The sequence below is a fragment of the Amphibalanus amphitrite genome, unplaced genomic scaffold (genome assembly GCF_019059575.1).
Source record: "Amphibalanus amphitrite isolate SeventyFive unplaced genomic scaffold, NRLGWU_Aamphi_draft 001449F_arrow, whole genome shotgun sequence".
NCBI classification, from domain to species: domain Eukaryota; kingdom Metazoa; phylum Arthropoda; class Thecostraca; order Balanomorpha; family Balanidae; genus Amphibalanus; species Amphibalanus amphitrite.
The window spans coordinates 97,932-166,349 of NW_024882942.1; the positions used below are offsets into that span (position 1 = coordinate 97,932).

General features: G+C 46.6%; 4 protein-coding genes across 12 annotated transcripts; 2 read left to right on the forward strand and 2 right to left on the reverse strand.

The window, feature by feature from the left end:
* Positions 1-4,575: 4,575 nt before the first annotated feature.
* On the reverse strand, positions 4,576-20,416 carry LOC122373139 (cyclin-C-like). Of its 3 annotated transcripts, none has more exons than XM_043350944.1 (7): positions 20,149-20,416; positions 16,107-16,213; positions 15,437-15,643; positions 15,003-15,126; positions 12,883-13,010; positions 6,038-6,236; positions 4,576-5,668 (listed from the first exon to the last, which is right to left on the reverse strand). In XM_043350944.1, the coding sequence occupies exons 2-7, from the start codon at positions 16,123-16,125 to the stop codon at positions 5,596-5,598; spliced, it is 750 nt and encodes a 249-aa protein (XP_043206879.1). In that variant the 5' UTR covers positions 16,126-16,213; positions 20,149-20,416; the 3' UTR covers positions 4,576-5,595. The 3 variants fall into 3 exon arrangements, with proteins under 3 accessions (XP_043206879.1, XP_043206877.1, XP_043206876.1); XM_043350942.1 differs by lacking the exon at positions 20,149-20,416 and adding an exon at positions 18,247-18,798; XM_043350941.1 differs by lacking the exon at positions 20,149-20,416 and adding an exon at positions 18,386-18,448.
* LOC122373137 (CYFIP-related Rac1 interactor B-like) lies at positions 18,763-45,814 on the forward strand. Of its 7 annotated transcripts, none has more exons than XM_043350938.1 (10): positions 18,763-18,792; positions 35,273-35,419; positions 35,810-35,931; positions 36,285-36,387; positions 36,855-36,991; positions 37,242-37,445; positions 41,952-42,031; positions 42,665-42,777; positions 43,410-43,494; positions 43,717-45,814. In XM_043350938.1, exons 2-10 carry the CDS (start codon positions 35,341-35,343, stop codon positions 43,781-43,783), a joined length of 990 nt encoding a protein of 329 aa, XP_043206873.1. In that variant the 5' UTR covers positions 18,763-18,792; positions 35,273-35,340; the 3' UTR covers positions 43,784-45,814. The 7 variants fall into 7 exon arrangements, with proteins under 7 accessions (XP_043206873.1, XP_043206875.1, XP_043206870.1 ...); XM_043350940.1 differs by having other exon boundaries at positions 18,779-18,798; XM_043350935.1 differs by lacking the exon at positions 18,763-18,792 and adding an exon at positions 18,800-18,836.
* LOC122373133 lies at positions 21,117-32,655 on the reverse strand. Its single transcript, XM_043350930.1, has 6 exons — positions 32,257-32,655; positions 31,677-31,740; positions 31,269-31,297; positions 27,345-29,644; positions 22,643-23,436; positions 21,117-22,219 (listed from the first exon to the last, which is right to left on the reverse strand). The coding sequence occupies exons 4-6, from the start codon at positions 28,738-28,740 to the stop codon at positions 21,896-21,898; spliced, it is 2,514 nt and encodes an 837-aa protein (XP_043206865.1). The 5' UTR covers positions 28,741-29,644; positions 31,269-31,297; positions 31,677-31,740; positions 32,257-32,655; the 3' UTR covers positions 21,117-21,895.
* A 6,086-nt stretch (positions 45,815-51,900) lies between the features above and the next one.
* Positions 51,901-59,375, forward strand: LOC122373134. Its single transcript, XM_043350931.1, has 5 exons — positions 51,901-52,037; positions 56,770-56,869; positions 57,276-57,901; positions 58,287-58,488; positions 58,703-59,375. The coding sequence occupies exons 1-5, from the start codon at positions 51,905-51,907 to the stop codon at positions 59,373-59,375; spliced, it is 1,734 nt and encodes a 577-aa protein (XP_043206866.1). The 5' UTR covers positions 51,901-51,904.
* The last annotated feature ends 9,043 nt before the right edge of the window (positions 59,376-68,418 follow it).

The following is a 68,418-nucleotide window of genomic DNA, read 5'->3' on the forward strand; positions in this document are numbered from 1 at the left end:
CAGCATATGCTGGAGTGCAAGTGTGCAATGTGGCATGCCGGTAACATGCTTCCATTCCATACAAACGCTAAATGAGTCCCATGTACTGCATAATGTAGCCACATAACTACATAGCATGCTTACATGCATGTTTGCACATTCGCAGACGCTAATCGAGGGACATTCCTATGACAATGCAATTACATTTACATTGTCCAACTGAAACGATATAGGCTATAAGAGCGGCCATGGCAACATCCTTTTTCATATAGTGCGGCACAGAGGAAATCACACAGCACGCAAAATGAGCTAGCTCCCTGTAAAAACATAGGAATCTTGGTAAAAACCATATCCGTTGGAAGTGCCCTGATCGGAAGCCTTGTAACATGACCGCGGAATGCTGGCGAACTCCGGGAGCGCTCACTTCTCGGCGTCCCGTCCGGACTCCGGACTGCCGGAGGTCGTTTGGGCTGGTCAGGGAGGAGGGCTGCGCAGGAAATACCACGACAGGTAACAGGCGCCGCGGCGCACACTTCGTGATCACGAGATATTGGATACAGGAACGTCCGACGGCATTACTGAGATAATTAACTGCCGATTGCATAGCTCAAACCTTATATCAATCAAAAATGTAGCAGTGGGATTCTGCTGGAGATGATCTGATTCATTCAAAGTATGGTATCGTGAAATACCAATTTCTTATTTTGAAGATAACATTTTCGTTCAAGGGAGGTAGGATACCCTGGCGCCTTTCACAGTTCAGCGTGAGGTCAAGTGAATGGGTAAAACAAAACACCAACTGGTTGGCTTGATGGTAGCAAACGGGTCGGTACCTTCATATGCGGAGGATCATTCGGGGAATGAATTTATTGCAGTTTTGTATGAACGAAAAGTTTGACAGTTTGTTTCGCTTGACGTACGGACCATAGCACTAGGCATGGTCAGAAAAGTTTCAAATGCACAGTTGGCCCCATGACATGGCCTGTGGTACCCATTCAACACTAGGACAGGAAGAACTAGATTGATATCGGGAATCTAGCTTCGTCATAATACAGTGAATAATCCGGGGATGTTGACCCTTCCGCCAGCATCGGATTGCCATTGAACAGGGTCGGCACTAAAATCCGACAGTTCACGGAATCGAATGGCATCCGTGACCAGCGGACGGAACTATGTCAACAGCGGTGAAATGCGCAGCGAAATTTTCCATTGAGGCAGTGGAAACCGCCACACGCTGATTCGTCGGCTAGACGATGTCAGGAAGCTACCGGTAGGCATCGAAATAGGTAGATGGGTAGATTAGCAATTATCATTTTGTGCAATGCACATATAATATGTAAAGTCGAGTGTCGACCAAGGAAGCCAGAGTTTTGGCTGCATTCACATTTGTCGTTGAGAAGAAAACAAGTGGCTGGTTGTACGAGTATGCAATAATTTAGTATTATTCTCAATATCAAATTCATGCATATTGGATAGGTTAGCTTTCCGTAGGCGTAGCGTATAAAAAGTATCCAGTGAATTTTCAGCCCCGACGTTGAGCCCCCACGCAGTCGCAGAGTCCCCCAGTTACCAGCTTATGAGATGAGTCCACGCGAGCCAAGAACAATGGTCGGAATATAAAATCTGTGAAAGGCTACAAAGCTTACCACTTCAAGTGCACCACTTTACATCAATCAGCGTGGTGCAATGAATGTTTCAGAACTCAATTTCGCCGTTTACGGTTAAAACTCGACACACGTTCTCAACGAGATAATCGACACATTTTAGCATTTTGATTGTTTTTGCTTCTGTACTCAGATTATACACATTTTCTAAATCATTTAACCCTCGCCCATGTAGGGGGTTAAATGGTGCAACCCCCCCTCCCTCTGAGGTTTTTCGGAAATAGTGCAAAAACGGCGGCGCGCAGCGCCGCCAAATTTTGGGTACCTTATGGGGCAAACCTTGCGCATCTTTTGATAAAAAAAAAATTTGACCGGGTCATGTCAGGTCACGGAGTTATGACGTCACAAAGGGAACAGCCTCCGGCCGGATTTTCACAAACTGAGTGCCAACGCCCGAGGTTTCCTGCCGGTGGTACGGAGATCGGTTGATGGATCGTGATGAAACTTCCCATGCATGTTGGGGCAAGTATTGGCTATCATATGGTATAAGAAACTTGACCGAGTCAGGTCAGGTCACGGAGCTATGACGTCACAAGAGGAACAGCGTCCGGTACTATTTTTGAAAAGCGCCCGAACCACTATTTTGCTAATTCTTGTCACCTCAATGGGAATATGCAGCAATATTAGCTTCTATAGGGAGCAAATGGACCTCCCAAATCCAAAAATGCAATCAGATTTCAAAAATTTAAATTTTGATTTTTCGAATTTCTGCCGCCGACTGTGACCTTGCCGACTTCCGGCGCTCCCAACGCGCCATTTTTAGAGCTAGGGAAACGAAATACATACCAAACGATAGAGAATTGATCAAGGAACACGATAGTGAAGGTTTCAAGTCGATATCTCCCACCGTTTTGCCGCAATCGCCGCCGAAAGTTGAAAAAAAGTCTATTTTTCCGAAAATTTGACCTTTGACCGGTCAAAAGTAGGTCAAATGTTGACCTAGGACCAAAAAATATACCACCAATCGCGAGATCTCGGCGAGAGCAATCCGTTGGTTTTTTCCGCTAAGCTCTACGACGCTCCGTTTTCAAACGCCAAGGGGGGGGGTCGCACCAACCCCCCCCCCCCTGCATGGGCGAAGGTGGCAGATCGCCGTTTACGGGCGAGGGTTAAATCGGTGACGCATCTATGTTAAACTTTTATTTAAGCAAAATGCCCGAATAAATAAACGAGTGAACAAACGCACGACGCACAATATTAAGGGCTAGGCCAGAAGGATCTCGACTAAAATGTGAATTGAAGGACATTGAGCTGACCTAAACTTGTATTACATTCTCCGTATCCCATCATAACCTCATCTCAGCGAAGGTCTTCAAGTTCAGTCCACAACTTCATTATCTGACTCAGTGGCAGACGTGTGCATGGATCCGAGAAAATGGATTTGGGATCTGATCCCATGAATCCTGATCTTGAATCCGTAGGGATCATAGATCCAGCTATGTAATTTATCGAGAGATCCGTAGGGATCATACATCCGAGTCTATTTTTTGCTAAAGTTCCGGATAGATCATAGATCCTCATTTATTTTTTGTCAACGCAGAAAAAAATCACTCGTTGCAACTCACAAACGTTCCATTTTAGTGATTTTATGTAATTGCACGTCATAATCCATAGTTTTGTGGCACTTGTTGTCATAAAACACTTGGAAACCTGGTTTCAAATGTGGTGCACGGTGGGATCCACTCAGATCATAGATCCATATTCCTAGTTTTTCGTCAGATCCTGTGATATCATAGATCCAGGATAATTTTTTCACGCCGAATTCAGTGGGATCATAGATCCTAACCTGCAGTTTGCTTCGAGATCCACTGAGATCATAGATCCATCACTCGGATCCATGCACATGTCTGCTCAGCGGCAAGTCAAACACACCCGCCTGTATCACATCCCTACAGTTCAGTAGAAATGTTTTCACGCCGGCACTGGCAGTACCGTCACCCTTACCAGGCGGCTGACCCTATTACGCACCCCGTGCAAACCAGGACAGATGGGCAGCGCGATGTGGCTGACCCTCAGAGCACAGATTGCTATCGGATCGAAAAACCAGCTGACCGTACCGTGTGCTCAATTAACCGACTGATTGATGGAACTTCGTGTCCACCGGAGCCGGCCGGAACACGACGAGATGAGAGGGTTTTGGGACAGTCGGACGGAGGGGGACGGGAAGGATGTTTGTAGGAGGTACAGGACGGACCGCCCGGACTCTCAGGACCGGGAGGGGAGGTCGGGAGTCGTCCCTCCTCCCCTGCCGACCGGCGCCGGCGGCCAGGGCTGCTGTCCCGGCCGAGCGTCTGCCGGGCGGCGGCTCGCGCCCGGGCACGCGGCGCCACGGCTCATTTGAATGCGTCCCTGCCGGTCGCGGGTCGTCACTGACGGACGGGTGACAGCCACTGGTTGGTCGGCACCGACAGGGGTCCCGCCGACCGTCCAGAGCCGATCGAGAGGGGTTTCTGGCGAGCAGGACCCGAGCGACGGGCGCGACATCTATGCAGAGGTTCGTGGAAGCACAACGACGGCGAGCCAGGTGTCCATGTCCAGAACTGGTTACTCGGAGTGGACTGCTGGCGAGTCGAGCGGTAATTGCGTGTGGAGGCGTGTCTCAGATCTGTCACCAACCAGCCGAGTGCGAGCCACTTTACAGCAGCGACAGGAAATGTCAGCGTCTGCCGCACGCGGACAAACTTTGCAGGAGCCGGTGGGCGAACGGAGCGAGCGCGCTGACGCAGCGATACATCTGGTAATGTTTGATACAACGCGTCCCGCCAAGTGTCAAAGTGCGATTGAATGCAGCCGTCCGTATTTCATCCATCAACGAGGCCGCCCCCGCTGCCGGAAGCTCGTCAGAATCTCTGAGAGAGGCCGGCCATTCAGGCTGCGAACTCCCAGCAGCAAGTGTGGGCGGGGGCGAGACAATACGAATAGACATATTGCATTGGTCACAGAAATGCATTTATTTGCCGGCAGAAAGCATCACACAATGACAATCCATCCGCGAAGGCGGAATGAAACTACCCACGCTGCAGAACGGGCATTGGTCTGTTGCACATCAATATACAAAAAGGCATTTACTTACAGTGCATATTCCTGCCGTGATCAATCATCTCGCTCCAAAAGTGTATCGCAGTCGTTCCGATCGGTACATTACTAGCTGCAGTCATACGCTATGAACAAGACGGATATTGTTTACGCCAAAGAGAGACAGAGAGAAAAACATGATACTGAAACATGATGCTACTGCAACTATTCCGGTGATGAATTATTCACGCGTATCTCAAGCCTCGCGCTTCAAGTCAAGTATGCATGTCTTCTACAAACTTCCATCAAACCTTCTCAACCACCCAAACAAGCACGCCATCACAGGTTTCGGATGGATGGAGACCACTTGGGAACAACTGGGATGCTTCTCCAAACAACCATTTCAAAAACGTTCGACACACCCAGCAGGTAAGAGCCGATCCTTGCATGACATCATCTCGCTCGACACAGTTTTTAACCTTTTCCAGACGCCAGGCCTTCGAGCTCGAGTGGTTCCCCCGGTATCGCGCACCCCCATTGTCGATCGGTCATCAAAACATGGCCGCTTGTGTCATCAAAACATGGCGGTATTACGTGAGCACCGGTTAGCCGGCTCGGAGAACTAAGCAAACAACGCTACGTAGAGCGTCACAGGGTCGAATAAAACGGAACGTTCCTGGAATATCGCGACGGTGCGGGAGAAGTCTTTCCCAACCATTGGTCACAGAATACCGACCTCAAGAAGCAGTTTACTGGTAGCCGGGTCAAGATCCCTTTCAGCAACCATTTATACGGGAAACCGACCCATGGAACAACAATCTCACGGGACTGTCTTCCCAGTCCCAGGTCGCATGTCCCCTATTCGGAACTGTTTTCCCAGGTCGTGTCTCCGCCTTCTCGGAGGTGAATGTACTAGAGCTGCTTTCACTGATCAGGGTCAGCCGTGTTTTCCGCCGACACCCAGGTCCTTGGACTGTCCGTTCAGGTCCTTCTGGGCACTCGAAGGTGGCCTGGCAGGGAAACAGGCGACACGTCAATAAAGCGAACTAATACATAACTTAAACACACCGCTGCTAGATACTACTCACGGCAATCGCTGGGGAAATGTCATAATGTCAAAGCGTTGAAAAACAAAACAAAACAAATAACATGGTGAAACGCCAGATAAATTGATATATAACAGATGCAAGCATAATGGGAATTCAATGTCAGTTGAAGAATACTAAAGCGGATAATAGCCGACAAAATTTAGTTCATTTTAAACAAGTTAACAGGTAAATATTCGTTTAAAATATTCTAACTAAGACAAATGAGTCGAATTACTCCAGGCCCACCACACGCTGCTGTTGAACACTGCAATACACCCCTAGGTAACCTACCTGGAGGGCTGCGTCTTGGGCTTGGGCATCTTCTGTAGCAGCGCCTGGATCTCCTTCTTCTCGTCATAGCCGCGCCACAGCTGGTAGAGTGCCAGCAGGTGCCGCGAGATCTCCATCACCTTCTCCAGGTTGACGTGCAGCTCGGCGAACCACTGTTTGTTGTCCTTGTTGAGAATCACACAGGCCATGTGCAGACACGCTACCGGGCAGGGAGGGAAGAGTTTACCCGACGGGGTCGCGGGGTACGACGGCTATCGTAGTATCTCGAGTATGAACTCGGACGGTGTCGGTCGTAATGAGCCGAGACGGATAATAACCTCGGCGAATTAGCCCGGGTTTCACCCAGGACCGTAAAACTAATCGTTGAATGATCTCTCGGCGGCGTAATGCGGCTGACCCCACAGCTGGTATCGGTTTATGAACAGCGTATTAGGAGCGTGACGACTGTCTGCGGTCCATACAGGCATCGGTTACATGGCCGTTAAATTATTTTACGACTGTGAACGCTAATGAGCTGCTCAAGTCGGCGGGGGAAGTCATGAGGGTACTACAGGAGGGCGAACCGAAGGACGTTACTGTGACATAACTTCACGGGATGCAATGTGAAAAGGGTTTATATTTATCACTGAGCACTTGTTTCTTCCGATATAACATCGGCGATCACACAATTGAAGTAATTGCAAATCGACAACGCCGCCTCAACCATAAAATATTGCCAATTTCAGCACCATGCGCCACTCTTTCAGTTCAAGTGGCGTTCGATAAAGTGATTGCAGTAAAATACCTTGTCCTCGGTAAATATCTATGACACAAACAAGTAGAACGTCAATGTCGAACACATTTCAAAAATAGATCCCGACAAAAAGAGTGCCGCTAACCCCTCCCCGCCCACGAAAAGGGTCAAATACGTCTAATCTCTGACGAAATTATTAGCGGCCTAAGACAATAAATAAAACAGCAACATAATACGTGATCGTTACCGACATTCAGTACCGGCCAATGACAATCTGAGGCAAAGCAGGCAGCAGGCATCAATATATGTAAGTAAGGCGTAGGTCCTACCGTACCATAACTTTGAGTGCGCAAGGGTTCGACCTTTGAAGTGGGGTACCGCTAATGGACTCACCAATTCATAAATCACGATTCAACCCATTGAATTCCGAGAGTTTGCCAAGTTTCTCATTCATCCACAGTCGGTCATACAAATATCAAGTAGTGGGTGGAGCTGCAACGTTTCATTCAACACTCAAGCTGAGCGAGCGCACTTCTACCTAAGCAGGTTCTGTAAGAAAAAGTCGACACAAAATCGACGCTGTGCGTTGAAAAACATTTCAGCATTATGACCAATGAACCTAAATCATGCAAGAGAAATATCTGCGCGAAAGGACAGTTTGAGCAGTGCCAGTGTGGCTTGCTCAGATAATAGCAGTAACAGTAACTTGCGTCTTTTATGTGCTATTCCACTCCAAAAAACGACCCCATTCCACTTTACGCAAACAATGAAATAATATATAGAAAAAGTTACGCTAGAGTTACAACATCCGCGGAAATACAGCCTCGGTGATCTCCGTTATAAAGCGTTTCCTATAAGTTTTTGACGGCAGCTGCGCTTTCATCTATTTCCGCTCTCCAATGTTGCTAAACTTGGCGAGAGCGATTGGTTTTTGTCATGGTGGCCGTTCTACTATTGAGCTGCGCTGTGGCCGCCGATGGATAGTGCCACAGCGGGACGGGACGGGGAGGGCGGGACGAGGGGTGACGGGGGTGGGGGGCTGTCTGCGCCTCACACGGCCCCGTCCAGCCCATCGCCGACCAATCTCTATCACCTCCAGGGCCACTTCCGGCGGCGGCCGGCTCTTTTTCCGCCGCCGTGCCGGCCCAACTGGAGCCGTGTGGGTGAAAGATGAGCGGCGCGCCCTGTGGTCAGCCACCAGGGCCATTTCCCCGGCAGCGAACGATACCAATCCATCATCGAGCGGGGGCGTCGGACGGCAGCCGGCACCTGGCCCGGCCCATCCAACATCTCCGAACGGGCGCAGATATCCCTCGGACGATCGTGAGCCGCGCGACAAAAGCGGCACATGGACGCCACGCGAAATGTCAGGTGTGACGTCAAGCAAGCGCCATTCAGCCGCGAACGATGCCGCGTCTCGGCGGCGGGCCTGGTCGGGTTATGAGACGCAGGGGTGGTGTCCGAACGGCCCCCAGGGCGGTATGAGGCCGTGACGAGCTGACGTCCCCGCGGGAGGGTAGTTCGTCGCCGTCATAGTGTTTGTTCTGGCCACCCAGGCCCACGCTTGCCACGACACAATTGGCCGCTATCGGTGTTAGGACACCCACGCGTCAGCCACTATTTCGGTGGTGCGAAACTGGTCAACACATCTCGGTCGTCAGCGGCGCGCCGGCGGACGGCGGACACCCCAGGGGGCGTGCGATACGCCGCCCCCGCAGCGGGTCGCCGGAACTGGCCCCTCGCCGCCCCGCCCGCCCCTGCTCGGTCGGCCAGGTCGCAGGCGACAGGGCGCGATTCGCTTCCGGGCGCCCGACTGTCACAGCGCTCCCGGCGACCCGGCAGCCACAATGCGGTGGCACGGACCGAAATGGGCCATCGCCACCGGTCTCCGTGCTGGCCGGGCGGTAAATCGGTGCGCGGGTGGCGGCCGCCGCCCCGCCCCGGCCGCCCGCTACGGGGGGAGGTTTACGGTGACAGACAGACGGCGCCTGGGGCCGCAGCCGCCGCCGCCGCCGCCGCCGCCGCCGCCGCCGCCGCCGCAGCCGCCGCCACCATTCAGATCTGGCGGCCAGAGCTGCGCCGGTTACCGGCGGAGTGGCCGGGCGCACACCATTCACCGGCTCCATTCACCAGAACAGTCGAGATACGCGGCTGGCGGCCGGAAGCCATGGCAATGTTCCACCGTCGCAGACGTGCCAGAAGGATATGTGAGGTAGCCGCTGGACAGAAAACCATACAATGCAATTGTACCTGAACATTTCCCGGCTTAAAGAACATCCGTTGGAAAGAGAGCTCAGCGCATATTGCAGCGGGGAAACAATGTTCCGCAGTCCCATCAGAAAATGAACAGAGTCCGTTGAAGTCAATCGACCGTGGTCAGCGGACGCGGATACTGAATCCAAAAGAATGTGAAAATTCAAAGAAAAAGATATTGCCCAGTTAGCACCAGCAACGCACAGTATTTTCAGTGGATGGCCGTTAAAGGTGTTATCTATAAAGGCAATGCCTCGGAAAATTAAATATTGCATTGCTCCCAACCGGAAGGCATTCGAACATATAATCAAAAACTGGCTCAATACCAGGATATTGGCATAGAATGATGAACGCAAATATCCGAGGGGGATGAAAAACGTCAGAGGAATCTCACTCTGTCGCATCACAGTAAGGCAGTTCGCAGTACTCAGCATTGCATTTCGAATTGAAGGCAATTATGCGATTTGCCAGGCAGGCTCCAAACAACAGACAAAGTAAGCTGTGAAGAGTTTCAAGCACAATTTCTGTGTTCTGCTTGCGGCCGAGGTAGCTCTAACTAATAGAAGTATCGATCGTATCAATGATGCCTGAACACACTCAGCCCAATCACTCATTAGAGACTGATGGTTGGAACATGTAAAAGAAGATTCGAACTTCGTGCCCCGGACGACGATCGACTTAAGTAGAAAGGTAGCTGATCTGTTCACGGAGAGTTGTCCTAAACGATATGAACTAGGAAGGATGCCGCGGCATTTGTTTGCCTGATTTGCAAAATGATGACGTTTTGTTGTTCTCGAATGTCTACTTTGATGAGAAGAACCGCTGACACTGAATTTTAAGGGCACACACTAATAATTGTTGTTTGTTAGAGGGCGGCTGAAAGTGGTTTCTTTCGGCATTCTTCCTTCATAACACAAATAAACAAATACGAGACAAATAATCACAGCGAATGATTTGCATGCATACCACCTGTCATTAGGGGGGTCCGAAATGTATTAAAGTTGTCCGAAACCACGGGAACCGGGTTTTTCCCATAGGCCCTTTCAATACCTTTCCAAAATGGTGCGGCAATCGAAATTTTAAAGAACTTTCACCTTGCCTCAAATCGATTGAAAGTTTATCAAATTTAGCCAATTTAGTACTTTATGAACGTTCCCTTATAACTATGGCCCTCAGTTTTATGGGCAATAGGCTGTGCTGGCGACCTTATTTGCGAAGAAAAAAATTGCAGCGAACATCACAAAATGTATTATAAATTATAATCTATTTCAAGAACGAAACGAAAAGATCACATCATGACTTTGTACCGTATGGATTGCAATATATCACGTAAAGTATCACATGTCATATTCCCAGGATAGGAACCGTTCTGGTCTATGTTTGCCCACATGTGCCCTGGAACGCTAGGTCTAGAACGCAGATGCTATGGTCTTCCTCTGGAAGTCTGGAAACTTGCGTCGGTGGAGCTCCACCCCCTGCAGCAGGAACTCCCTGGTCGTGTCGTCCTTCGTCAGGATCTCCATATAGTCGGTGACGAGTTTGACCCCGCGCTCGGCCACGTCGTTGGTCACCTTCACCGTGGTGACGAAGGCGACAGTCTCCTGATAATCCGGGTCCTCTGACCACGTCTCGGGTCCGCTCTGCAGCCAGCTGGTCCCGGTTTCGAGCAGCATGAACAGGGTCCAGCTGTTAGGCCAGAGCAGGTCCACCAGTTCAGTGCCCTCATCTACGTCGGGGAAGTCCGGGACTCCCAGCTCGAAGTCATCCGGGACGCGGAACGTCTGCAGTCGCGCCGCCAGCCGCGACTTTTCGTCGACATCCACCTTGTCGCTGAACAGCGAGAAGACCACCAGCCCCTGGGTCAGGTACCAGCCGTGCCTCCGGAGGACCTTCAGCGCTGTGTCAGCCACGTCACGGTCCACCGCCCTGTATCGCAGTAGCTGTTTCACGAAGTGGAGGTCGTTGACTGGAGCATCTGCCCCGATAGCCGCCTTCAGGAACTGCGGGACGTACAGCAGGCAGTTGAGCTGGACGACCCTGCGCAGGGCGGCGATGGTGGCCTTGTCGTACCCCAGGGAGGCATGGAAGGCGTACAATATACGCCTTCCAGGAACGTCCCACAGTTCCTGAAGGCGGCTATCGGGGCAGATGCTCCAGTCAACGACCTCCACTTCGTGAAACAGCTATTGCGATACAGGGCGGTGGACCGTGACGTGGCTGACACAGCGCTGAAGGTCCTCCGGAGGCACGGCTGGTACCTGACCCAGGGGCTGGTGGTCTTCTCGCTGTTCAGCGACAAGGTGGATGTCGACGAAAAGTCGCGGCTGGCGGCGCGACTGCAGACGTTCCGCGTCCCGGATGACTTCGAGCTGGGAGTCCCGGACTTCCCCGACGTAGATGAGGGCACTGAACTGGTGGACCTGCTCTGGCCTAACAGCTGGACCCTGTTCATGCTGCTCGAAACCGGGACCAGCTGGCTGCAGAGCGGACCCGAGACGTGGTCAGAGGACCCGGATTATCAGGAGACTGTCGCCTTCGTCACCACGGTGAAGGTGACCAACGACATGGCCGAGCGCGGGGTCAAACTCGTCACCGACTATATGGAGATCCTGACGAAGGACGACACGACCAGGGAGTTCCTGCTGCAGGGGGTGGAGCTCCACCGACGCAAGTTTCCAGACTTCCAGAAGAAGACCATAGCATCTGCGTTCTAGACCTAGCGTTCCAGGGCACATGTGGGCAAACATAGACCAGAACGGTTCCTATCCTGGGAATATGACATGTGATACTTTACGTGATATATTGCAATCCATACGGTACAAAGTCATGATGTGATCTTTTCGTTTCGTTCTTGAAATAGATTATAATTTATAATACATTTTGTGATGTTCGCTGCAATTTTTTTCTTCGCAAATAAGGTCGCCAGCACAGCCTATTGCCCATAAAACTGAGGGCCATAGTTATAAGGGAACGTTCATTAAGTACTAAATTGGCTAAATTTGATAAACTTTCAATCGATTTGAGGCAAGGTGAAAGTTCTTTAAAATTTCGATTGCCGCACCATTTTGGAAAGGTATTGAAAGGACCTATGGGAAAAACCCGGTTCCCGTGGTTTCGGACAACTTTAATACATTTCGGACCCCCCTAACCTGTCATAAAGGTGATTAAATCAGAGCGCTAGGGAGACAGCGTTACCATTATCACTATGTAAAGATCCAACAAAATCAATCTTAATCAGCTTATAAAAGTTGATAAGTTATTTCTGGTACACAAATCGGCTTAGCGTATTATGTGCCCTCCCTTGATCACAAAGATGACTGATAAGTAAAAACAAAAACGCAATGTGTGCGCTTAGCATTGAATACCGACTACTATTTATCACGAGCAAACTGCAGAACAGCAATTGTTCCGATCAACTGAAAAAATAAGTATACCTTAGTCTTTGAAAAAGAGTTTGGGGTCAGCAGCATCCAAAAAGACCAAGCCAAAGTATGCGCTCATGCCCAATCGCAGATGGCTCGAGATGCAACTAGTAATTGGATTTGAGGCCCCCTGTCCGCTACCGAAAGTGTTACCGAAAGTCCAATATAACTTAGCTGTAAGAGAAGCATGAATATAATGACAACAGCGTACCGTGCAGCCTGTTGACCTATTTTGCCCCGTTCACCGTCGCTTGCTGGTAGTCGCGTTTCTTTTTCTTACCCTCAGCAGTTGACACTGTATGACTGCCCAAATGAGGCTTTTCAGTACAGATGTATCCTAAGCAATGACGCTTCTGCCTTCTGTCAGAAGTAAAGAAATGGCAGTCAAATAGAGCGGGTAAAGTAAAGAGACCTCGGTCCATTGGAGCAGTACTCACCCAAGGCGATCATGTAGGGCGGGTAGAGCAGGCAGACCTCCGTTCGCAGACTGTCGTTGATGAGTCGCCACGCCACAGAGACCGTATTATCGTCGGCGTTCAGGTCCTGTGTGTACTGCAGCAGAGGCCTGCAACAGTGCACGTTTTCAGGTACTGCAGCAGAGGTTTGAAACAGTGCACCTATACAGAAATACAAACGACTGTGAACGTGATAAAGATGCAGTGCTGCTGCTGGTGCTACTGCTGCTTCTGCTGCTGATGCTTGAGAACTCGAGCTGCGTTTGCCATCGGCATACCATATGCATATCAACATGCAAATGACCACAAATTAATCCACCGACGCATACGCAATGTTACCAAAAACAGCAGTTAATGTGAATTGTCACCCCCATGTAGTTCGTCGCCTGCGCTCACGGTTACCCTGAGTGGCCACTCGGGCGGCGTCGGTCGGCCGCCGCCGGGCAGACCGGCCCCACCAGGTTCCGGGGATCGCCGCTATTGTTCTGCTGAATATCTGATTTGACTTGGCGTTACCGTTCGATTTGGTTTGGTCCGACCATAATCCATTCAGTCTGGCCCTAGAGCCGATCCAAAGCCGAGGATTTTCGGTGACGCAAACGAATCCTATCTATCCTGGTTTGAAATGATGCGATGCCGCATTTAGACACAATGGTTGTTTCTTGTGTCGTGGCTTCAGAAAAGCCATGTCTATTATTATTGCAATATGGTGGTGCTCCTTTGAAACGCAGCGAAGCGATTGAGAAAAGCCTTTAAGAACATGAAGTAAAATGCTGGGAGCACTATTGAAAAGTTTAAATATACCCATTGCCTTGACAGAAATAAGTTCTGACCACAATTTATTTCCAAGGGGGGGGGGGCGCCCGGACTACAGTGGTCATCGGCGTATTTCCATGAATATGATATAAAATATCATAATGATGTTAATGGTTTACTACTATCATTTCTTTGTTATTGAGCACCCCAAGTTTAGTTTGAGGGAACTTGCCATTGTATGGCAACTTTACACCCGCCCAAATGCAATTAAGGCGGATAACTGCGCTAAGCACACAGCACTGTCGAGCCTCCGCATACGTGCCAATGTTTGTTTTTTCTTCTAAGTCTGCCGAATGATCACAAAAACAAAATACAGAAAAGCTCTTGCAAAATATCAATGGATAGAGTCGCTGGCATGTCGAGTTGCCATTTCTTTGGAGCTTAAAATACCTGTCCAGTATTCCATCTCGTGGCCAAGTCCGTCTTTTCACATAAGAGCAGCATATAGCTACCGAGCACGCGAGATTGGCCCAGAGAAATCTGACGATGTCCGTTTAGAGAAGCTCACTATTGGCGATCTCTCCCAGTCACTCGGCGTTCCCCCTACCAGACTGGGACCATGCACGAATGGGGCTGCGGTGTCGCCACCTACGTATAGAGAATTGTTCAACTTGAAACCACAAGGGGGCTAGCTGCTAGTGTGCACTGTGTGTGGTCATTCATCCCTGCTTTTATCTTAGTATGCTACCGATGTCGGTTTACATCGGCTTGGAATTTGGAAAAACACCTGACTGGTGAAATCATAGACTAGTTTCACAAATGAATACAGAAATATATATAATGGTAAACTTCGTGAACCACTATGATTGCATCAGGTGGCTTTGACTATTTCTCGGACAATTTACAGCAAATTAAGTTAGCATGCAACGATAAGTTCACCACAAATATATGCTGATTGAGAATAACGACCTTAGCTGGGTCTCTCCCAAACGCCTTAGGTGGGTCGCCCACTCAACAATTGGATATTGCTTTTGAACGATGCACCTTATAACAGAGTAAGCCTGAGCAAGATCAGGTACCCAATCTCCACCGCTAGTGACAAAAGATAAACATAGATTGCCAAGGTGTGATGCGGAGCATGTCAATGATTTCCAAAAAAAATCGTGTAGCACGTCAAAAGGTTGCTCGGTAAATAAAGAATATCATGCACGCAGTAGAACAGTATCACATAGCCACACACCCGTGGGTCGTAAGGCTGATACGCGGCCGAACAGTCACACAGCTAATAGGTTCGTCACACATGTGAAGCAGCCAGTCACACAGTCACCTGTCACGGAGTCTCTCACCTGTAAGGCTGGTACACTACCAGGCAGCAGTCGAGGTTCTCCAGCAGGTAAAACTCGCACTCCAGAATGTGGTTGTTCCGGTACGGAAACTCAGCGGCATATGCGTACGCCAGCTTGTTCTTCACTGAAAGAAAATAAATAACAGCACGCATTAGCATCCCGGGAGTATGCATACTGAACGGCGATTTCGGTACGCGACGACAAATTCAGTACAATGATAATTTGAAAGTATGATAATTTGAAAGTATTTCTGGGCATCCGGACTGCAGAGGCCACTGGCTCCCAAAGATTCGGTATAACCGCATACACGTTAATTCCCTATTCCCTATGTTCATTCTAGTTTCTTCGCATCAGTTAAAATCAAGCCTGAACTTGGTCTTCTTATCCTGAGCCTGAGAGCCCAAACTTAAAACAAGCGTTAATCAGACACTCACCAACCGTCTGGCACGTGTTGATGAGGCGACTGTTGGAGATGACTCCAAACTCCTCCACTTTGGAGGCGAGGAACACACAGGTGGGCGCCAGCAGCAGCGGGTCCACACACCGAAGCGAGTTGTGTGAGTAGAACCGCTTCAGGTACACGGTGGCCGTGGCTATCACCTGCTGGCGCAGCTTCAGCTGTTCGCCCAGCACCTGGATGACTGGAGGCAGAGAGACGCGACGGTACCGGTGGGTAAGCTGGAGTGACTGGTAGGTAAGTGGTAACGGACACAGAGACGTAGAACGGTGGTTGGTTATCGAGATGGCTGGCTAAGAACACATAACATGGCAGTAGCTGAACACATACGACGGTGGTAACTGGTAAGTGGGCAGTGAACACAAAGGAGGTAGGTGAATTACACATGTATCACAATGTGCAAGGTCCTGTTTTCCGTTCTGCGACACGAAAGCCGATGTAGCTAGAGTTTCGACCGCTTAATTTGCGATTATAGGCCGGGAACGATTTAGCGGCGGAAAATCGGGATAAGCGACTAGGTTAGTAAAACATACATTCCAATGAGAGGAGCAAAAGGTGAACTGCACATAGGTGAGCTGTGCGAGTGTGCCTTTAGCCACTGATTACTGTATCGATCTCCAGGCATCATAATAAGCATTACTACTTACAGTTGGCAAAGAAGATCATGACCTTCTGGTACTCATCTTCTGTTATCACTTGTAAGTCTGCCTGGCGGTTGCTGGTTAATTCCTGTTTGTCCAGGACCCATTCTTGACTGAAACGGACAAAAAAAAATGACTGTTCAAAGGCATTTCTGGGACCGAGTAGAAGCTATTATACATCTCTAGTAAGTATACATCTCTAGTAAGTAGAAGTACACATCTCTATCCCCCAGAAAAAAAGTTAAAAATAGTGATACAGGAACATAGACAATGGAGGATATCCTCCACCCAGGTAGGGGAGGGGCGTATTTGTTACACCAGTCAGTTTTGTGCGTGTGTAGAAAAGCGGCCGTGCGCAGTGCTACAAAACTTGGTATAGCTTATGAGCGCATTGTGTGTAAAAGTTTAGACCCTAGTGTGTCTCATCTCTCTTACCCTGTATCTCTTAGTTCACCAGGTCAAGATATGTGACCATGCCTCTAAAAAAGTTTGTGATTCTGAAAAAGTTTGGAAGGTGGCCGGGAGGCCCACCACCTGCCGGGTTAACCAAGAGAAATATGACGTCCATAACATCAATGAAAATTGGATCAAAAGCTTAGTGTCAAAAAGTTATTGCAGAAAAACGCGCTCAGAAAACGTAAACTTTTGGGAGTTTTTGCCCTCTCAAGGCTAAAGGTTAAACCACTAACCCTATATCCAGACTGGAAAACATCCATACACTACGCCGGACGCCCGTGAGACCCTCTTGCGCCGAAATTCGGCGCAAACGATTTTGTGCTGAAATTCCTGCATGATCTGCGCCGAAAATTGGGTGCCTATGTGTGTCAAAATTAAGCCACTTTTATGTAATGAACATGTGCACATCAACCGATCAAGGCTATACATCAACCACACAGGGCGTTCCTCCCCGGGGCCTTGGACGCTCTCCCAGGTTTGAGCGTCCGAACAAGTTTTTTTCCACGGAAACCCAATGCCTCAATACGCTTAGCGCACTGTAGCGTCGTGCCATGAAACAAGGTCGGAGTCGGAAGTTCCGGGGCCACGAAAATCTACGCAGAGGCGTGTTTGAGACTGGCGGGAGTCAGCGAGGCCCGAAGGCCGGGCAGCTGAGCAGCACGTGCTCCGGCACATCAGCCTCTTCTCGGCACACGGCACAGAGCGCCGCGGGGCACCGCTTGTGTGGGCACTGCTGGCATGCCGTGGAGTGGAGACAACCGATTCGGTGCACACCGCACGTACTGGAGCGAGCGGCCCCAATGGCCCGCCCTAATCTGGTGCGGCGTCATGAAATGGCGTCCTCTCGGTCCTCTCTGGGGATAGGGAGCGGCGGCGTGCTCCCGAGGAGTGGCTTGAATAGTAACTCGGACCAGTTGTCGCGCCATTGCTGCGAGGCCGCACGGCCGCACAATGAACAGCCGGTCAGTGAGCATGTGTTTGAGGTGTTTGAGGTGGCAGGGCGGCTGCTTGTTTCGCCAGGTCGTCCTCGCTCTTATTCCCCTTAATACCGTAGGGCAGGAGCCCACTGCAGTACCTATTATTTATCAACGCTCGGCGATGTTCAGCAAGGTCTTCCATACCTATCTCCGTGCCGAGGGTTGAGGCCTCACCGGGGCGGGAAAGGCTCGAGGCAGCTTGCCAGCTTGGGCACGCGATGACCAGGGTGGGGACATCTCATCCTGACACCTCTCCAAGGATGCCTGCAAGCCGCAAGGTGAATCTGCTGCTGCTAGATTGACCTGCATGCTGAATAAAATCAGTAACCATCTTTCGACAAAAATTATGTGGCCGCCCTGCACTGAAAAATTCAGCTGCTGACATGAGCTGAATTTGGCAAATGCAAAGTTACGGCAGACGTGCACGGAAATTTTTGGTGCAATGCTGCCACTGCGCCGGACATATTCGGCATAACATGCATTTTTTTCCAGTCTGGCCCAATTGGTCGAATCTGAGAGGCGAGAGCACTTTTCAGAAATAACTTTGAAAGAAAAATAGATAGGATAGCAGGGACATCATTCCTGAGGTAGGTAGGTAGGAAGGTAGCTAGATACCTACCTACCAATCCTCGAGCAACAAACCCCATTTTCTACTTTGACTTCAGCCATGACAATGATGCGCTACAAAACAAAATATCTGGAATCCAACTTACTAGTGGGAGCTTTGCCAGAAATTGCCCGCCATTTCACCGCCTCGTCCAGCTTTTTTTTAATAACAATGGATCCAGTTGTTGTTGTTTTGGGTTAGGGAGCGTAGCAGCTTGGCTTTCGCGTCCAATGCAATGGATCCACCTCTTATACGGCCTTGGGATCCACTTGGGGGATCCACTGCATGACTGCATCCCTCTCAGCAACAGCAAAAGTAAATAGAAAACAAACGCTAGGGTTGCTGGAAACCACTAGAAATTTTTATCTAATCGCATATCTTGCGTCATCAAAGTTAACAACTTCAAGCTAAGAAATTAATTTTTACAGTGAAAATTCTGCTAAAAATACATTTGGTCAATTGAATGTGGCAAAATTAGTCGTATAAAATTTTCGGAACATACGATGAATGTTGAGAACCTATTTTGCAGAGAAAAGTAACACGAATTCTCAAAGAGCCTGTGACGTCATTTAAGATATCAAATTATTAAGTTGTGCTAGTCGTATTTGCCGTATTTGCCTTTCATTAGCGGAGGGAGCGGAGGTGGCTCGCGGTGTGTAGGTGCGGTTGAATAATTTCTTTTATTTGGAATTTCAGGTGGCTAGAGTGGGAATTATGCGTTAATGGCCTGTTTCTGACTTTGAGGAATTTTATACATTTGACATCCATCACTAATTTAAGTGTGGGATTGCAAGATACTACTTTAAACTGTTTTTTCTTTGTTTTTAAAGGTGAAACTGGTTCAAGTTCCAGTTCTTGAGTATCAGATGAGATTACTGATTTGTTTGATGCTGCACGAGGCATGATTTATTTTTTGCCTCAACTTGTGATCAATTTCTTATAATTGTGAAAGGTACTTGGGAGTTATAAAACACTTTTTTAAAAGAAATTTTGTCCGAATGGATGAATGGGTGGCTATGGGCCCGGGTGCCCCGCTAGGCGCTAGGCAGTGCTTGTTGCGAATGACACCACGGACCCACCACCCCACCTTGCCCGAGCCCGGTTCACCGGTGATAATTTAAATCGAAAGTTTAACGTGCCGCAGGTCAGTTGGGCAAACTAGACCTTTGGAATCAAAATATGGAGGCATCAAAAGATTGATTCCTTATGACCATATTTGGGCATAAATGCAGACCATTTCTAACTTACCAATCACATAAAAATAAGAGAGTGTTTCAAGAAGGAGCATGCCTGATCTTGAACAGAAAAGCTGGAACTATCTCCCAAGCAAAATAATATTGCTCCTATCATAACAATTTGAATTATGTAGGTAGTGAAAGGCAATCAAGGAATTGATTCACTTTAAACAGATAATCATAATATTGATTCCCCATCAGCTGGCTAATCATTATTTTGATTCACAGGTAATGTTAAGAGATAGGCAACAATGACTTGCAGGAATACATCATTTATCTTGCTATTATTCTCATTTAGTGGTATCCTCAGCAGTCAGCACCACAACAGATACCTATACAGGGTGGGAATTCTCTTTTTTTTCTTGGTGTCTGAGTACAAATTTTCGGGGAAGTGAGTACAAAATTTCATGATGCAGTCACGGCATATCAAATATTAAAAGTGATGATTCAAAGTGATGTACCTAAGTATGATAAAAAAGGACAAATTCAGCACTGCAAACACTACTGACAACACTACTGAGAATTTGCCCATAAAAGACAAGTTGGTCAGCTGGATGAACATGATAGCGAAAACAAGGTATTTGATTAATAATAAAAATAGATATTCCTCAGTAGGCAGCAGTCAATCGTCCGCAAGTGAGCGAGCAGCGAGCACTCAGCAGGTGCCGAAGCCTCACGTGAATCAATTCAGAACAAGTTGCTCTTTGTTACACACACACACACAAAGAATACATTTCTGATCGTCGACGTTTCGCACGTAGCACTGCACCTACCGGCAATTACGTGCAGTGGTTGATTGATTTCACACGACCAATACGCCTTACGTGCCCGCGCCTCACACCAACACCACGCGCCTGCCTTTTGAAGAGCACTTTGCCTGTAGTTCCACCGCCTTCACTGAACAGCGGCCAATGCGCCATTGAGGAGCATGAGGGGTATGGGTTCTCTTTCACTGCGCGCTAGTAGCGCTCACTAACATAAAAAGCGCTTTCGGTTTCCATGGAAACTTGATAAACTTGTTTAGCTTTAATCACCGAACGCTTGACAGCCTTTGCCTCTCTTTCAGAAAAGAACATGGCATTGACTTCGGGCGACATCTATACTATTCCTCACGAGACTGCCGACCAGCGCCATCTAGCCAGGAAAACAAGAGAAGAGACTGAGAGCCACGAATGCGGACTTCTGACCAAGACGACCCTTTATAACATTTAATCCAGCTAATCAACGAACGCCGAGTTTTCGTAATACTCTATGGTTGATTTATGTAACTATGGCCGACATAAGATAGCTGCCGTCCAGTCGCGAGGCAGCGCTGCGCCAGTGCTCACGATCGCGTCGTACCCTGATGGATCCGTGTTTCAATCATTGCTTCTTTGCGTTGCTTCTGCTGGTATATATTGCGAATAATAATATATACTGAGACACGAACTCTTTTTTATCTTTATTAGCAAAAAAGGTCGCCATCGGGCAGCCAGCCACAGTGTACCTACTACAAAAACGGTCGCCGTCGGGCAGCTAAGCTCAATAAAAGCTGAAACAGACTCTTTCCGCAGTCAGGAAATCGCACGCGAGAGCCTATTCAAATGCATTAAAATCCTTCCCGCATCATTCGTATGCGGGAGGTGCGTACGATTGATGCGAGCGTGATTTAATGCATTTGAATAGGATCTCGCATGCGATTTCCTGACTGCGGAGAGTCTGTTTCAACCTTTACACCATAAAAAACAGCCACCGCCGGCTCACAAAGTCGCACAACACTACACAAACGGTCGTCACCGGGCGGTCAGCCATCAGCTGAACGAAAGGTCCCATCATAAATGCCACTGAGAATAAGAAGCCATGATGATGATGATGATGATGATGACGGCGATGGTTTGAGGTTTTTGGGCGTCCGGACTGCAGTGGTCATCGGCGCCCATAACACGACATTAGAAGATCACGTTATGATTATAAAAAAGAAAACGCAGGAGAAACTACTTAGATCCCAAATTAATACGCCTGAGCAGAAATATGTTTACCTACGCTCCTGGAGAAAATATGACGAACATCAACTACTCATCACAGCCTTCGCCTCATATGATTTGTACTTGTCATAAGGAACCAAGGACTAGCATGAAGACCATCTGTTCTAGAAGGTATCCCTGATAGTGATGTCAGTTACAGAAAATCTGAATACCGATACCAAACCAAATACCAACCAAAACCGTAGGAAAATACTGAGACCGAACCAACTAGGAAATATGATGGAAATACAACCTTTTAACCAAATTCACAGCCCCTTTCACATTAGCGAGGATCCATGATACAAACAAAAATACCAAACACATTTGGATTGAAATACCAAATACCAAGTCGGTATCGGTTGGTATCGTTATACCAAAAAATTGGTATCTGATTGACATCTCTAATCCCTGATATCAGCAGAATGGACCATATCTGGACTACATAAAGCTAGAGAAAGATTAAATAAACATAAAGCTAAACACTTGACACGTGGCTACAGGCCAGCACTGCGCTGGCCTACTCGCTGGTGAGGCACAGCCTCACCAGCTCGCGCCTGATGGCGCTGTATGCTGACGGCGTCAGGTGGACGCCGTCATCATCATACAACGCCGAGACCGGTGGAGCGGCGTTGGCGTCCGGCGGCGGCGGGCGTCCGGGAACCCACCCCGTGGCCCAGGCGACGTCCGGGACCGGCGCGCGCTGGGCCTCGGCGAGGGCAGCTCGGCACGCTGCCACCTCCCTCGCCGCCCTCTCCGCCTCCTCCAGGACCTCGGTGGCGACGGACGCCACGGCCCGCGAGGCCGTGAGTAGCCGGTTGGGTAGCAGGCCCTCCTCAGCCTCCTGGTGTAGATGACAGAACAGGGTTGGTTTTTAACTTGCAGAATACAGAAACTTTATGCACTCATGGAAAAGTCAAAAGCAATATCCCACTACGTTAATTTGCGGCCCACCGCCCACATAAACAGTGCTAAATCAAAACTTAAATATGTTATGGTAAGTGGAAAATATTGAACATTGTCAGCAAGCTTACTGATAAGTACGACAAGCACATACATTTCATGGCATACATACATTTACATAAATTACATTTCATACATACATAAATACATTTCATGCATACATTTCATACATTTCATCTATTCCGGTTTTTTTTTTTCAAATTTGTGTGACATTGCACTGCACATATTCGGTACATTATATTCCTTTCTTTTTTAATTCACAATGCATAAATGACTGAGACTTCATCACTTCTTCGACACTCACCAGCTGTAGGTGGCCTATGGCGGCTTGGAGGGCCGCTCGGCTGGTGCCGCGCCCCGGGGCCGTGTCGTCGGTGGCGGGGCGGGAGGAGGCGTGGCCGGGCGTGACACCCTGGAGCACGGCCGGGTCCGGGGTGGCGGTGGCGGAGCTTGGAGCCATGCCGGCGACATCCCGGCGCAGGACCGCCTCGACGTCCAGGAAGGCTGCCCCGCGCTGCCTGGCGACCTGCCAGAGGGTCAGGCTGAGGCCCCGGAACATGTCCAGGGCCTCCGCCGACAGGTCCCTCTCCGGCAGGACGCTTAGGATGACGGCGCGGGTGCCTGGGATCACCAGCTCCAGGGTGCTGAGCCAGTGCTCCATGCCGGAGACGACGCGAGCGGCGGCCCCGGCGGCGTCCTCGAGCAGAGGCACTGGTGCTCCCTGGACGCGGTCACCCCGCCTCGGGACGAGGGCCGGCCCGCCAACGCAGATGACTGCGAAGGAGGGCCAGACCCCGTCCAGAGCATGGGTGGCGGCGTCCAGACGACGCCAGTCCTCGCTGGAGCCGCCACCGAGGCCACCGATCGTGCCGCCGTCCGGCCGCACCCACTTGACGTCGAGACGGTGCCGCCCGATGTGCCGGGAAGCGTCCTCGGCGATCGGGTGCACGAAGGCGCGGATGGCGTGTGAGTTACCAAACACGGCCACCCGCACCTCCGCGCACAGCGCCGGCTGCCGTGTTGGCCGGTGGCCTCCGCGCCGGCTCCGGTAGGGCTCTCTGCCGGTACGCAGAACCAGCGACCGATCCCGAGGCCGCCCTGGAAACGTCAAAACAAGACACAAAGGTTGAAACCTCTGGAAAATAATCAGTTAGAAACACGTCGAGGAATATCGGGTCTGGTGTTAAGGTTCATGCTACATTGGGATGAGGGAATCGATAATCATACCATAGCACATGGTTAAGGTTTTACTCAGTATTCTTCGCCAAGTGCAGTAGAGTCAGTCATAGATCATACTTATCGCATTTGTTATTTTTTAGCCGTTGAAGGGGAGATGTCGGCGGATTGAGGCACATCAAAAACGTTTCCTCACATGTTTCCATCTCTCAGCGTGGCGGGCAAAATCAGCCACCCCAGGCAGCGGCGCGAGGAGCCGGATGGAATGATACATGAATGTACCTATCAAGGGCGATGAAAGCGGTATATCTGTGGAGGTTGCTCCAAGAGATACATTCATGTACCACGCTGCCCGCACTAGACGCAGCTTATTCTTATTCCGTAGAGAAATTATTGATGCCCATTTGCTGCACCGTTACTAAAAAAAAAAAAATTAACGCAAAAGCTACGTCTAGAGCCCGTCCAAAAGACGGACAATACGAATGAACAATGACCAATGCAGTGAACAAGGGTAACACATTACGCCACACACATTCACACGAACAGGCAGACATGCTGAAAGTGACACAGCATCATGACCCTAACAAGTGAAGTACAGTAACGCACCTGCATGCATCACTCACATGCCCTCCTCCAATCTGCCACCGCCCTTTCCAGCATACAACACCAGCATGTACACAACACACACACAAACAAGACACACACACGAGTATGACAATGCACATCTTATTCGGATGTATTCTACGCCCGCAAGACGATAATACGTCATGGGTATTGTAGATACTGAAACTGTCATGATTATTCACGTCTGATCCAGACGTAGTCTACGCCCGCAAGACGATTATACGTCATGGGTATTGTGGAACTGGATACTGAAGCTGTTATGATTATTCACGTCCGATCCCGATGTATTCTACGCCCGCCAGACGATTATACGTCATGGGTATTGTAGACACTGAAGCTGTCATGATTATTCACGTCTGATCCAGACGTAGTCTACGCCCGCCAGACGATTATACGTCATGGGTATTGTAGACACTGAAGCTGTCATTATTATTCACGTCTGATCCCGATGTATTCTACACCCGCCAGACGATAATACGTCATGGGTATTGTAGAAAAATGCAGTCGTAAGTACTAACGTCCGATCCGGATGTAGTTACTTGACAGTAACGGCCATTTCTGCTGACTCGGATTCCGAATGACAAATACCGGTAATATGTCACTGCTAGGAGGTATGTTTGCACTTCCTGTCAGCGCCAAGACTGCATCATACGATAGATTAGGATGCATGCGTTATAAGAAAGTAGTTCCTTAACTGTTTCTTGATTAACATTGCTCACTTTTTCGTCATCACATTTGAAAAAAAACTCGCCTCTTCTTATCAGGCATTGGTAATGTCCATGCTCCCTCGTTCCCCAATGTAATATGGCACCTACCAAATGATAAGCTTTATTTCCGCCTGGTATACGAAGTCCCTCTAGAGGACAATCAAGTGCAATTTTTTGACGCCTGTCATAATCCGGACGTTGCATATTCAGTACCATGACTTCAGGCTCACAAGAGATGGATGTCGTGTGTGCCCCTTCACGCCCAGAACATTCATCGTTGCCACAACTGAAGTCGTCTAAAATTGTTGCTGAGCAGTAATCACTCAAACATTCATACACGGTACTTCTTTTATTGCACCAAAGATGTAACTGATGCTGATTTACATGTTTGTCTGATGAGTATGAGCAATGTCTGCACTTCAATGTTGTTGTTGTATCTATTCTAGCGCTGTCGATATTCATTCCGCCTTCTAGGAATACCTTAAAAATGCATTCTAGCGCCTCCGACGAGTCCTGTTGTTCGTCATTATGGAATATCTCAAACTTTTTTGCAAGGATACCCTTGATGGTTCCTGGATCGGAACATATTTCGGAATTATAGCAATCACGCAAATTGTTTATCAATAAATTTGCATAATGATCATGGCCCGAGCCACCTCTTTTTATCCTCAACAAAGGAAGAATTTGGAGAACAGTTATAAGATAGCAGTCGTTACGGCGGTTGATCATTCCCCTGGGAGTTTGTTGCGCATGAAAAAGAACGGCATCCGAAAAGGAATACTGTTCAGCATTATCATTGTCATCGCCACCTGGAGACATATTAGTAGTACTCATCTCGGAAAAACGTGTGTCGTCTTCAACAGCAAACATTTCCGATGGCCGGGCCTGGGAAGTCGGTGATCCAACACTACGTCCACTTTCATTGCGCTTATCACGAAGCTCTATTTCGTTGTGCTCCTTCTCATGCCTTAAATCAATCAGTGGTGATTTGGCAGCTTCAGGCTCTTTCGGGGGTTTAGAAACGTTCTGCTTGCTTTTTATAAACGTGAGGATCGAACTCTGCTTCCACTTTGTCACTGCTGCTAGTTCCACTGAATGCCCAGATGCAATTGGCGAATCTAAATCATCTGGGTCGTTATCTGAGTCATTAACATCTACCTGTCGTTGAGATCGTAGTTGCTGTGGTTCACTTTGTTCAAATGACACCTCTTTGTCAGTTTGCGCTCGAGCCTGAACAAAATCATCAACTTCCATAGCATTATCATCTGACGCAACATCAGCATGTTCAGAGGCAGTTTCACCAATGCTCTGCGACATATGATCTTCACCTGAAGAACTATGAGCGTGTACATCACTAGAAGCGTGGACAACATCTGTACGGAGATTCGAATCTGTGTTCACTGTACTATCACCCGCAAGACCTTCATTGTTATCTGATGTCAGCACGGGGGAGCCCACGCTACGATCCTCTTGCGTAACATCATCTGACGTGGTACCTGCTTCTCTGGGCTGTTGGTCCAAATGGTAAGATGTCATAAATTTCACTTTCGATGGTTGATGCTTACGAAGGTAAGCAGGGGTTTTCTTGCCTCGTTTTTTAAGTACACCATAATGAAACTTTGACCACTCCTCTTTAATGGCATCAATTGGTAGATCATGTAATTCAAGTCCTAGCTCACGGATGTAAACTTCTTTAGCACACCTGTCCTTCTCCAGCGGTTTCAGTTCATTAAACTTGCCACCGAATCTGTTTTCCGAAAGATCCTTGACTAATTTACCTGTTCTTTCCGTATCAGACTGTGATCGACATAGCAACACTGCTATTTCCATCAATTCAATAACATCTGGAATACTGACGTGCAGCTGACTCGAGGGCCTTAGAAAATCATGTAGAATGAATCCGACCGACAATATCTTTACACCATTGTCGTCTGCATACCATTCAGCACGTAACTGAATTTGACCAGATACGCGGTTCTTAAAAACGATATACTGGTCTTCAACGCACCTGCATTCTTTTTCGTGCCGGCACATGGAACTATGTTTCCCTGGAAAACGTATGTTACTGTGAGTACAGAAGAACTTGACTACTTCGCGAAGCTCCTTATTCCTGAATTGTTTCAAAGCCAACTTGTCGTGCAAAGGAAATGTGGGAATATCGAAAATTTTCATCATTTTATCTTCAACCTCTGTAACGTCCAAAAAGGCGTCAAGTTCATCAAGAAGAGCTTGGGCTAGCTGAGCCTGCCTTTCCATAGCTCGTTTGAGGGCGTCTTTGAGTGTTGAATGGTAACTGCTACCGATTCTGATGAAATACTAGGACTTACTCCACAAGGAGATCGAATGGGTCGGAGCGCTTTCAATATGTATTATACATATCGTCGTCAGCGAATCAATAACGGGTCGAATCGAGTCGGGTATCGAAGAGGTTCGGGAGCTGCGCCGCAGAGCGATCACATACTATTCGAATTATGCATTAACGAGAATAAAAAATGCTACCGATTCTAGTACTCCGTTTATGAGAAGTGACTAATAAGCTCACGTTTTCGAAGTCGAATCCGTTGAACCGTCCTTTACGGAACTCTTTACCGTGTTTCCGTATCAGAGGATTGGATTTGCCGTCGCAAGCTTCTTGGAGAGCAAGACGACACGCATCTATCGCTTTACGATCATCCCACAAAGAATAAGTAGCTTTCTGTGCAGCTTTACTGACTTTCTTGACAATATCTAAGACATATAACAGCACCAGGGCGGTAGGAATGAAATCGATATCGCACAAGACATCTAGGGCTTGAAGTTTATCTGGATCGTTATCACGGCGCCCATCATTCTCTATCGTCATAACTACATTCCCATACTGTTTGATAATTGAATTAATCGCTAGTACAGTGTACTCAATAAATCTCGTGTCAACATTTCTATAGAGAACAGTAAATGTGGGATCGATCCTTCGAGCCAATCGCATAAGTTTTGATGACCGATTAATTGCCCCTACCACTTTATCAACATTTGATCTGATGAAGACTCTTGCCCACTGAAATTCGTCTTTTCTAAAAACACTGTCAGTCCATAATTCTACCTTATGGGCTCTGTCAAGCAAATGCAGAAATGCGTTGTTATTGAATCTTTCACGCCATCTTACCGCTACACCGGACTGTTGTCCTGCATAAACAGCTTCTTTATCAGAGCTCATGGAGAAGCACATTGTACCGACACTCCGAGGCGAAAGATCTAGGACTGATTTTGTCAGGACATCACATATGTGTTCTAGACAGCCAACAGCGTCCGACTCGTGCGTGACACCTTCCGCTGCGTCAGCCTCCGAAGCCCTATTTCTGATAACATCGACTGACAAGTTTGTTACCTTGGGAGCACCATCCACGTCAATAAACCTTATATTAACTACCTGTCTTGACGTTCTTTCAGCCGTGACTTTGTCAGCACTAATGTGGAAGTGTCTTAGACGTCCTGTTGTCGGATTTACAGATTTTAAAAAACTGCAATGTGACTTTCGAAGCACTTCATATAAAACGTCTATTGCAGAGGCAGCAGCCTTACGACTTGTGTTCCAATCAATGTGTGAGAATGTTTCTTTTGTAGACATCATATTTGAGAACAATCTATTCATAAGTGACTCAAATGCAGCATAAGAATGCCCCAATAGCAGGTTATGATATGCAGCCATCAGCATGTCCCTTGTCAGATTATCATCTAGCCGTTTATGCTTCTCGCACTGTAAACCAAACAGGCTTTGTATTCTGTCACGCTCTTCAGGCACCTGCATGCATGCCTTATGAACAGCAGTGGCTGCATGCCTAGCGATAATTTCAAGTCTATTCTTTTTTAGCGAAACGCCTTCCGTTGTCCAACGCAGTGCTTTATGCTGGCCTCGCATGGCCGAAACAGTTGCCTTATTAGCAATGCACGTTGAACAAAATCCTAATTCCTCTGAGCCTGTACCCCGAGTGAGAAGCCATGGAAACTGTTTGGCAGTGTCAGCACTTCGTGCCTTTGCTGCTCCTGGAGAAATTTTTTTTCTCAAGCTCAGTCATCTCTTTCCTGAGAGAGGCGCGCGAAACAAATTCAGAGTCGTGACTATCGATTTTCCTAGATAGCATACGAATTTCACACAGTATGTCTCGTAACATCTGGGATTCAACCAAATCGTCACCCATGACACCTGGCTGCTGAGCACCACCTTCACTTATACACTCAGCCTGCTGCAGCCGTACGGTCGGTGTCGACGTGCTCTGCGCTGTGTCCCGTTCTTGTGTGGTATCTGTCACAGTTACGGGGGGGCTCGTGCGGCCGGGATAATTATCACAGACTTGATTAATTCGATCCGGAGATGGGTGCTCGTGGTATGATGATTGAACGGAGTCTCTCTCAGTTGTCATGACATCGTTTCTCTCACTTGCGATAGTATGTATCAGTACACTAGGGGATCCCTGTCCCAACGGTGTTTCGGCATTGGCAGTAATGTCAGGCTCGTTGTCAGTGATAATGACAGTGACTGGCTCATTGTCATCGTTTTCCCTTGTAGAACGAGATTTTACAATAGCCTTCTCTATGAGATAGCCAGTAACACCACGGGGATTTTTTCTCATAGCATCTAAGTAAGCTTCTCTATGTTTCGATTTCACATGACGTGGGAAATTCTTTGTTGAAATTGACTTAGGGCATAAATGACATGTTACTGTTCCTTTAACATGTGAGCGTGTAGCGAACCGTATTCGTTCAGAAGACTTCCTACTAGCCTTACTCTTGACGACAGGTCTCGGACGTTCATCGTCATGCACCTGAAAAGAAAAAGTACTTTGTTTTACTGCAAAAGAAAGTTAACACTTACCCCTTATCCACTAATGTTTTATATACACCTAATGGGGGGGGGGGGGGGGGTCAACCAACTGCGTAAAGGTTTGGTGGTGGGGGGGGGGGGGGCAGGGCACTGCAGGGGTGGTGTCTACTCAACAACCTCTGCTCAGCGTCGAATAAGCAGAGAACCACAACAATGCCCCTTAACCCTCGCCCGCACATGGGGGGTTGCCACCCCCCCCCCCCCCCCAGGTAGTTTTTCTGCTCTGCACTCAACATTTTTAGAGCTAGAAGCCTGTAGCTGCTCCCCTATCCTTTCTTGATGTCCACTGAAAATTTCAAGTTTCTGTGGTTTTTGGTTTCGGAGATATGACCTTGTTCTTCAGGTCATGTCATGACCCAAATGACAAATACCCAATATCTTGCGTTGGCTATGGGTCTTGTGAGCTTTTGACACCTTGATTTCGGCCTTTTTTGCCAGTCTTACCTCCCACCTATCATGAAACATGTTGTTCGACGATGTCAGATGTCAAGGTCAGGGTCAAGGTCAACCTAGGTCATCTAAGAATATTGCGTTTTAGGCAAGCTGAATTTACTTTTGTTAAGTTTCTTTGACTGTATTTTTGGTAAAAGCTTCTCATTTCATGATCTCATGTAATATGGACACCTAAACAATCGGTGCACACATCAGTATACACACAGACACACACAGACATACAACACATATAATTGACCTTGACCTAACTTGACCTGAAATGACCTCAGCAGCAAAAACCTGGTCGGATAGTGTGACAAAGAGGTTCTAGCTGGCCTGGCACCAGAAAACAGCATCGTCATCGGTATTTGATAAGCAGCGCACTTGATATCCAACGGTGACCCAAAACAGCAACATTTTTTAGTTTGACCTGACCTGGAAGGTCAATGACTGACCTGAGAAGGTAAAACTGGGTATCATTGGATTCGTCTCTTCCCAAAGAATCTTTTTGATCTTTACCGTGAAGCTCTATCTCCAACAGGAACGAAATGGCGCGGGGGGGGGGGGTGGCAACCACACCCCCCCATGTGCGTTCTAGGATGGGAAAATGGCATGTGCGGGCGAGGGTTAAAGCTAGTTTTCATATCAAAATATTTAAAGGGATAGGAAGTTAGAAATTCCTCTAAAAAAAACGGGGATGAGGGTGGAAAACCGCTGGTCAGATAGGCCCAAAAAGAATGAACAAATAATTAATATTGATAACATTCATTTCTATACAAATGTGTTAATGCAGGATAAACAGCGACCATCCACGCAAATACTTTTTTCTGTTTAATTGAGAGTGCAAAATTGTTCTTAAAAACTGTAGGTGAGAGTGCAAAATAATTTTCATTTGGATGTTGCTTCCCACCCAAATCAACAAATTTTGAAACACTGTCTCAACTCAAATCTTATGTTAAGGTGGGATGGTCACTTTAAGGAGTGAGTAAGCACATGCATCAAATAAATGTTTGCAGCCCAGCTATAAAGTAGAAACACAAACCTGACACCAGCTGTCAAATGTCAACCTGCCACCAACCATCATAAAAAGCCCAATTATCATGGCATCATTACCATCACATGCAATCACTTACAACTCAATGATGATTTCACATGGGATTCTCTGCAAGGGAAAAGTGAAGTAAAATCTTATTTATGTGAGACTAAACAACTTTCAAATTTCACATAAAACTGATAAAAGCATTAAGTGCACCTCAATTTCATACCGAGTGGTGCCCAGTGGTACCTATTTCATTATCGTCTACAAAAGCAGCACCAAAAGGTAGGTACCTACTGATTTTCACAACACAAACAATGACACTTGATCCAGTAGTCTATCTGGATAAACAAAAACACCAAGAAATTGAGAACATACAATTCCGGACATCCAAAGAGGAAAAAAATTTGAGACCCACATATTTGTATTTCATTTTGCTATGGAAATGTCTAATAGCATTCATAAAAGTCAATAATGCTTATCAGAATCATGGAAACAAACTAACGTTTTGACTCATTACTGCTGATGCTGAGGTTGTTGGGCTGCCACCTTGCCCTGCATCTGTAGCCCTATAAACACAGGGTGGGTGGGAGGGCGTAAGAGCACTGGTTGTGGTCCTGAATGTTTTGGTTTGGTAAGTCTGGCATAAAGTAACACAAAGATACTAGATAGCATGGCATGGGCATCACATCACTTTTCAAATTTGTACGCAAGATTAATTATTAATTTTAGGATAGCGTCTAGCAAAGCCATTCTTGCCAATTGCCATGCACTGTCATAAGATTAATGTCAATGTTAAAATTCTGAAATTATTGTTATTGGTAGCACTGGCGCCCTACCAAGCCTATAGAAAACGATGCCCATGGATCATGATGCCGATGTCCGTTCTGTGTTCACCATTACAGACAACAAACACAAAGACATGTCAGAATTAAAAATCATGCAAATCCTAGCCTTCTCAGGTCGCGAGGTTTACATGTAAGCACATTGCACACCAACCCGAACTGGATGAGATTGCAACTTTTCGATTTCATAAATCGTAGGTACCTATATCCTACATACTGCAAGGTAAGTTAGGTACTTACAACAATGAACAAATCACTCAGCAATGATCGTCGAGCGACGCCGGCAGCAAGACAAAGAACCCTCGCTGGCGGGGGTGTCCCTCCCCCGGCGCCGGCTTGTTTGCGTCGCTTCCATGCTTCCATATCCTCGGGCTTTGGCCTCGGGCCGAGCCTCAGGCTCCCCACCCTCTGTCCTCTCCCTTTACTTGTACTCGCCTCGCTCTTTCCCTGGCGGTCGCGGGCTCATGCCCTGATACAAGCTAGATGCGGCTGCTAAATTAAGGACTTCATTTGGAGAGGCGCAAAAATATTTGAAGATCCCATCTCAGTATACGTTTTCTCATCAACCATGCATACAATGACATCAAAACGCCGTGTGCTAAATCTACAAAGAATTTGCTTTGAATTTCAGTAAAAAAAATAAAAAAACTAATTTCGTTTTCAAAATTTTTTTGGAGTTTGAATAAGTTGTGACCGTGAAAAAATAGATATTTTAAAACCGAAAATTTTGCTACAATTTCTTTTTCAAAGGGTATAAAATGCCAAAGATGATTAGTTAGGGCTTTGAAGATTTGATTTTTGACAATTTTGTTACATGTTACTGTCTAAACATTCATAATTTGTTGAATAAGATGAACTCTCAAAATTGCTCGGTTTTAGGCTCCGACCCCAAGAACGTCAATTTTGCCAACTAGGCGAAATCTCACCAAGGCATTTACGACGCAGATCTTAGGTATTTGTCTCGAAAGTTTTGTGGACGCGTGATAATGGTAATTTTATAGTGTGTGGTAGGCTCCGTCTAATGCTAGTGATTGCAAGTTTTTACTTTTGGTAAGTTTTGATGGTTGCTAATGCTTATTCTTGTTTTAACCTACTAATTCAGTGGCTGGTACTACTGGTGATTTTATCTAACTTAGATATCGTCTGCCATTGCTCATTTGTGATTCAGATTGAGGTTCCTACCTACCAATTATAATTCATGGATTATTTGGCTGGTACCTACGCCATACTGAGTGATTACTTTTATGACCATTTAAAACCTCTTTATTCATGCAACGTAGCTTCCAGTTATGAATATATTTGTATTTGATTTCAATTAACATTTCACAAGTCAGAGTCACCAGTCACCACTCATTACAATGCATTCACACTTCAGCATCATACCGCTCAAAAAATGAAATATCAAGGAACGGTAAATCCTATTACTCTTCATATCGGTGCTAAGGCTTCTTTTCTTTGTTCTTTATATTAGGTATTACTGCTGTTTTCATTGGTGATGTCTTGTAGATTTCCTGAAAAGTGAGAACAAAATAATCATTATTTTCCAGTAATGAGTACTGAGTACAAAATTTCTCAGTGTCTGGAGACACCAATCAGCGGCAACTTTGCCAACCCTGTACCTATAGCATTGTAGTACTTAACCTTCACTACATTTGATAACAATTCACAATTCAAATTTTTAAATGTCAAGAATACAAAAACTGAAGCAACAGGTAAAAACCATATAATAAATATAAAAGCACTACAACAATGATAATTAGGAGTTTGAAAATTTCATTTTGCCATTTTACACAAATACTGATTGCTTAGTATGTGATTCATGATACAGAAATAGCATACAGTGTGATTTCCTCAAAACAGCTTTTACGTGATGGACAGTGGCTCTGTCTTTTTCCCATTCACAAGGCCAAAGGGACAATTTCTTAGTTTTGAGGTAACACTTTTTGGAAACCTACCACATTTTTCTACCTTTTTAAAGAAAAATCTCACCGTCATGGGCCTTTTTTCAACCGTAACGATACATTTGAAGTCAAAAGTGTACCCAAATGAATCAAAAAATTGATTCCATGCCCATATTTGGTCATGGCTCCTCCCACCAGAATCAAATTATTGATGCCTCCATATTTTGATTCCAAAAGTCTAGTTTGCCCAACTGAGGTAGATGGCGGCACGGTCCTCCCGGGTCTAGCGTCTAGCACTTAAAGCAGGTGTCGCACTAGTTTTTTTTTGTAACCAAGGAGAGGTGCTATACCCAGAGAAATGTGACGCCTGCTTGACTACTACTAGTAAATTGAAATTAACTATCATGGTTGAAGTTGGGCATTATGATTAGTAGAGCAGACGTCACATGAAGGTTTTCCAACTGAGGAGAGGTGCTGTAGGTTTGTAGGTTGTAGGGTAGGTTTGCAGGTTTGTAGGTTGAAGGTTGTAGGTTTTTGGGTTGTAGGTTTGTAGGTTGTTGGTTAGGCTAGGTTAGGTCAGGTTTGTTAAGGGTTTTGTTAGAAAGAAGCACCTTCGGGCATGGTGCGGCGGTGCCTCTCCTTGTTTGGAAGACCTTCCTGTAACGTCTGCTCCATTGATACCTGAAATTGTAAATCATTTAATTTGTATTTACAATTTCAAGGCTTCAGCTCATGCCTTCTTCAGTCCTGGGAGCTGAAGCAATTTTCGAAGGTGATGTTGTAAAGTAATTTGATTTCAAATTTTCATTGATGGCTCCTTCTGTGCCCGGATTCAATATTTGGTGACCTAAATAGGTAAATGAAGTAGGTAGGTAGGTATATATTTGATTAAACACTTTTTTAAAAGCACCTAGTTGTAGGAAAGAAGCAGTACAACATTTTTTTGTGGCAACAGCTCAATATTTAGGATTGCCTCAGTATAGATGAGAGAAAGAAAGCGCATAATTAATTTTGCCGGAATATTAAAAATGATCATTTTCGAACGAAAAATCTTTTAAATCTTTACTTTCAACAGGTATTTCATAGAAAATACAAATGGGTTTTAAGAAATACTTAAGAAATTAGGAACAACACATTCTCCCTTCAACACTTGATGACTCAGTATGTTGATGTCCATTTCAGATCACAGATGTCATCACCTCTGGATTGAACATTGACTCACAGTCATTGGTCATACTCTATTCAGATGTTAATACTTAATTGGCATGGTGATTTGATCTGATTTTATGGCCATTATCATTGCTTAGGTAATAGGTATGTATTTTCTTACTCAATTCTTCTGTTTTGTATTCCAGGAAGCAGTGTGGTGAAGGACTGGCAACATCACTGTTGGACCAATCAGCAAGCATCTGTGATAACCAGAATGGGTAACCTTTTGAGGCTGTTGGCTCGTGATGACTGCTGCTCAGTGCAAAAATATGACATCTTTCTAGACTTTGAAAGTAAGTATGATGACTTATTCAGCAAGAAGTGTTTATACCCTACTATAAAATCTTGGCTAGTTATTGACCTGTGATAGGATATTAGTTAATAGTTAGTAAGGTGTTGCAGAGCAATAGGGCAGAGGCCCAACTGCTCTTGAAACCTTTTATAATCATAAAGCACATTCAGCCACCTGTATATTGTTTGCTGCCTTGCTGCCTTTGCTGTCTGTCAGCACCTTTCTGTCCTCTCGAGCTCAACAAATCATTTTCATAAATGACAATTCCACCAATTCCAATGGACAACCAGCCAAAGTGCATTCCACCCCAGAAGCTCCTCACAGTAAGTTCTCTCAGATACACCCTGCTGCCCACTGATTCCCGTTGTGACCATATCCCGTGCGCCGGCAGACGCCGAGCCGACTGAGAGCGAGCTAGAGACATGGACCGAGGTGCGCCGTGTGCTGGACGAGTCGCGTCAGATGCTCAGCGAACTGCAGCAGTACAAGGGCGCCGCCAAGGAAATCAGAGAGGTCAGAAAAGACAGAGTGTGAGCGTCGGAACTTTGTGTATCTGTCTGTCGGTCATCACCGGCATTGGCGATTAGGCTACTCTCACCTCGACGGCATGAGAGAATAAGACAGACGACTTCCATCGTGTTTTGCCCCCAATTGAGCTATAGCAACGGTGTCATATCGACAATGAAAAAGTCAATTATTGTTTATCATCAGCAGTTTGGCAGGCGTCAGAGTGCATCTATGTACTGTCCTCATCTTTATCGCATTCCTTCTCTTTCGAGTCTTGTTTGGACTGTCATTGTGAGATGACAGAACCATGGCGCTGGCTAGCTTCTCAGCTGACACCAAGCTGTTGCCTCTCGCCTCAGGCTATCTCCAGTCCCAGTGATGACACTCAGGCGCGCGCCTGGGAGGCGGTCGTCCCGCTCGTCTTCATGCTCAAACGATTCTACCTCTTCTCACTGCAAATAGGTGAGTAGGCAAGAGATGAAGGGGGTGAGAGAGATGCGTGCAAATGAAGCAGTTTAGTCGTTCAAGTTGTTGATTCGCCACTAGCGCGGCTTTGTGTTGTCGTCATGTGTTTCGATCCAGTTTCTCCACCCTTCCTTTAAGAATCAACTGGAGTTTGCTGGTATGAAACTTTGTTGGTTTCTATTCTTTATTGTTCGTTTGGCAGATTCTGACTTGATTCTGACAGGTCATCTGTTGTTGTTTGCAAACCAAACAAGTGAAAAAATCGTTTTTTTCATGCTGTTCATGGCTTTTATCGTTTGTTTTTCGGATCAATAGGATTTTTTTAGAAGCCCGCTATTTTGTTTTCTTATTCACGCATCCGCTGCGTGTTGATCCCGTTGACAACCCCTTCCTCGCAAATATCGTTGTGCCACTCCCCCGTTCCCCGTTTGTGACATTCCTCCCTCCCCGTCTATCGCCGACAGACCGGATCGTCCCTCGGATTCTGTACGAGCTCTGCTCGGGCCCGATGACACCGGCTGTCCATCTGGAGACACAGCAGGCGCTCGTCAAACAGTTCGCAGACATTCTCGAGTTCGTGCTCAAGTTTGACGAGATGAAGGTGCGTTGTGTGTGTTAATTACGGTAATTGATTACTTTTGTTGTGATTATGCAATTTATGAATGAATCAATTTATGCAGAACTAAGAAGAATGTTAAGCTCTTCTTGACGAACTTAATCGATTTTGTTTTAAGAAAACTGACTGAATACGTTATATCTCGATGCTTGCGAAGCCAGAAGTCGCTTGTTTCAATTTCGTAAGACCAGCTTCTTATCTACCCATGTCTCTAACTTTCTTTAACTCCCTCCAGATGAACACGCCGGCGGTCCAGAACGACTTTAGCTTCTACCGGCGCACGCTCAACAGCCAGCACTACCGGCGACGTCAGGAGCAGCCGGACGACGCGGCCGGCACGCTGGACAACGATACCACCAACCGCATGTCGCTCTTCTACGCCGACCCCACGCCCATGCTGAAGACGCTCAGTGACGCCACCAGCCGCTTCGTGCGCGAGGTGAGCACCGGGAGGGAGAGAGATGGGTGGAGTGGTCCGTGGGGGTTGTGGGAAAGGACGCGTTTGGCTGGGGGGGGGGGGACGGGGGAGGTTACGATGGATGGAAGAGGTTTTTATTGCTCAGAATTTACAGTGCATACGCCTTGTGCTATTGGATAAGCTCATGGAAAAATACGTTATCACATTCGCTTGATCATCTATTTTTCAATTATTTTCTTTTGGTGATGCATGTAACCCTTGACTATATTCGAAGCTACTGTTCCGGACGCTACCTATTTGAAATTGTGCGGATCCGAGTGGTTTTCCACTGGCGGACACTGCGGGCTGCGATGATGAGTCCATTGTTTGTCAGCAGTAGCCTTTGGTGCACAGAGCTCTGCATCCTACCAACGCTGATTGCAGAGTGCCAGTACAAGGGCGAAGCCCATGACTCATATCCGTCCTCAGATATAATATCCTGCCTGGCGATAATTTTACATCAGCCTTCAGTGGCGCCGAGTTTGTTTTTTTCACCGTAGCAGCATAGATAAATACAGATAGTTATATACAGCATAGGCAGTTAGTTCTCTGATATGATGGCTATATAATTGAAGTTACCGGCCGATTGCTTTCACGCCAGTTCCTCTCTGACACTTGTTTGGCGTTTTCCCCCACCTATTTACGTCTGGGGTGTTTAATTCTGGTCGTCTTTCCGCCGCACTGTAGCGGTCTCCCGGGTTCGGTCGGTCTCGGTCCGATATATTTCTCTGGGTGAGTAGGAAACGCGTGCCAACCCGCCCCGTAGCAGTTCCGACAACCACTCGCCCGTCCACCGACTCAGACCCTGTGTGACGTCATGCTAGTCACGTGACTAACGACCCGCCCCGCCCTCCGAGTGTGTGCTCGTGTGGACCGCGTGTCGGAATTGGTCACGTGACGGCCGACTGTGGCGCTACCAATCACTGGTAAAGGTCACGTGACTGCGGTGCGTCACCCCTGTTCCCTTTGTGAGGGCGAGGATCGATGTATGGAACGTGTCGGCTCGATCGTGGTTAACAATTGGAGTCGCCGGTAATAGCGACTTAGCAGCTAGTGACGACGCTAAACTTAATTCAAAATGTGTATTGTACATACATTGTACAATTGATTGATTGACGTTAAAGATGGCTCTGCATAGATGTAGCTAACCGGTAACCGTGTAGTCTGGATCTTGTTTTATCGTGACAACATTGTTTCGTTGCCGTCTTTTAAGATTCAGATCAATAAGATAAGAATCATTGTATCAGCACATCCTGAGCAAGCATGGAAACGCCATCCTTTAAAGGTAGTGTGCCACCTTCCAATGATTTCCCATTTTATTTTTCCTAGGAGAAGAAGCTTCTGTTTTTACCTAATATCGCAAAGAAATCAAAAATGGGCCTAAAATAGTGCTTTTTTCGCCTAAAAGTTTATCGGTTTTTCGATATGTATAACAACTGTAGTGGGCTGACCTGCAAACAGGCGTCGGCAACAATCGCCAATGCGGCGCACATGTGACAATAAGCAAAGGTCATTATAGAGTTACGACGTACGGGAATGAGTTATCAGCTGTCTAATCGTAGACAACACAATGTCGAATTTAAACTGTAAGCCTGTATTGGTATTGTTTCTTTAATTTGGCTGTCGAACATTAATTTATGGTTTGAAATATTATTTTATGTAAAATAACTGATATGAAACAGCCGTCTCTAAAGTTATGACCCCATCTCACCACATGAAAGTGGCAGAAATGACCATGATCAGCTGACGCATTTTTCTTGGCCGAAGTCAGAGCGCGCGGCCCGACGCACCACCACCGCACCACAAAGTATGAGCAGAAGCCGCGCCCAAAGCCAGGGCCCCGGTAACGTGAGGTAGCCGAGTCGGGGCAGCGTGCGCTGACCCAAGCCGGGGCCGCGGCTTTGGGCGCGGTCTACCGCATCCCCGCGGGCAGCCCCGGGCTATCACATGATACCGGGAGGACGCGCGGCCCCGGCTTGGGTCAGCGCACGCTGCCCCGACTCGGCTACCTCACGTTACCGGGGCCCTGGCTTTGGGCGCGGTCTACCGCACCACCTATCAGGCGTGTTCGAAACCGCAGGAGGTGATGATGAACGGGTTTATCGAAACTTGATTGGATGAGCCTATCGGTAATAGCGATTTCAGTGTGTGCATTTATTGTTCATAGTGGTGTGAAATGTGGTTGGGGTACGACCGACAACCCGTCGGGGCGAATTTCGCACTGAGGTACTCAAAATTTGAAGAATTTAAGACGTTTCCATGAGTTTTGAAGGTATGGATAAGTTCTAAAAATCCGGTTCTCCTTATCTGGGCCATCAACTCCATACGGTCCAGGAAAGCTGGCACACTACCTTTAACGATTTGTATTTCGACTACCGATTGTCACGCAGTCAGTCCCCTCACGGTGCAGAATGGAGACAGCCGTGTTGTTTGCGAGCTGTTTTGTGGCGTCGGGATATTTCGGCGTGATATAATGATCGTGAAAGGGTGCCTGCCTATAATGTGGTTAGAGACTTTTAAATCGTTTTTAAGCCCCACGCTCTCTAGCATATCGACCCACCAGGCCACTGTAGTGTTGTGTTTTTTAGTACGTTTTGTACCCACTTAATCCCCATAGTTCACACCCTGTATATTTACTAGTGTTAACAGCAGCACCTACAGGGTGTCCCATAAGTTCGTTCTCACATTATGTTTGCATGTGAAACAGAGTACATTGCGTTTTGGTATATTTATGACCCCTCAATGTGCTCCCCATTTAATAGGCAAACACATGAATACATGCTGCGGCATGCCAACCGGCATGTTTGGCTGCATAGCAGGCTTAAAGTTAACCCAGACTGACTTGACATGCGCCGTGAGCTCCTCGAGGCTGGAACAGCGCTACGCTTCAACGAGCCTCAACTTCAGCATAACCAACAAATTTTTATGAAATTTTGATCCGATGAGGTGCCTGGCATGTGATCTTTCCACAAACGCCTGTCACAGTCTCCTTGCACCGCTTTTAAGCTTTGCTTGACCTGTGCACTGATGCACTGTCTTGCCTGAAGATGGGCCTACGACCTCCCGGATGCCATTTTCTCCTCTATAAATGTGTTCATACTCGCGGTTCGAGTTCAGCTTGAGGGCTGAAATTCCTCCTAGATGTTCTTGGAAAAGCATTCTGCTTCCCAAAACTGTTTCCGGGTTGCCACTTGTAACTTGATCAACTCCAGAACGCCTATAACCCCACAACACAGTGACCCTGGCCTTTTGCATAGGAACATAACGGGACGAAATGAAGGCCTCCTCCTTCGCCCTTATGGGGTTGTTTTCGGGTTTGGACGGGTGTTTCATCTCGAACGTGGACTAGTTAGTCCAGATGACCTGGTTGATGTCATCAGCCCTCTAGTTTTGTTTAGCCTCAGGCATAACGAAACTCATGTTTGGCCATTTTAAGACGTTTTTGACTGTTTTGAGCCCTCCGGTAAGCAAAGCTTAAGTCACCTTGAGTTATGTACCCCGAAAGAACACTCTTAGACAGCTGGTAATCCATCCTGAAAAGTCTGTTTACCAACTTTCTAACCCTTTGACCTTTTTGATGGCCACTTTGGCGCCACACAGTTTTGGCCACTTGGCTCATTCCTGAGGGCTGGCTAGAAAGAGGATAAACTTGCAGTTATTGACTCCCAACAAAGCATCGGCGTCACTTGCTGACTGTGCGTCCAGTTAGCGATGGATATTGGCTACCGACTGGTAGGCCTCAATCACCCTCAATCGTCGCGAATGGTCACGTGCTGACTAAATACTGAGACGTACCCGTATCGGAGACCTCTATGTTGCGGCGTTAGCCGTCTCTGTAGGAAGCGGGCTCTCTAGCAAAAACTATTTTGTCTGCAGAAATTAGCTACTGTGGAGCATATTTCTACCAGCCATGGCAACCATGTAAGCTCAGTTACGAACCAATTTCAGCGTGCCTTTAAGCAAGAAAGCCTAAAAACGTAAAATTTAGGTGAGAACGAACTTATGGGACACCCTGTATTTCAAAAGCTAGCGTTGATAATTGGCTATTTCATTTTGAATGCCGTACATGCGGTGATGTGATTGATTTATAGCCTGTTATCTATAGCTTCGTTTAACTAAAACTAGGACGGTGGATGGATCAAATATTATTATTGAGGTGATAAAATCCGTTGCCGACTGTTAGATGATATGTGAATTTGAACTTCTTCAAATACATATTTGAACTATTATCGTCAAACGGTTGGCCGTTCAGTGGCAGCAAGAATGTGCATCAGCACTTGAACACCCAGGACAATACAGTGTATATTTGATAAGATAAATCAATTGAGACATTCGTTTTTCAACGAGATATTGGGAAGGGTATAATCGGTCTCTTGTTGAAATTAGTGCACGTTTTATATTGGTCTTTTACCATGTCCTTTCATTGGGACGCTGCGCACTCCCAGTGTTTTGCGTCCGATGACTATTTCTAATGTTTGTCATTTTCAGCACAAGGAGGTTCCCGTTGAGAACACCACTGAGACCCTCGGCACTATGGGGAAGGTGTGCCAACGCATGCTGGAAAACCCGTGAGTGCGCGCCTTCTGGGTAGCATACCTAAACCCTCCTAGCCAGAAAGTTCCTCATGCTGAGACACGTGTTTGCCTTAGCGCAAGGGCAGGCTACAGTCGATTTATATTGGTCTGTTGTTACTCCTGAAGGAAGTTCCGAGCAACTGTGATCAATGAACTACGTGGAAATTGGTAGGTCTCCGGCTGGCAGCTGGACATATCCAGTTATTCAATTTTACCGTATTTTGTGTATAACCGAAGGTTTGTTGTCAATAGTTAAAACACTATTCTTTAGAATTGTGTTTTTCTATTGAAAAACAAATCTGAGTTCCCTGACAATTTGGCAAAAGCTGCCTGAGATCAGTACAACTTGATGCTCGAGAAAACGGCTGCTCCAAAAATTCTGATTTTTTTCAGGATTTCTTGTATGTTTTATTCGAACTTCTTGACATTTTTTTACTAGCTATCCACACGATAGTTTCATTTGTAAATGGAGTATTCACTTTTGATGGTTCGTTTTTGCGTCACACTATCGGAGAGTTTTATAGCCTCCTCTGAATTGTCACCTCGCCATTCCCTACCCGGCTGTGCCGTGCTGGTGTCGTGTCGCCGACTGAGCCCTCCCGCTCCCCTCTGTTTGCGGTGTCACAGGGCGCTGATCGCCCGCTTCCGGCACGAGGAGACCCATCTCTTCATACTGCGAGTGATGGTGGGCCTCATCATTCTGTACGATCACGTGCATCCGGCCGGCGCCTTCGTCAAAGGTGGGTCCAGTGTCCCAAAATTTGTAGATGTGGGTGGGAAACGACATCCAAATGCAAATCATTTTCCACTCTCACCTCCAGTTTTCAAGCCCAATTTTCCACTCCCAATTCCACCGAGAAGGAGCAATTGCGGGAATGATTGTTTTACATCTGTCACAATTGTAGATAGATTCATGTTTTTTATCATTTTCCCACTCTTTTTGGGCCTTACCTGACCGACAATTTTTCACTCTCATCCTTTTTTTTGGTCAGCAATTTTCTCCTCTGACACCAAGCAAAAATATGATTTTGATATACTGGGTGGGTCTCACATTCAGCGTCTCACGAGCGTCCGGTTACACAACCAGCAATAGATGTGGGAATTATAGACCGGCGGCTGGAGTGAAGATGAAGCGTTTTCTTTAGCTACGCCAATATCGCATACACGTAGACCGTTCAAATCATTTTGAATTTACTGCCAGCTTACGGCAGCCTATGCGATACCCGATTTACGTCTTTGTCGATGATATTATTTCCCTGTGTCGCTTTAGTTCCTGGTCATGTTTATCGACCGATGGTCCTGATTGTCCGCGTGACCTCAACTGATCTTATAGTGACATCCTTGTGACGTCACTGCCGTGCTCTCTCCCCAGCAACCAACCTGGACATCAAGGGCTGCATCAAAGTGCTGAAGGACCAGCCTCCAGCCAACTCGGACGCACTCCTGAACGCCCTCAGGTAAGGACAGATATTTACACACTTCATTGTCTGCTGGAATAGAGTTTAAAGTTACGATAAGTGAAACATTTTCACAGACAGAGCAGATAATTGTAAAATTCCTCCCCCTTCCTTCTTGTAAAAGCTGTTCCTGGCTTGGTGATGACTGATAGTTGTAATCGCTCTTAGAGCAGCTGTTTGCTTTAGTAGTTCGCCGTGTGATTCTCGGGTGTCGTTCTTCAGGTACACAACGAAGCACTTGAACGACGATAATACTCCGAAACAGATCAAGACTCTGCTAGCTGTCTAGCTTCGGGAATCAGTTTCGGAGATGGCTGCCAGTCTTGCGGCCGATGGGAGAGACTGAACTTGGTCAAATGTGCGCTAGATGGCAGGACGTCCGTCTGCGCTCGGCGCCACCCAAAGAGCGCGATAGCCATTCGGTGCACGTCGTGTGCATGCTTCGCTATTGTAATACTCGATTTCCAGTTTTGTACGCCGTTTGTTACGACACGCGTTGCACGTATTCGGGCAATGTGGCGCGGATGGCGTGATTTTATTTCAACGCATGTGCTAACACTTCTCTTAGAGGACTAGCAACTTTTTGAGATGTTTGTAGTGCATTTGTAGTCTAGTGATTTGCGATCGGATATTGATTAACTTGTACAGGACGCGTCCGAGTCGAATTCGTGGTACCCACCTGGCTTGCAGTGTGCTGAGGCGAACGCACAAGAGCTTACGTCAGGACTAACGACACTGTTTGTTGTGTGAAACGTTTTATCTAGATTGTAACTCCAAATTGTGTCGATTGATTTGTTATTCAGGAGAGTCATACATGGGTGACTCCGCCCCATATATGTTATGATCAGCCGTATCGTTGTGTGTAATCAATTTTTGTGTTGTCTTTCAAAACGTTTCTGAGAACTGTTAATAGTCAGCATTGTGATTATTCTGGCACCAAAGCAATCGTTGATGATTTCTCCACGTCGCTCTCTCGTCTGTTAGTTTTATACTTTTTTATCCTCCTTATGATCGGTCACTCAAATGGCGGCGTCTATATGATTTACCTTTGGTGATCTGTCAGTCTGTATCCTGTCTCGCGCTGTCCCAGGCCACTCCTGTGGCGCCGCGGCCGTCGCCATGCGCGCACAAACACACGTTGCTCGCTGCGCCGTCTTAAGCGTGTTTCCGCTCGAGAGTTGTGAGTGCTCGCCAGCGTCCCGGCACGGAACCAGTCACGCGGACCACGCTCTACCCCTCTGGCTTGCTTGGCGCACGTGTGGTGCGCCCGCCTGTTGTGTACCGGATCGTGTGCTTTATACTGCGTGCACGGCGCTGCTCACTGGACCGGTTAGTGAAGTGCACGCCGGCCGGCCGTCTGCTCAGTTCGTTATATTGCGTTACCATTGTTACCCTAAGTGTATTGTTTATCCCCGTCGTCCCTTCCCCCGTTCCCCGAGTCCAGCGAAGGATGCTGGGTTGATGGAGCGTATGTGAGCCAGCTGCCACGAACCTTGCCTGGACGCGAGTCCCCATGCGGAGGTACTGGACGGCTTTCGTCGCTCTTGGCGTGGGTCGGCTGTGCCGGCCTGTGGTCCTATTCAATGTCGCTCCATCTGTGTGGGCTAGCCTGTTCTGGTGTCCGACTCAATGTCCTGAGACGAAGGACCGCTCCTGAATCACGCACTATGCTCATGGTGGACCACGATTGCTTGTCCAAAGTGTGGAGTTCTTAATCATCTGGAAATGATTGATGACAAATGGCGAGTATCGCCGTGCACAAAGACAAATCTGGAACAAAGGATGGTTGACGGGGCACAAAGACTGGTGGTTGTGCGCAGTGGGACTCTGTGCCCGTTTTGTCGCGTGTTTTTCACATCGGTACGGAACTGTACTAGTGCGCGCAATCGCTGTGTCGGCGGTGTGAGCACGGCTTGGTGCACGACCCCTGCCCCCCCCCCCCCCCACCGCTCACTGTACAACGCTCGCAGTACCGACGACGACGACACAGGCCGGGTCGGCGGCGGGCGGACCGACGGCCGAACGGGTGCGCTTTACCGACACGAAACATCATTCATCGTTTTACTTCTGTGTCGTGGAAAAGATCACATTTACGCACTGTTTCTAAAAGAAGATAGGAAATGTGCGATTTTTAACATCTGTGCTGTTTTGTTTGCGACCAGACATTCACAGGAAATGTTTTTACTGTTTCAATCTTTTCCGAGCGGACGATGTCACCGCGGTGTTTTCTGTAGACTTTACGAACGTCAAGGACTGTGTGTCTGCTGTCGGTCCACCCGCTTGACCGAACCGAACTGTCAATACAGGGCGTCCGTTCTAACTAGTGTGTGTGTGTGTGTGCTTTGTAGACTTGAAGAGGGTTGAATCGAAATGGGGTGCTGTTGAAGCGCTCGTTGTGATACCGACAACCAGATGATCTGGTCGGCGATAGGCTCCAATCACTTGACCTGTTCGGTAGAGGGCGAAACGGCCCTTTATCTGCTTCTCCGATATCTGCATAAATAGAATCGATGTCGCCATCAGGCTGTTGGTGCATCTTTTCACATCTACTATAAATACACATGCTAACCGAAAGACAGGTTTGGAGCCTGGAGGTCGCAATAGGTCGACCGTAATTGATGTTGAGAAACGTCATGTTCTGGAGTTGTTGTTTTTTTTTTCATTGCTGGCGTAACATATTTGTCTGTTATACAAAAAGTTTAAAACATCAGTGAACCGATCCATGACGTCAGCGATAGCCTTGAGGTCAATAAACTCAGCCCAAATTGAAGAAAAACAGTGATGTTGATGACGTCATGGCATCATGCACCGTGGAAATTGTACATGCAATATGCCACGCTCCAGCCTCCAACGTTCCACGCTTGCTTTCTCTCAGAGTGAGTTCTAACTTCTAACGCCTGTCTGCACTCTCAGCCGCTGATCTCAAGTAGTCGCGCACTTCCGTTAATGTATTTCGAACTTGAGAAGCAATGCATTAGGCACGAGCACTGAGCAGCTGGCTCAACTGCGCATTAGTCATCGACGAGTGGATCGACGACTCTTCTCGTCAACACCGCGGTAAAGGGTATAAACAAGGCTGTAGAACTCCATATGACCGCCATCGCCGGATGCATTACCGGACTGATCGCTCGAGTGTTGAGCCACTCGAGTCGCCATGGGTGGTCTCCTGATAAGATGGCAAGTGCTCAATGTCATTGACTGAGCGCAATGACCTCACCTAGGAATCCCCTGTGCCACTGTAGATGTCTGCAGATTGGTGGATGACTATAGGTACAATTAGACGAGTTATCGTACGGCTGCTGGCAAAGATTCGGGCAAATTTTGAACTAGCCGTCGCCGATGACCGTCAGGACAGCCCATATTCAGCCTGTATTCAGCGCAGATTCGGGACGCCTCGGATCCATTTGAAACTTATACACAACATACTACATAGATGATAGAACATGACCTTCAGGTGTTCAATACGTGGCCCGAACCGCGTTCGGCGTCACTCCCAGCTGTTTGGCCTGCAGAGGTCAAGTGTCAACAAAGGTCACGCCCCCCCCGCCCCCCCATTTGCACAGCAGATTGCGGACCACCCAGTCGAGCAACAGCGCTAAAAATGGCACCAAACGTCTCGCCATGCGGGACCTGGAGCTACTTTCTCACTATCGATTACCCCTTCCCCAGCAGCTACCCCTAAAGCTCAAACGCGATGACGTTAGGTGTTCACTGGTCAGGTCGAAAAAAACTTGCGCAGCAGTTCATGACTATAATTGCGATCGAAAACACAACATTCGGTAGCCCATATACCGAATGTCCAATGTTTTTTTTTTCGACCTGGCCCGTAAAAGATTGAAGGTCATCGTGACCATTAGGGGTAAAATCAGCAGTGAATAAGTAGCTCCAGATCCTGGCGAGTCCAGCGTAGGTTAACCTGAACTCTTAACTTGTCACATTTAATATCAACAAACACGTAGCATGATATTCGACGGAGATTTTATCCAGGTATTCACGCATAATTGACTGTTGCATTATCGCATAGGGTCCTACTTAATGCGCATTGCGCATAGATAGGCGCCCTCGTTCCGGTTTCGAGTGGTCATTATGCTCTCTAATTTGCTTTTAGACATCCACTTGATATTCGTAAGGAGCTGATGTACCTAACTCGACTAGGGTCTGAGAGTTATACACGAGCCCTGCTGGGGAAGGCGGGGGAAGGGGTGTTTGAACAACCCCTTCCGATTTTTTTTTGCAGATCCGCGCCGCCGTGTTTGGCACACCTCATCATAAATCTTTTCCGCACATGCTATGAAAATTTCAGACGATGTCACTCACGGTCAGGTCACCAGGTCACGTCAAGTGACCTCACCTCTTAAAAAGTTTCAATGCCTTCCATTAGCTATACCTACCGAGTGGTCGATCGCTTTGAAAATTGCATCAATTGATAGGAGCAACAGTAGCCGTTTTCAGGACGGCCATCTGGTACATATTTGGTGCACATCTGGTACAGATCAGGTGCAGATCTGGTCAAATCAGGTCCAGTGTGTCTCTCAGCAGCTATCAGCTAGATTGCTTATATGCCTGCTTTGTCATATTATCAGAGAGCATCATCGATTAAAACACTGAAATAACTTCACAAAATGAAGATATTTGCTGTAAAGGAAATTAGGTGCAGATTTGGTCAAATCGGGTGCATTCGCCGGATAGCCCATCGTGAAAACGGCTAATATGCACAAAATGTAGGTATATCTCAGAGTTTTTATATCGACGGCCTAAGGTCAGGTGAATTTTGCGCCCTCTCCATGATAATTGTCAAAGGGAGATTTATAGTGAAATACGTCTCTTTTCGACGAACGCCGTTTTAGACAATAAAACATCGGGATACAGGTGAATTGGCAAACTGAATAGGAAAATTGCACCTGTAATCCTTATGTCTCCGAGGTCATCTCAGGTCATAAAAGGTCGCTGGCAGTTTTTTTTTTAGCAATAATGTTTGATAGAGACATGCTATGAACGATGAAAACACCTAGGTGTGTATAGTGCTTAGGTTGACGATACCTACGGGTCGACTGATATGCAACATGACATTTTCGGTCAAGTCATGACCTTGAATTGAGGTCAAAATTTAAAATGACCTTAAAAGTTCAGGCTATTGTTAACCAAACGTGTCTCGACGAGAGGAACATGAAGCTCGGGCAAAATAAATGTCGTGCCCTTTTTAAGTTAAAAGTTATTACAGAAAACATTTTCGCAAAAAGTTTATTTCAAGTTAATGCCCTCTGGAGGCTAGATCGTTGGTTTTCTAAGTCAAATCTGAGAGCCTCACCCGCGCATGACTGGAATATTTTTCATAACGCGAGTGACTGCAGGGCGGGGGGCTCTCCAGAGCCCCCCCCCCCATCCTTTCTCCGAAACTACTGGGCCGATCGTCAAAATTTAAACGGTGTATGATACCCTAGGAAAAACTGTCGAATGAAACCTATTTTCATTGACTTCGAGGTCACCGATGACGTCACAGGTCAGGTCAAACTAAAAATTATCAGCATTTTTGCTTGATCACAATTTGGGCTCTCACCGCCGGCTGACAAGTCCAATCAGGCTCATTTTTGGTTTACGCACTCCTTGATATATGCCTTAGATACCCTGAGGGTACCGAACTTTTACTTCGAATTTCTCAGGTCATTCTAGATCACGAAATTGGTATATCATTTATCGGTCACGTGACGCATGCTTTATGGTCCGTTTTGCTCGTAGATTTCGAACAAATGTCGTCTGCGTCATTTGAGGTCATTTTCAGCTGGATTTACTGCAGGTCAGGTCACTTTCAGGTCAGAAAAGATCAAATTTTGAAACAACTAAGGTGCCTATCAGATGCCGTTTGAGGTCAGGAACACGATGGTGCCATTTATATTGCTGTACGATGTCAGAAACGTACTGAAAAATGGCTTTGAAAAAATATATTATTGTAAATTTTGACAATAATGCACATTTCTTTGCTATTTTTGAAGATATTCGGCTAAAACTTGCTAGAGTAGTTCATCGGTGTGTTTTTATCACACATGTTTCATTTTTTTGCGAAAAAATAAAAAACTTTTGAAAAATCAAAAAAATGTTTTTTTGTAACTGTGAATGCTTATATATTTTTGGGGAATTTTCAAACTTGCAAAAAATCGAGATAGCAGTTTGATAGCTGCGTGTATTTGTAGTCCACTCATGTACCTAAAGAAATTGGATCTAGCTTCAAAACTCAGCTCTTGAGAGCGATTGCCGTAATTCAATATTTTTTCATCAAATTCGTCCGACATGACGTCACTCTGACGTCATTTCCGGCCAAACTATGGTAGCTAGAAAGTTGAAATTTTAACACAAGGCGTCAAATCAATGCCGCTGAGGGTACCGCGCGATTAGTGTTGATCCGTCAAGTGGTTTAGAAGATATTACCGAAAAACCGGAGGGGAGGCTCTGTATAGCCCCCCCCCCCCCAGTCATGCGCGGGTTAATCAAGAAAGACTACGAAGAGGGCTATCGAAATTCGAATGCGCTTTTTTGCGGTGCTGTAGCTCTATTGGTTCCCGAATTATGCGCCGGTTTTTCGTTAACCCGCGCACCGACTTAGAACCGCCAACTTAGAACCGATGGGGGCGGATGACCGCTGCCTCCCTCCCTGAAATCTCGAGAACGAAGCAAGATAGCGACAAGCCGCAAACAGCGTGGAGTACGCACGGACAAGGTCTACAATTTTTACACCGGTCATTTTCAGGTCAGGTCAAAGATGACGTCACAGGGGTCAAAAAGTCAAAATGGCGGCGTAAGATATGGAGTTTTTCTCGAATAACTTTCGAATTGGTCAAGCTAGGAACAAACTAAGGGCACCATCGTGATCCTCTTGTCAATCCGCATCGAACCATATATACACATGTTGACCTCGAAAGGTCAAGGTCAAAGGTTGACCTCAGGTCACGTGACCTCGAGGTCATCATGAAGGTATATCATTCGATGCGCCTTGACGAGCTGAACACAATGAGACCATCCGCGCGGCTGTATCTTGTTCCTGTAAGGAATAATTAGCAAACAACCTTTGGTGACCTTTAATGACGTCACATGACCTTACAGCTGCCCAACAGCAAAACAGGCCTCAAGGTAGTGAAGGTTGATCGTATATGAAGTCAGTTATGGTATATGGGGCCATTCTGACGCGTTTTAGTAAAAAAAAAAAATACAGGGAGCTGATTTTTCCCCAATTGACTTATAATGGGGAGGTCGAGAAATTGACCTGAACTTAGGTCATCGATATCAAAATTCCCAGATAAGCAAATTGTAGCTACCAATGACTAATAAAACATCCTCCGACTTTCAAAGGACTCCGTCATCTACTGTAGCTCTGACACGGTGACAAAGTTGCAAAAAAGTGAATTGAGGCTGGGTCATTCAAAGTGACCTGGTGACCTGACTTTAAAAGTTAGGAGGTTTAAACCTGCACACCATGTGTAAAATTGATGAGAGAATAGTCGTACCAAATTTTGTGCGCCGCGGTTTTCCCGCTATACGCGAAAAATCTCAGGGGGGCGGATAACCATCCCCCGTCGGTGCGCAGGTTAAGTGTTAAACTAGGCAGTATTTTACCTTTGATGACCTCTGGTGACCTGACCTTTGACCTGACCTAAATATTGACCAGTAGTTTCATCATGAAATTTGCCGATTTTTCGAATGCCGCCTGTACCGCGTCCCGCTACGTTGCACAGAAAGCCGTAATCGCCACGCCATATGTGGAAGGCTTTTGGTGTCAATACATACATACATACATACATACATACATACATACATGCATACATACATACATACATACATACATACATACATACAGGAGCCGAGTTAGAAAGGGTTGTTCAAACCGCTCCCCCCTCCCCCCACCCCGCGCGGTTGGCGCCGAGCACCGACCCGGCGCGGGATAAGTCTTGTCGAGCCATGTTGACCCGCGCTGTGGCGGGAAGAGAGTGGTTTTACGTTGGTTGTCGTCCTTTTTAAAATGTCTTAATAACAAAGGAGCTTACAGAGGAGCGTGTTGAGCACTACTCTGTTTGACAAAGCATATGCTGTAAAACCACATGTCCCATATTTAATTCTGTTAACTCGCACACGGCTATTTCATGAGAAACGTTGAGTGCCTCATATGCTATGAAGATGTGCATGGCAAGAGTCCATCTTGAATGGGTCATACTTCGGTACTAGGTATACGTGAGCTATATGGCGGGGACGTCGCTGAAATTTATCAAAACAGTGCTAAATCAATTCATGGAACTAGGGAAGGGCGCAGGTGCCTAATCAGCGTTGCAATCTTATCCTCGCCAATCGGTTTGAAGCCAGTGGTGCCGTTATCGGTCCTCGCACTGCTGAGGTGCACGGGCACTTCTGGACCTCAGTCGGCACCATGGGCAGTAGCGGGTATCGGTGGCGGGTGCTGCGTCAGTCCGGAGAGGAGGGACGCAGGCACCTCGGACCGTTACCCTCTCCGACTCTGCTGCTGCTGCTGCTGGGATGCTGCTCTCTAGCGATCCTCACAGGTAATTGCTGCTGGCGGCGATCCTCACAGGTAACTGCTGCTGAGCTGCTGCTGTCTGACGATCCTCAGTCCTCGCAGGTAACTGCTGCTGCTGGGCTGCTCTCTGGCGATCCTCACAGGTAACTGTTAGTAAAATTGTTCTGACTCACTGGCGGATCCAGAGGGGGGGGGGGGCATTCGATGATGAAACATATGTCAATATCAAGAGTATGGGCCAAAATATGTTTTGTCTCCCCTAAAACGATCATAAAAGGTCATGTGAAAGCGCTATGCAATGGTGAAAGTTACGGAGCACATCCCCCATTCAATTGATAACTTTTTCCCACCAAAGGGCGAGACTGCCTCTTTAGTCTTTAGGCCCTATGTCGGCCCTACTTTAGGCCTTACTTGCAAGTTACAATTGCCCTTAAATGAAGAAATTCGTTAACTTTTTGTACCACCGGGTAGATCATTGTACAGACACTGCTTTCCTCCAAGCTGATCTCGATCGTTTATATAGGTGGTCAAAGTCCTGGGGTCTGACACTAAACCCCTCAAAGTGTAAGATTCTGACGTTGTCACTGCGCCGGTCTCCTGTAATAGGCATATATTCGATAGACGGCGCGGTGTTGGAAAGAGTGACAGTAATGCGAGATCTTGGTGTCTTGTTGGACGAAAAACTTACTTTCGGGCCTCATGTCGATTCGATCTTACTCAAGGCCAACAGAGCACTAGGACTTATAATGAGATCTTTTCAGACAGGAAAAAACGGCAGGTCCTTACGCTGTCTTAGCTGCAGCGATCGCAAGGCTATAATCAGCACTTACTGTGCGAATGTAAGGTCGGTAGTTGAATACTGTAGCGTGGTATGGGGAGGAGCAGCTCAGGCACACATGAAGCGGGTGGAGCGTATCCAGCACAAGTTTTTGATGTGGCTGTGCAGTCGCTGTTGCCTGTCAGATGTCTCGTTTGAGTATGCAGAGCTCTTACGCTACTTCGGTCTGAGTTCTCTGGCGGCGCGACGAATGCAACATGATTTGATGTTCATGCGCAATGTACAAAACCAGTCTGTAGACTCGTCTTTTCTGCTCGAATATTTTCCGCTGACAGTGCCCACTCGTGCTCTGAGAGCACGGTTACTGTTTCATGTCCCTTATGGTCGAGTCAGCACAGTTAAATCAGGAATGTTTTGTAGACTGCCGCTATTATGCAACGAGTTTTTAGATGCGTGTCGTGATGTAGATGTTTGGAACTCTAGCGCTGGCCAATTCAAGAGCTCTGTTCTGGCTTATGTCAACACTCGTAGTGTGTAGATGCTTTACCTTTACTGCTAAGATGTTTTTATATTGTGTTTTTATCTCTGTTTTTATCTTTACAGTTGCACACTTTTTTCTTAACGTAACAGTCATTTAAGCGGTATTCGCTGAACTGTATGTTATAAGTGCATGTTGTGTTTCAACTGACTTCATCTGTGATTGGGGGCATACCCCGTTGATGATCTACAAATAAACTAAACTAACTAAACTAAACTATCAAATAAATACGCAACCAAACGTTGTTCAAAAGTTGTTCATGAACAAATATACGAATAGCGAACCTTACAGATAAACATGCTTCACACCAGTTCTCTACACACCGTGCTTCACAACTCGGGTCGAACTTCTTTCGAGGACACAAAATGAAGACCAAAATTATTCAGAACATGTCACAATAATGAAGAAATTACTTCTCTAATTTTTAGGTCAGGTCAAAGGTCAGGTCACTAGAGATGAAAAGGCAAATTTGAACTATTTGAGCATTTGTTTTTACAAACATATTTATTACCTAGGATCTAATACAGCTACAGCGCTGCAGAAAGGCGCATTCGATAGCTCTTTAACACTCTTTCTTTTCTGGTCAGATTTGACCTAGAATGAAGGGTACATGGCCTCCAAAGGGCAAAAACGTAAAATAGCGTTTTAAGAACAATGCTTTTTTGTAGTAACTTTGGACTCAAGAAAGGCACGTTTGTCAGCTTCGTGTTTCTCTCGTCGAGACATGTCGAATGAACTATAATTTGACCTCGAAAGTTCATTTCAAAATTTGACGTCAAATCAAGGTATGACCTGACCGAAAAATCAAATCAACATATGACCTGACCGAAAAAGGTCATATGTTGCTTATCTGTCTATCTGCATCGCCGACCTGAACTCATCCAAGCCGTTTTCATTGCTCTAGCGTGTTTCTATCAAAAGTGATTGCCATGCTGGAGACCTTTCATGACCTCAGATAACCTCAGGGGGATAAGGAAGGTTCAAGGGTGCAATTTTCCGATTCATTGTGTCATGTTTACCTGTAACCCGATGTTTGAGAGCAGGGCTGCGGAGTCGGAGTCGGAGTCGTAGTTGGAGTCGGTCGGAGTCGACAGTTCTGCCTGGAGTCGGAGTCGGAGTCGCCAAAATCTTACCGACTCCGACTCCGGAGTCGGAGTTAACGCTGCAATGGCTCAGCGTCATGCAATGCACCTGTTTAGTTGACGATACTGCGCTCGAAATTAGGTTTTGTCGAAAAAGGTCATTTTGCAGTTTTGGACGAACGTTTTCAGCGAAAGAAGCGAAGACGGTGAATTCCCCAGGACCTGCTTTTTAATTCTGCATGTTATTTTTAGCATATTTGCAACGCAACGCCTTGGAACCCACAATGGATCGTTTCAGGCAAGATAAAAACATATCCATTATGAACTTCAATATCATGATATGTTTTTAATAGAACCGTCCGGAGTCGGAGTCGGAGTTAGAGTCGGAGTGGGAGTCGATTTTTGAAGCCGGAGTCGGAGTCAGAGTCGGAGTCACCCTAAAATCAATCGACTCTGAAGCCCTGTTTGACAGTGTTTAGAAGGATGTTCATGTATAAAAGACGGTATTGACGAAGTGTCATTTTTAATCTTCCTCAGGTAAATGATAGTAATTCGTATTCGTTTCGGGCTACACTGAGGTAAAAAATTGTTAGAAACCAAATATTTCGGCTTTATTGAGTAGCCTTGTTCACTGGTTTGAAATATGAAAATGAAAAATTTTCATATTTCAAACCAAAGACGCCTTTACTCAATAAAGCCGAAATATTTGGTTTCTAACAATTTTTTACCTCAGTGTAGCCCGAAACGAATACGAATTACTAGTATAAAAGACGCCTTTCAATTTTCTGCCGTTGACTTAGGTAATAGGTATACCATAATGGAAAGGGTGCTAAAATGTCTTGGCCTTAAGTCACAGATATTGAAATTCCGAAAGGTACGTTTTATACATACTGTTACTCTTATCAATCGCTGAAAGTTTCGAAGTGATCGCTCAGTCGATGTAGCTATGGCGAACATTCTAGCCTTTTCTGTGATAAGGTCACTCGATGTGACCTGGTGAATTCGCCTTGGGCGACCTGGGTCTGAAATTTTCACATGTGCAGAAAAGATGCATAAACAGGTGTGCCAAAAACGATATTTTATAAACGATATACCGGGTGGCCCAGAAAAAAAAAACGCTCCCAATTTTAAATCAATATTTGTCAGAAAGTGATAAAGATACAACATTGAAACTTCCAATAGTCAATGCGGCATATATTTTCAGCAAATGGTGTGATTTTTTTGTTATTCGGTCAATTACTTTTTAAACGGTTTGTGTTTCTAACATGCCATGTAAAAATCACTTTTTTGCTCAGATGTTTGCTAAAAATGTGAGTGAACGGGCCACTTCCATCTCGGCACCACGGCCTGCAGCCATGACTGCTACTGGCAACTAGCCTCATTGATGATTCAGGCCTCAGGGTGACACATTCCCTCTAGTTTTTTCCTTATTCGGTCGATTTACTATTTGATCTTCTTGAAGGGAGGGCGATCAGCAGTAGCCCATGCACCGTGCCGCTCCTTCTCTTCGAAACAGGACTTGTGTTGAATCGAATGACATCCATTAACGCAATTTTGGCTTAGTATTTGAATATTTGGCACACGGCAAAAAAAGCAAAAACGTCTTACTTAACTCAACATAAGATTGCTGGCTTGAAAATGATGGTAAAGTGTTATAATTTGGCATACCAATGCGCAAAGAAGTGACGCAAACTTGATGAAATTTTGGCTCGTTATTTGCACTCGAATTTGAGATATAGGCCTCCAAAGTTCGGAACGTTTTTTTTTGGGGCCACCCGGTATATATTTAGATATATGCGAAAAACCTCAGGGGTTGTCTAAACACCCCACCCTGGCCCGGCGCGGGTTGAGACACCAATTAACTCAAATTGGCAATGTAAGAGCATACGCTAGTAGGCGGCAAACCTTTCTCACTTCGGCCCAGTCGCCGAGTTCGTTCGAACATGACCTGGCTTATAATATCATAGCTCGGTGACCTGATCTAGCAAAAAAACAAAAATTTAGGCTATGCTCGTCCAGAAGATGAACGCAGAGCCTGCTCAATATCGTTTTGATCCATTCAAATGTTTGGGGAGATTTAATTGAAAGGTGATACGACAACGGGGTTTATATTGCTACTTGAACTGAACGTTTGGATGCTTGCGAAAAATATGACGGAGTTGCTAGTATTTAGCATTTGTAATATTATTGTTTTATTTCACCTAAAATCTTTAAACCATTTAGTTGACATCCTTCAGTGAAATGTATGGAAAGATGAAAACTTTATCGTCTTTCTTACCGCATCCACGTATAGTACTGTCTTTGTCTATGTCTATGTCTGTCTACGTTGTCTATGTACTGTCGTTGCCTTTTTCTGCAGGATCAGCAAATGGTGCGAATCAGCCGACCCTGTGTGAACGAAATATTTGCAAAAATAATGGTAAATGTTACCTCATGGAAACCAGTATACCGTATGACTGGTAAGTAAAACTTTTGTGGCCAGTACGCCAATTACCTAAAATAAAGTAGCCGGTAGGCACGACGATTACGAGGGCTAATTCTTGGTAATGTTACGCATACGATTTAATTAAAAGATAGATCTAGCGGAAGCAGACTAAAGAATTCTGAAGAAAATAAATAGTGCATCTCGGCCAAGTGACCGAGATGCACTGAAAATATGGACAATTGTTTCTACAAGTCTGCATGGACAATGGGACACGTATCCCCGTAATGTTGACAGAATGCTACCGTTGGGAAAGGATGATAGGTATATTATGATATTTGTAATAATCTAAAAATGAATTAGAAAATAAGGTCGAAGTGAAAAGTGTGGCATTGTTTAGGCATCAATTCTCGTTGTTTGATGTCTCTTGCTGTCTTTTTCAGGCCACCACCTATTACGACTACGTCGACTTATCCAACCAGCACGATGCAAACTACTACACCAACACCTAATGCACCGACAGATCCACCCACCTCGACAGAGCCAACCACGACAGAGGCACCAACCACGACACAGGCACCAACCACGACACAGGCACCAACCTCGACAGAGCCGAGCACGACAGAGCGAAGCACGACAGAGCCAACCACGTCCACGACAACACCAACCACGTCAGAGTCAACAACTTTCACATCGACTGAGGCAATGACGAGCACTTCTGACGAACCTTTCCCATACTCTTCATCGCCGTCTTATTTCTCGGGAATTAGAAGGCGCCGCAGGAGCCGCCGGCGTCGCTCAGCCCCCACGTCCACCCATTCGTCGGACGGAAGCATCCTCAAGATTATCCGCGGTCTCCTGACACCGAAGGTATGGGAGCTGGATGCGGGTGCAACAGACTATTCCTACGAAGATGACGATGACGAATTGGTGTATGAGAGCGACGGCGAGAGCATGATGGCGGAGGCTCGACCTTTGATCATGCCGCCGATGGTCTCGCAGCAGGCGGCGGGCCAGAGCTGTTACTGCGGCCAGGGATATGACGGCGAAAACTGCGCCGGCACCGAAGGTGGGTCCACAGCGGATTGACACCGCGTCGCTGTGCCAGATCCGAACTGTGAGTTTAGAGCTTAGTGAGGGATTTGCACACTGAAGTGAATATTTTGACATAGGGATGTACTCGGTGAAGTTGAGATGAGTTTCAAGCTTTCTGATACATGCTCCGAAAATGATAAATGCAGTGTAATCGGTAGACATCTAATGTTTGTTATCAGAATTGCCGTTTCCAAGGGTCAAGGTCACCAAATTCAGTGACATATTGATAGTAAAACACAGAAATATTAGTAGAAAACTGTCATCGAAGTAGACGAACCACTTACTAGAACCGTGTCGCACATACATGCAGGGAATCGAGCCCGAGCCGTGCGCACAACAAACGTTACCCATGCCCATAGGTAACGAACAAGAATACACGCTTTGTCGGGACCAGAAACTCGGAGGACAAGGCAACCAGCTTATCCTGGATTTCGCCATGCTGGGTCTGCTGCCGTGGGATATCATCGATCCTCAGGAGGGCTGCCCCTCCCCCGACGTAAAGCCCCCGGATGACTCGGACGGGTGCCTGGTGCCCTCCGGTGCGGCAACACTTCGCTATTGGTTAGTGCTTATAAACCTATCCGTATAGCTTTCCGATTCGACTTTTCATGGGTGATCTTTATATAGGAAATGTATAGCTTTTTGAAATTTTCACTCCGGTCTGATGTGTGGAAGCTCCAAAACTATGTACTTTATGTCTTTAAGGGCACATAATCTGGCGCTTCCTCACGATTATGAGGCTAAGCAACTGCAGAACACATAACCTCCTTTGCAGGTGCCAGGGTAAAACCGAGTGCAAGCCGAGTATCGCCTTTCTCAAGGACCTCGGCCCGGACTCGTGCTTATTCGCCGAGGGCGACTCGCTGCCGATGTGGCTGTACCTGCGGTACCGGGAGGACACCACCCACAGCGTCACCGAGTGCCGACAGGACGGCACCTACGACCCGTCCACTCGCACCTGTTACACAGTGACCAGCTTACCGGGCGGCTGGCACGACCAGCGCGCCGCGTGTCGCCGACAGGGCGGCGAGATGTTCTGGGACGTGCACAGCTCCGTGTTCGCCACCTTCCTCAGTCAACTAGTCGCTGACACCGGCAGGAATATCACCGAGCTGTGGGCGATGGGCGAGTCGCTTTCGGAGGCACGTCCGGTGTTGAACCTCACCTCTGAGGCGTACCCGGCCAACGTGGACTCCTGTGTGTCGCTGACTGAGCCATCCTGTTCGCGGTCGGCCAACAAACACACTGTGTGCGCGCTGCCGCCCTGGCCCAGCCAGGTCATTCCCAACTGCCCGGAGGTCACATTCGAGCAGTTCGACCTGACGTTTCCCGAGACGAAGCCCGGGAAAACGGTGAGCCAGCCGTGTGGCGCCGGCTACACGGGCTCTGCCAGCTACATGTGCGGCGTGGACGGACAGTGGAGCTCGCAGTACCCCGACCTCTCGTGAGTATCAACAGCTTTCGGCAGACCGTGCCGCTCTGATAACTGCACGATGGGTTCATTTTGCTGAGGGAAGAAACAGAACGGGAAAAACCAAAAGATGTGCCTACAGTTTCAGAACAGCAGGTGCAACTGTGATAAGCATCGTTTTCTTTATGATATTTGCAATCTTGATAACCCGCGCCGGGCCGGTGCTCTGAAATTCCGCGCCGGGCCGGGGGTGACTGAACTCTGAACACCCCCTTCTAACTCGGCTCCTGGGCCACGTAGCGATACGCGGTAAGCGGCAATCGAAAGAAAGTCCAAAATAAGGACGAAAACACTTCGGTCATTTTTTGGGTCAGGTCAAATGTCAGGTCACCAGAGGTCACCAAAGGTAAAATGTTGACCATTTCAACATTTTGGAAACTGCCGACGGCTTCTCGGGAACCGATAGAGCTACAGCGCCGCGGAAAGTGCATTCGATAGCCCTTTTACAGACCTTTCTGAGATTCGTTCTCATATTTGACCTCAGGTCAACGGTTTAGCCTCCAGAGGGCAAAAACTCCAAAAATAGTCGTTTTTACGAAAAGCGTTTTTTTTCGGCAATAACTTTTGACGCAAAAGAGCCATGACATTACTTTTGCCAGAATCGTGTTCCCCCCGTCGAGACGCGTCGAATGAACTACAATTTGACCTTGAAAGGTCAACTTGAAAATTTGACCTCAGGTCAAGGTCATGACCTGACCGGAAAAGGTCATGTTGCATATCAGTCGATCCGCAACGTCGAGCCGAACACACCTAAGGTGTTTTAAGCGCTCTAGCACGCCTCTATTAGAAGTTATTAGCGAAAAACTGCTAGATTCTGTTCGTGACCTGAGATGACCTCGGGGACATAACGAGGGGTCACAAATGCCATTTTCCGGTTCAGTGTGTCAATCTTACCTACATCTCGATGTTTGAGAGCCTAGAATAGCGTTCGTGCAAAACAGACGCTTTTCAATTTTCCCCCATTGACTTATAATGGAGAGGCCGCAAAATTGACCTTACCTTTATAGGTCATCGATATCAAAATTCTGAAATATACTATACATTTGATAGATAATAGCCGTTTTCACGACGGCCATCTGGTACACATTTGGTGCACATCTGGTACAGATCAGGTGCAGATTTGGTCAAATCAGGTTCAGTGTGTATCTTAGCAGCTATAAGCTAGGGTTGCACTAACTGCTTATATGCCTGCTTTGTCATATTATCGTAGAGCATCATCGATTAAAACACTGAAATAAATTCATAAAATGAAGATATTTGCTGTAAAAGAAATTAGGTGCAGATTTGGTCGAATCAGGTGTATTCGCCGACAAGCCCGTCGTGAAAACGGCTAATGCTGCTCAGTCAGGGGCGTCGTTTTGTATAGGCCTGGGAGTGCCCGAGCACTACCAATGTTCAGCTGAGCACTACCAATGTGTTGTTGAGCACTACCAACATTTTTCTTCACTTATTGAGAAAATTGCATTCAAACATGTCATACAAATAAAATGAATGAGGTTCTTATGTTTAAATTCAACATGATAGCAAGTAACTTCAATGGTAAGTGGTAACTAACTATTGATGAAAATCTACATAGGCGTCGCCAGAGATTTTCGGTTGGGGGGGGGGGCAAAATTAACTTTTGTGTTAAATCTTACCTTTCCCCAGTCGTTACGCACTCGTTTTACATATCATTCGACGCGCAATTGTGCGAGGAATCCGATGGTGATAAAAAAAATTTCCTTCTAGCTATGGCAGGTATTCTTTTTTTTACAGAAAAATTCGAAATCTTGAAATTTCTGGACAAAAATGACCGTTGGAATTACAGTGGCTGCTGCCTGCAACTGCCGACGCACTGCAGAGGGCCCCTGTGCAGACGCTCGTCGCTCATGATCATCACCCAGAAAGAGGTGAAAAACGCTTCATCGATTTTTTGCGAATAACTCGCGTAAAAGCGGCCGATCGCGATGAAGCAACTCGGGGGTAACCCTCGCCCGTATAGGGGGGAGTCGAACGGGTTTAATCGGATCACCCTGCTAAAACCTTCATTTTCGCATGCATGCAGAGGTTTTACCAGAGGTACTATTGGTCTCAAGATAAGGGTCCAGGCGGCCTGTAGGTTTGATGCGGTGAATACCCTCACCCTCGCCACAGCTGGAGTTGGGGTAGGGGAGGGGGTGCGTTCGGCCCGAGTCTGACAGCGCACACTGGGCCGGGGGTCCGGAAAAGTGCTAGAAATTATTGTGATTGAGTTGTTGATCTCAGTGACAAGCAAACATGCTAAAAACGAAGTGGGGCTGCTTAACCCTCGCCGGACCTATTGTCGGACCCCCCACCCCCTCGGCCGGTCGAGGGGGGAGGGTTGGTACGACCCCTTTTTGCCGTTTCGCCCCTAATGGAGCTAGAGCCTCGCGGAAAAAACAAGCGTGTGCGCCGTTTCAAGGCGGAACGATTGATACCCGATTTTAAGGTTCCAGGTCAACCGGTAACCTCTGAGGTGATGTCAAAAAGCCCAAGGTAGGGTTTGGTTTTTGGCAAATAATTTCGCAAAAAATGGCCGCAGAGCAGCGATTTTGGCACCATCGTGTTCGTCTGGCTCAGGCGCGTCGAATGGTATACTTTTTTTCGGGTGAGGTCAATTTAAGGTATTGACCTCGAGTCAAGGTCAGTTCAGAGCCCATCAGGCCACGAACTTAATCGAAGGAGGTCGTATCGCATATCATTCGATTTGGGAGGTCTTCCCGAGTCCATTGGTGGCTTTCCCGAGTCGCTGGCTCAATTTGATCATGAGTTATTGACGAGAAACTCATATGACCGGTGTGACGTCATAAATGACGTCACGGAAGGTCAAAAATGCAAAAGTAAAGCATCGGATCTTGCAAGGAGTGCACGAAATCACGATTCCGTGTGCTTGAGATAGTTTGAAATCATTCCATGCGCAAAACAACAGTTTCCTTATTTCCCCATTCACTTTTAATGGTGAGGTCACGTGACCTCGAAGAGTAGCAGGCATTAGCAAAAATGGCGAGTAGGGCATGACAGAAAGATGATTGGTGGTTTGTATGGCATGACCATTTTTAACGGCTCGAAATAACATTTCTCAAAAAGTCTAACTAAAGAGCAAGTTGTTGTTGATTATCACTGACTTGTGTTTAGGGGTTAATAATGACTGAATTTTTTAGTTTGGCCCAGAAATGTTGACAGCATTGTGTGCGTTGATCAATTCTGAGTTCAGGGACATATATTTAGATTATCAGCATTTGTTTTTCACAACTTCCAGCGTTTTAAAGAGCGCCGGGCCTTCAGTAGAGCGGCGAGGTGACAATTGCCCCTACATCATGTGGTTTACTGGCGCATATCTCGAAAAGTAGCAGGGAAAAGCAGCAAAGCACCTATATGGAACAAAAGATGAGTAATCAGAGGCTAGTATGAAATGTTCATTTTTAGCTGCTCGAAATAACGTTTTTATAAAAGTCTAATTGAAAAATTGGATATGATTTTAAATTACGTCTTGCAGCTGCTTGCAAACAGCTAGCTTATCTTGCAGAAAAGCGATGCAATATGTCAGAATGATGTTGGCACAGTGAGCAACAGTTCCCTGAACTAGTCTGACAGGAAATTTTGTTCAAAACGACGATTGGTCAACTAATAAATTACCACTAAAGTTCATCATTAAAATCGGTAAATGTGGTGGCCTATAGAGAGTCTAAATTGTCTTGTGTTTGGTGACAACTGACGACCTCAATTTTGACCTTAGGGCAAAACTAGCATCGGAATCGTATTCTTCGATCAATTTGGGATTAAATGATACCTATTTTGTTCATATTGCGGACAGTCAGTTTGGGGGAATTTCTAGCGCTTTTTCAGGCTGCCGGCCTACAGTGCAGCGGGGTCGCTCGCCGCAGTGTGGTGTCCAGCGGTGCAGTCGGAATCAGGCGGAATTATGCCGGTGGCGGTAACCGGTCGAAGGGCCTGGCTCAGTCGCGTCTGGAGACGAGTTACCGAGCAGGATGTCAGCGATAGATGGGAGGGGTGTGGTCAGGGCGCTGTTTGATCACCAAAATCAGCATGCTGTCAGTTTGCTGCCGTTTCTCATCTTCTCATTGGTCGTTGATGAACCACACGTGGTGTGTGCGATTGACCAATGAGAGACTAAGCGACGCCTATAACTGGCTTCCATATATTGGAAAACCGACAGCAAGCTGAAAACACGACAGTGCATGGGGCGCACTAGCTTTGAAGGTCGCTCCGCAAAAGCATAACTTTCCATAGATGAGGGTGACGGGTGTTACCTACCCCAAACTTCTTGCGATTGCTCTCAACAAGGAAACCTGAAAGCTGAAAATAGCACACCTGACTTGATTCAAGCCGATTCTCTGGTGACACCAACGACCAATTACATTTTCAGTTCTTGTCGAGTCACTGACCTATGACGTCATAAAAGACTTCACTCGGTCCCAAAATATTGCGGCTTGGCAACTCCGCCATTGCTAGGTCAACTTCTGCAGATAAAAAAAAACTCACAGGACTTCATATTCTTCCGAGACCTTGCAACTTTTATGTCTCGTAATTTCTAGAAGTTTACGTAAAGCTAGGTCAATGACGTGACCTCCCTCACCATCATAATTCAACAAGGGAAATATTAAAATTTATGTTGATGACAAAATAAATGATTTAAGACTATCGTTTGCACATGAAGTCGTGCTCGTGTCGCTTCACTCCTTGCAAGATCGATGCTCAACTTTTGCGTTGTGAACCATATGCAACGTCATAAGCGACGTCACATAGATATTTGAGTTTTTTGTCATTATCCCGCACCGTGAACAGCGTTTACAATTGCTTCATGTGCAAAGAGAGAAAATTGTCAGATGTCGTTTACCTGATTTATTAAACGTCTAGTAGACATCTCGTCTAGCCTGAAATATGCCGTATTTTTTACATTAAATGTATTTTAACTTAAGTGACCGAAAGATGCCGGTGGTACGGGATAAAATTATTAAACCACTCGTAGGTAGAAAAATATTTTAAACGTCTCGCCTATCGGCTCGACGCTTAAACAATTTGTTCTACCTACTCGCGGTTTAATATATATATAATTACCGTTCCAACTGAAATACAAGGTGGTTATCTATTAAACCGCGAGTAGATAGAACAAATATTGTCGAGTGGTTAGGCGAGACGTTTAAAATATTTTTCTACCTACGAGCGGTTAATTAATGTTATCCCGTACCGCCGATATCTTTCGGGCTAAAGAATACATTTTATTTAAAGAAAATGCTTTAGATTCGCATTAATAATTATTCTAAGCCACACTTCGGAGTCAATCGATCGTAGTGTATTCGTTAAAAAAAGTTTTTTTTTCCGAATACACAACGATCGATCGACTCCGAAGTGTGGCTTAGAATAATACGTTTTTATAAAAATACGACATATTTCAGACTAGACGAAATGTCTACTAGACATTTAACAGTTTGTTAATCGTCTAGACGTTAAAAAAATCAGTTACACGACACCTGATAATTTTATCTCTTTGCACGTGAAGCAATTGTAAACACTGTCTACGGTGCGGGATAATCGCATTTAAACATCCACGCGCTATCCTCTAAATAACAGGGTCATAAATAAAAGATGACATAAAGTCAGCCCCGCCAGAGGCGTAAGACTATATGATAAATCGCGAGTAGGTAGAACAAATCTTTTAAGCGTCGAGCCGATAGGCGAGACGTTTAAATGATTTTTCTACCTACGAGCGGTTTAATAATCTTATCCCGTACCGCTGATTCCTTTCGGGCACTTAAAGGTAAAAAATACATTGTATTTAAAAATACGACACCTTTCAGCAGAGCCAGAGACAAAGAGAAGCAGACTGAGCAGTAATCGCCACGCACTTTGTATGTGGATCGCTCTGAAATGTAAACAGCAATACAATAATACAAATACAATAAAGCTTTGAAAAACGGTCCAGACAATGTGCTCGGTCAGGAATTGACAGGTTCATTGAAGCTCAAGTCGCCAATACAAATAAAAAAGAAAAAGAAAATGATGTTTCATTGCGTTTCCCTGCGCATACTGGTGAAAATAACGAGACAGTCAAATGGAAAAAAATGTCTACTAGACGTTTAACAATTTGTTAATCGTCACTAGACGTTTAACACATCAGTTAAACGACATCTCTTAATTTTCTCTCTTTGCACGTGAAGCAATTGTAAACACTGTCTTCGGTGCGGGATAAATATTACATAAACAGCTCACCGTTGGAATGATAAATCTTAGACATTTTACATAGCACAAACAGAAATCAGTTGTGTCGCTCGAAGAAATCTTGCTTCTCCGTGCGGCAGACCTCGGCCAAGACCTTCGCTCCGTGCACATCCTTGTATGGAATCAACCTTTGTGGATTCTTCGGCGAAGGAGCCTGTATTATTCTTGCGGGCGCTTGCTGTAGCGCGAGTCACTTTTCGTCACTCAATATCACCCTTTCGAACTATTCTTCCGCTTCACTGAGCCGTGAGCCAAAAGGTGCACGCTTCCCAGGGGAGATGACGGTAATTAGGATCGGACGATAATATTTCCAGTTCAGTTTCTTCTTGTGGAGGATTGTCCATAATGTTATATTTAAAAATGCCTTCCAAGGTTTCTTAAGCCATTGCGAACGTGAATACTGGACAGATTACTGAAGAATTGCTAGACTCTCTTCACCTTCGAGCAACTGAACAAGATCCCAGCACCCCTGGTCGCTCTGCAGTCTGGATTTTTCCTGCTTGGACTTCACCGTTTAACCTCAAGCAACTCAAATTGCGGAGCGAACTCAAGAGTCCAAGACCCTTGATGAACTGAACGCTGCCGTGAGTCGTCGAAGGTTTCGTCTGCACGATGGCCGGCGATCATTTGGGGCTCCAGCGGGGGCTTACTTTACGTCATTCGCTAATGAACACCCTGCACTTGTGCACGTGACCTGACCTCAGAGGTCACATGTTGATCTGACACTTTTAACTTGATTGTGAATCGCTGGGTGTTGTTTTTGTTTGCAAGGCTTTTGGCTTAATAATGGGCGAAACGGCGGCGGCCCCCCCCCCCCCACCACACACACACTCTAGACCCCTCTCGGTATTCAGAAAGCCGATAGGTCCGACGAGGAATAACGGATACAACGACAACATACGTGCACTCTTGAAATATGTTTGTTACGTGTGGATTTGATTTTTGAGAACGTTTCCTTGTCTTGTCTACAAGCTGAAATTCGCCAATCAGCGTTATGCATTACCTAGCTGCATCGCTTCGAGTCCCATCAGTGGGAATCGCTTCTACACTCTACACTATTAGTGCTTTCTTGGAATGATATCACGTTTGATAGAATTATAAAGCGAACACATAGCGAACGGGGCTAGAGTAACACCTAACATAGTGTTTAATGGTTAACCCTACCGGAGGTTTAACAATGCAGTTATTGAAATGAACTGTTCAACAATTGTTCAGCGCCATAAATGAAATTATATGAAACAGTAGGAAATTAAAAGTTATGAAGGTTGAAATATGCAATCGTTAAGATGATATAAATAGTGACGTACTCGACGGTATGCCGATCATGACAACATTAATTGCTATGTCCTAAACAAATTGCCACGTCTTGCAGTCTAAGGTGAAACTGCAATGAAACATGCGTGAGCTACATGGTCCGGCATAAGTGATATCCTTAAAAAACAAATGTTCTCTCTAAGTTACCACATAGGGGACAGCGATTCTCTTTAGCGTTCAATTTATTCCCCACGAACAGGGACTTACATACGAACGCAAATTTGCATGTGGCAGCTAGGTTGTGCAGTAACGGCTGGATTTTTTACCATGCCCGTTTGAGCTGTAACGACAAGGCGCCGAGGTTGGCCGCCGGCTTCTGTTTGTCCAGGTCCTGCTGGACGACAGCCCGAAGTTCGTCGATCAGGATGAGGTCCGGAGGGCAGCGGGCTAGCATCTCTTTCCTTCAGAAGTCTGGCACGTTCAATTCGCACCACTGCTAGGCCTTGGCAGAGCGATGAGCTGGCGCGCCGTCCTGATTGAAAATGCATGTCAACATGTCATTGACCATGCGTTGGCTTAGTATTGGGCCAAAGGTAGGTAATGAGCCTTGGAGAGCTCTTCCAATAGCGTCTCACGGTCCTGTTTGGAGATGTGATAGCGCTTCAGCGCGAGCCGCTTGGCCAATTTTGTCGCCAACTACTGGCCCCTCTTCCCGGTCGCCTTTTTCAATGCGATTTCTGTAACGTTTGAAATGGTAGGCGCTTGCCGGCGAACTGGAACGATCAGCAACACTGCCAGCAGCCGTATGCTTATCCCACCAACACCGGACTGTGCAGACAGTTCGTCTATAATTAAGACTTGCAAACAAAACAACAGGCAGATGTCCCAACCAATCAGCAATGACACGCTGTGTCATTTCGGCCTGAAGCATGCCGACAGTCTGGTTCAGCTCCCTTGATAGAAATTTCAGACATTCACGTAGCGACGCAGCCGTTCAGGTGGACAATCTCTGTGAAACTGGCCGTAGCTCGGTGATCCGTGACCCGAGGCCCGTTCGTCACCTCATATTTTGCGGCCAATGACCGTGCAATGCAGGAGTGCAGCCTGAATCGTCATCCCTCAGGTGTAGACACGATTAGGAACAGGAAAGTGTTGTCATAGGTAGTGGACATAACTTTTGCCGAACCCTATATTGTCGTCCAGTGTTGTCTTTCATTGTTAGCGAGACGCTACATGGAGTTAAAATGGTGAGCGGCCCTCCCGCTGGAATGGCGAGCGTCCTTCTCTGTCAAACTTGGCGCTAGTTTCCGCCTAAGCTCCGCTGGCCCGCTCGACTGCTATGTCATGCGGCACAGTCTACAAGTACAGGTGACCGGTCGCGAGATCGGAGCTCCGTAGCACCAAGCGAGTGTGGCGAAGGCGGGGGTATTCACCGCATCAAACCTACAGGTCGCCTGGACCCTTATCTTGAGACCAATAGTACATGCAGAGGTATCTGCATGGGCACAGGGCTTATCCCAGCCGCC

Coding starts and splice junctions, on each gene's coding strand:
- LOC122373139 (XM_043350941.1), bottom strand. CDS start 18,435: ATGCAGTCATGCAGTGGATCCCCCAAGTGGATCCCAAGGCCGTATAAG. Junction 13,011..15,002: donor GTAGTGTACCAGCCTTACAG/GTGAGAGACTCC, acceptor GCACTGTTGCAG/GCCTCTGCTGCAGTACACAC. Junction 6,237..12,882: donor GCCCTACATGATCGCCTTGG/GTGAGTACTGCT, acceptor CCTGCCCGGTAG/CGTGTCTGCACATGGCCTGT.
- LOC122373133 (XM_043350930.1), bottom strand. CDS start 28,740: ATGCGAGGCCAGCATAAAGCACTGCGTTGGACAACGGAAGGCGTTTCG. Junction 23,437..27,344: donor TAAACGGAGTACTAGAATCG/GTAGCATTTTTT, acceptor TGACGTTTCCAG/GGCGGCCTCGGGATCGGTCG. Junction 22,220..22,642: donor CCATAGGCCACCTACAGCTG/GTGAGTGTCGAA, acceptor CATCTACACCAG/GAGGCTGAGGAGGGCCTGCT.
- LOC122373137 (XM_043350938.1), top strand. CDS start 35,341: ATGGGTAACCTTTTGAGGCTGTTGGCTCGTGATGACTGCTGCTCAGTG. Junction 42,032..42,664: donor CAACGCATGCTGGAAAACCC/GTGAGTGCGCGC, acceptor GCGGTGTCACAG/GGCGCTGATCGCCCGCTTCC. Junction 43,495..43,716: donor GCACTCCTGAACGCCCTCAG/GTAAGGACAGAT, acceptor GTCGTTCTTCAG/GTACACAACGAAGCACTTGA.
- LOC122373134 (XM_043350931.1), top strand. CDS start 51,905: ATGGGCAGTAGCGGGTATCGGTGGCGGGTGCTGCGTCAGTCCGGAGAG. Junction 52,038..56,769: donor CTCTCTAGCGATCCTCACAG/GTAATTGCTGCT, acceptor CTTTTTCTGCAG/GATCAGCAAATGGTGCGAAT. Junction 56,870..57,275: donor ACCAGTATACCGTATGACTG/GTAAGTAAAACT, acceptor TGTCTTTTTCAG/GCCACCACCTATTACGACTA.